The sequence below is a fragment of the Lycium barbarum genome, chromosome 8 (genome assembly GCF_019175385.1).
Source record: "Lycium barbarum isolate Lr01 chromosome 8, ASM1917538v2, whole genome shotgun sequence".
Lineage (NCBI taxonomy): Eukaryota > Viridiplantae > Streptophyta > Magnoliopsida > Solanales > Solanaceae > Lycium > Lycium barbarum.
Genome location: NC_083344.1, coordinates 25,052,734 through 25,124,822, shown reverse-complemented (window position 1 = coordinate 25,124,822; position 72,089 = coordinate 25,052,734). Strand labels below are relative to the sequence as shown.

At 39.1% G+C, this 72,089-nt stretch overlaps 2 protein-coding genes across 2 annotated transcripts in view; one reads left to right on the top strand and one right to left on the bottom strand.

Annotated features, from left to right (window-relative positions):
* LOC132606056 (chaperone protein ClpB4, mitochondrial-like) overlaps positions 1–10,291 on the top strand; it is a 20,934-nt gene extending 10,643 nt beyond the window's left edge. The window contains exons 5-10 of the mRNA XM_060319370.1: positions 4,617–4,671; positions 5,311–5,461; positions 6,018–6,326; positions 7,899–8,164; positions 8,256–9,185; positions 9,787–10,291. Of these exons, the coding sequence (XP_060175353.1) occupies positions 4,617–4,671; positions 5,311–5,461; positions 6,018–6,326; positions 7,899–8,164; positions 8,256–9,185; positions 9,787–10,098 (2,023 nt within the window). The 3' untranslated portion in view covers positions 10,099–10,291. The remainder of the gene's footprint in view (positions 1–4,616; positions 4,672–5,310; positions 5,462–6,017; positions 6,327–7,898; positions 8,165–8,255; positions 9,186–9,786) is intronic.
* Positions 10,292–21,927: 11,636 nt separating this feature from the next.
* Positions 21,928–42,058, bottom strand: LOC132607767 (uncharacterized). The gene is made up of 2 exons (XM_060321847.1): positions 41,648–42,058; positions 21,928–22,401 (listed from the first exon to the last, which is right to left on the bottom strand). The coding sequence occupies exons 1-2, from the start codon at positions 42,056–42,058 to the stop codon at positions 21,928–21,930; spliced, it is 885 nt and encodes a 294-aa protein (XP_060177830.1).
* Positions 42,059–72,089: the final 30,031 nt, after the last annotated feature.

Sequence of the window (72,089 nt, the reverse complement as noted above, 5' to 3'; positions counted from 1 at the left end):
CAGGATTCTAATCTCTCAAGAGTGGGATGACAGGTTCAGGAATATCAAGTAGTCTGTATTGCAGAGACTGGAGTCTGATCATTTCCCTATATCACTTCAATGTGGAATCTGGGAACATAACAAGTCATATTTTAAATTTGAAAATTGGTGGCTGAATACAGAAGGATTTGTGGAAAGAATCAGACATTGGTGGAAAGAATCAGACATTGGTGGAATTCTTTTATTTTCATAGGCAAACCCGATTATATTTTAGCTTGCAAAGTTAAAGCATTAAAAGTCAAGCTAAAAGATTGGAGTAAAACTTATCAAGGAAATCTGGGAATGCAAAAGGCTCAACTTTTGAGTCAATTGGCTACCTTTGATGCAATACAAGAGAATAGAATATTACCAGAAGAGGAATCAGTTTTGAAAGCTTCTCTTTTGATGGAATATGATGAACACATTAACAATGAGGAAATCTCATGGAGACAACGATCTAGGGCTTTATGGCTCAAAGAGGGGGATAAAAATACCAGTTTCTTCCACAAAGTGGCCAATGCACACAAGAGAAGTAACAATATTGACTAGCTTGTGATCCAAGATGAAGTTGTGGAAGATCCAGTAAGAATCAAGGGGGAAATTGTTGATTTCTACCGGAAACTGTACTCTGAAACTTATGAGTGGAGGCCATCATTGACTTTGAACAATTGTCCTGTCATCACTGAAGAGGAAAATGTTGTTTTACAAGGTGAATTTAGTGAACAAGAGGTGTTGTCATGTATAAAGATGTGTGCCATGGACAAAGCCCCTGGCCTAGATGGCTTCACAATGGGCTTTCTCATTAAATGTTGGGATGTTTTGAAGCATGATATCATGGAAACTTTCAAAAACTTTCACACTCATGGAGTTTTTGAGAAAAGCTATAATGCAACCTATATAAGCTTGATCCCAAAAAAGAATGGAGCTAAGGAGTTGAGAGACTTTAGACCCATTAGCCTTATAGGCAGTGTCTAAAAGTTGATCTCAAAGGTGTTAACAGAGAGGCTGAAAAGAGTAATAAGCAAGCTGGTGGATGTCCAACAGATGGCTTTTATTAAAGAGAGACAAATAATGGATGCTATTTTAATTGCTAATGAAGCTGTGGATTCGAGAATCAAACAAGGAAAGCCGGGAATTCTTTGCAAATTAGACATTGAAAAAGCATATGATCATGTCAATTGGGGTTTTCTATTGAAGATTCTGTCATGTATGGGCTTTGGAGAAAAATGGATAAGATTTTGCATCTCAACTGTCAAGTTTTCCATCCTAATCAATGGCTCACCTGAAGGTTTTTTCTCAAAGAGGATTGAGGCAGGGTGACCCTTTGTCTCCTTTCTTGTTCATTCTAGTCATGGAGGGCCTGAACAATATGATTAAGGTGGCAAGAAACAATGAATGGATCAGAGGTTTTGAGGTGGCCACAAATTCAAATTCAATTGCCAACATGGAAGTCACACATCTCCAATATGCAGATGATACCTTAATTTTCTGTGATGCTGATGAAGATCATCTGCGCTATTTGAAGGAGTTTATGGCTTACACATTAATTGGAGAAAGAGTCACATGTATCCAATCAATGTAGTGTCTAATATGGAGGAGTTGACTGGGATTTTAGGAGGAGAAGTTGGATCATTGCCGACCACTTATTTGGGAATGCCCTTAGGTGCTAAATCAAAATCTATGAGTATTTGGAATTCTGTGATTGAAAAGTGTAAAAAGAAGTTGACTAGATGGAAATCACAATATATTTCTCTGGGAGGCAGAGTCACTCTCATCAACTCCGTGTTGGATGCACTGCCAACTTACATGATGTCCTTATTTCCCATTCTAGTGGAGACCATCCAAAGGCTTGACAAGATTAGAAGGGATTTTATGTGGCAAGGTAATCAAGACAAAAAGGTATTCTATCTAGTCAAATGGTGTGATGTTATGTTGGGGAAGAAACAAAGTGGATTAGGCATCAGGAATCTCAAATTGCAGAGTAAAGCTCTTAAACTAAAGTGGTTGTGGAGGTATGCTCAAGATAATCAATCTTACTGGGGAAGCATCATCAAGACAAAGTATGGTGAAGAAAGCAACTGGATGACCAAAGAGGTGAACACTCCTTATGGAGTTAGTTTGTGGAGATCCATAAGAGTATTATGGCCTTTCCTGAGGAATCATGCAACAGTACAGGTAAACAATGGTGATAAAACATCATTTTGGGAGGATAAATGGTTGGGCAATAGAAGTTTAAAGGACCTCTTTCCTGACATTTATGGGCTAGTTGTACATCAACAAAAAACTGTAGTTGAAACATGGACTCCTCAAGGATGGAACACTCAGTTTAGGAGGAAATTTAATGACTGGGAAATTGATTCACTCACCGAATTCTTTAGAAAGCTGGAAGAATTCAAAGGTATTCATGATGGAGTAGATAAACTATGGTGGAAAGAAGACAGTAAAGGCATATTTAAAGTGAACTCAGCATACAAATTTTTGAACCAAGGTAATCAACAGGTGCAACAGTGGCCTTGGAAGCATATATGGAAAGTGAAAATACCATACAAAGTAGCTTGTTTCACTTGGTTGTTGGCAAGGGAAGCTGTTTTGACCCAAGAAAACCTTAAAAAGAGGAAGTTCTCTCTTTGTTCCAGATGCTATCTATGTGGAGAAGAGGCTGAAACAGTCAGCCATCTGTTTTTACAATGCAAGATAACAGATCAGCTTTGGAGGATTTTTGTTAACCTTAGGGGCTTGGCTTGGGTAATGCCTAACAAGATTACTCAAGTACTATATACCTGGGAGGAAGCAGGATTAGGAGCTGTAGACAAAGATAGATGGAGGGTTGTTCCAGCCTGTATATGGTGGACAATTTGGAAAGAGAGGAATTCAAGGTGTTTTGAGGACATCAGTAATGAAGCACTAAAGATCAAACTGAACTGCATTAGACTTTTTTGTTTTTGGTGTAAACAGATATATCCAGAAGATACCGAGTCCATTGTAGATATTCTAGGATCTTGTTAGAATGTTGGATCAGTTGTTTTCTTTTGCCTGATGTAAATATGGTTTTCAGCACAACCTATGTGCTGGTTTACTCTATACATACAACTGTTACCTTCTCAAAAAAAAAAAAAGTAAAGAGAAAACGGAACAGGGAATATCTTTAATTTTTTTTGTTTTTTTAAGTTTGACAACAGGCATAGCTTAATTGTTCAGAATCCATTGAATAATATACGAACATGGATGGCTATATCCCCAAACGGTGGGTTTGCACCTGTTGCTTAGCCTAGCGTCTATTTGTGTTAGGAGCAGTTGCTTGGCGTAGCTGTTTTCTTCAATTTATAATTTAGTTAGGTTCATAGGGGTATTTATGTAATTTAACTTTTAGGTTAGGGAGTTCATGCTTTTAATATAATATCGATAAGTGAACACTTTGGCTAACGGAGAGGTATATTGGATCACTTTGGCTAACGAAGGGCAAAGTTAGCCAATAAACTAAAGTAGAGGGGTATATTTGACCCTTTTCCCTTGTTGAAAATTAGTAATTGTAGAATGGTATGGAGCAATTATAATCTTTCTTGTTTACTATGGTTCCTTGTGTTTATTTAGTGAGTAGTTGTTGGGTAATGAAATGTAGTTATCACACTTCTTACTTAAGGGTCAGCCTATACGTTTCAGAATCTGGATAGTTGACAAGGTTTAGTGAATAGTTCTGATGGATGCGTTCGACATATTTTAAAAGTATATATTTTCAAAATAATGCTGTCATTAGTGAATCAATGAATTATATGTTAACTTCCCTATGATTTGAAACTACTTTGCTCGTAAGTCTGTAAAATTGAGTTGACTCGTAGAGCCATTTGGATGACCTCAAATTTCTGTTTAATAATCAATAGAATGCCAAACTTGTGGTAGCTTGTAGAGTCTCTATGTGGCTTGGTTTAACTTTTTACATAGGTCCAAGGTAATGTTAGCCTGTAACATTTGCTAGTACTTGGGAGTCCTATGCAATTGGTAGCATTGTTCACGTCATCTATTATTTACCTTTATTTAGGAATTGAAAGATTTGCTTAGTATGTTATTTCTATTGAGTTCTCGGTTATTTATCTACACAAATTTAATATTTTTTTATTTTTTGTGTTAAATTGTGCTTCAGATGAAAAAAGTGTGTGCTTTGCTTCTCATTTCGATGAAGCGAGCCCTCATCCCTTTTTTCGCTTCTCGCTTTCCAAAACACTGCCTAGGCAATAGTAACCTATAATTACTTTGATTCATTTTGTATTCTAACAATCATTAAAAGAAGTTGAAAAAAAAAAGGGAAGAGATGAAAGATGGTATCAACCAAATCTATATGACACTTTGAGCCTGTTTGGATGAGCTTAAAAAAAGCAACTTATAAGCTGAAAACAGCTTATAAGCTGCTTTAGATAAGCTAAGCCAAACGGGCCAAATTATTTTTTTTTAGCTTATTTTAAGCACAAAATGGCTTTAAGCTGGCCAGCCAAACACTCAAAAAAGCTGAAAACAGCTTATAAGTTGTTTTCAGCAACTTATAAGCCAATCCAAACGGGCTCTTTAACTCGAATGATTATGCTTTTTGCTCCTTATCCTTGCAGATTAGCTCAAAGGATAGTACGTGGAGATGTTCCTGAACCTTTGATGAATCGGAAGGTACATAACTTCTCTTCCTTGTTACTTAAATTTAATTGAATTTATTTTATTGTGAAAAGGATTAAACAAGAAGTTCTCTTTGAAGAGAGCATTTTGTGGTGCTATTTTGATTGTTTTCTTCTATTTGATTTTTTTGGGGGAAGGTGATAGTTGAAAATTTGCTGCTTTTCTATTGAGAAGTATAGGCCTTAACCTGTAGCTTCCTAGAAAAAGTCGTGTTTCTCTTGTTGCAGTGATTCATTTGTATGGCGAAAACTATCTAGGTTTTCTTTAGGTCTCCCGGTATTATTGGAACATAATTTTTGTTCAAGATATGAGTCTGCTCAACACAATTGATGCTGTTCTTACTCAAATGAACAGCATGGCAAAGTGACATTGTCATAGTAATTTGTGGGAGTAATTTCCAATGGAGTGTGATACTGAGAAACATTTATAATGCCTACACTCAAATTTAGACTAGATTTTGATCAACTAAGGTAGTGTGCTTTATAAGCTAGTCTCCCACCCCCTCACTCAGAGAAGGGTGAGGAGAAAAGGAAACAACCCACCTCATTCTCTAATTGTCTATTAGGATTCGCGATCGACTTTTTAAGTGCTAATACTGTACTTTGATTTGCTTTTCCTTTTCATTTTATTTAGTTGATCTCTCTCGATATGGGTGCCTTGCTTGCTGGTGCAAAGTACCGTGGAGATTTTGAGGAAAGGTTGAAAGCCGTTTTAAAGGAAGTCTCTGCATCCAATGGGCAGATTATATTGTTTATTGATGAGATACACACTGTAGTTGGTGCAGGTTTGGTATTTTATTTTTAAATTTCTATGTTAAAGAAACTTGCTGGCTCAAACTGCTTCTCTGCTTTCAAATCTCAAGGTTGACAACGAGTGGTGACTGTCTCTTTTTGTTGGATGATTTTTCTCCTTGCATATTTATTCTTCAACAATACAAAGTTTGTCGTTTAGGTCATGTGATGTCTCTGTGAAACACAATGTGTGGACTCAAGTGAGGTTAAAAGCACTATTGCTTTGCGATTGTGTTTTAGGTGATCCATTTTTAAATTGAGTTTGGACTGCGGTAATGCTTAGACCAAGTATACTTCTCTGTTAATTTGATCCTGGACCTTGGAAATGATTGAACTAGGTTTATTTCTCTTATTTCCACAAAGCTGATTAAAGATGATTGATGATGTTCTTTATGCATGCAACCAGGTAGAGGAGAAAGCATCTTTATACCCAAGATATAGCTTCTGTTTGTAGCTGGCTTATATTAGTACCTATGCGAGTGTTACTTGGTTAAATTATGATGATATGTTTTATTCTAAAAATTGTGTTTGTTTATGCTGTGTGTTTAGGAGCTACTAGCGGGGCCATGGATGCAGGGAATTTGTTGAAACCCATGCTTGGTCGAGGTGAACTTAGATGTATTGGAGCAACCACTTTGAATGAATATAGGAAGTACATTGAGAAGGACCCTGCTCTAGAACGTAGATTTCAACAAGTATATTGTGGCCAACCATCTGTGGAAGATGCAATTTCCATCCTTCGTGGATTACGTGAACGATATGAACTGCATCATGGTGTTAAAATATCAGACAGTGCTCTTGTGTCAGCTGCAGTTTTTGCAGATCGATATATCACTGAGCGATTTTTGCCTGACAAAGGTAGGCTAACTCATCCTTAGAACTGCAAATTGTCTGAAAATCTTCTGTTTGGTTCCTATTAAATCCTTGCGATAGTTTCTCACCTTGAGAGCAGTGATTAATCGCTGAGGTCCCGTATCCTCCAGTAAATTTTGTAAGCTTAGAAAATTTTCAGTGGAACTTCATTAGTTGGTGAGTCCTTTTTACATCAATTAATACCTCTGACAAGCGCTGCTTCCATGGAATCTTATTTCAGACCTTTGATCATATATGATAGGTTTAGTTGTAGAGTAGTTCATTTTGAAAGTTCATTTTGTTTTCAAAAACTTGATAAGGTTAATTAGTGAATCATGTTTGATCTTTTTTTAATGTGAAAAATCAAAAGATGTCATTATGGTGGGGATTAGTGTACTCCCACGAGTGGGGTCTTGGGAGGGTGGTGTGTATACAGCCTTACCCCTACCTTGGGAAGCTAGAGAGGCTGTTTCCGATAGATTTACTCCCTGTATTTATGTTTTTAATTATCTTTCTTTTCTTAGAACGTGTACACTTAACTATTTAAATGCCAATGGCTTTAGGGAATACTCAAGTTGTTTCACTAAACTCTTTCTTCCTATCTTATTTTCTTTCTCACATTTTTGTTGAAGTTTCTTTAGAGGAAGTGGTTAAAAAAAAAAAAAAAACTAATGAAGACCAAGTTCATACTTTAGTTACAGAGGCTTTGCATAGAATGGGGAAGAGACACATCTTTCAGTAACATTTACCTCATTTATAACATTAGGGATTTGGATTTTCATCAATTTATGAACTAAAACTACATTTACTTTCTGCAAAATCAAGATCCTTTAATTGCTCCTACTTTGCACAAATCAGAATTCTTATTCATGCCTTCCATCAGTTCTATATGCTCACATTTGGAAGGCTTTGACATATATGTTTCAGCTGCATATTTGATTTCATAACATCAAGAACTATTTTAACATTTCATTGTAATGTTCTGGGAAACTCCATCCATGTTTTTTTAATAACTGAGAAATCCCCTAGCATTACTGGTGTATGATTCGAAACTCGGTAGATAATGGGTACGCCCCTCTACACCTTGCATGTTTTTAAACAACTCTCCATGCTCATTTGCATCTCGGCTTCTATTATTTTTTGCGAATGAACAAAATGATGGCTACATGATCTTCTTTCTTTGACATGGAAGTAAACTTAAGGGCTGCTTATTTTCAAGTTAGATGGAAAGAACATCTGTAATAAGAATTGGCCTCGTATCTGACGTAGGAAAATGATGTGTTAGCATCTAATTTATAGATCAGCCTATGGAGAAGAATATCCTAGTTTCAAGAACAGGTTCCAGATGTTGAAATCTCGAATATTTCCGACCAATCACCTGATGAATTAGATAGAGTGGAAATCTTCAAATTAGTAGAGCTGCTATTGTTTTATGAATTAAGAAAGTTACAGGGCAGAAGCTGCTTATTTTTATGGCTCCTTTAAATGTCTTATTACATTGAGTGGATTGCTGGATCTTGTAATTTGATATGCTTTTGTTTAGCATTTCTCACTTTATATTTTATTCCTACTTTTCAGCAATTGACCTTGTGGATGAAGCTGCTGCAAAACTAAAGATGGAAATCACTTCAAAGCCAACTGAATTGGATGAGATAGATAGGGCTGTACTGAAGTTGGAAATGGAGAAACTGTCTCTGAAAAATGACACGGATAAAGCATCTAAAGAAAGACTGAGCAAGATAGAAAGTGATTTGGAATCCCTTAAGCAAAAGCAGAAAGAGTTAAATGAACAGTGGGAACACGAGAAAGCTTTGATGACACGCATACGTTCTATAAAGGAGGAGGTAAATTCTTGGTTTTAATGCTGAGATCAATTCAAAGTTGCAGTTTTTCTTGGTATTCTCATGATTACTGTTTAAGCTTTTGGTTGAGTAGATTGACAGGGTGAACTTAGAGATGGAAGCTGCTGAACGTGATTATGACTTGAATCGTGCTGCTGAACTCAAGTATGGGACCCTAATCTCCCTTCAACGCCAGCTACAAGAAGCAGAGAAAAACCTGGCTGACTACCGAAAGTCTGGGAGTTCATTGCTTCGTGAAGAAGTAACTGATCTAGATATTGCTGAAATTGTTAGCAAGTGGATTGGTATACCATTATCAAACCTTCAGCAGTCAGAGAGAGACAAGCTTGTCTTTTTAGAAAATGAACTTCACAAAAGAGTTATTGGTCAGGATATGGCAGTAAAATCTGTAGCTGATGCAATCAGGCGATCCAGGGCAGGCCTATCTGATCCAAATCGTCCTATAGCAAGCTTCATGTTTATGGGCCCCACTGGAGTTGGCAAAACTGAACTAGGAAAGGCTCTTGCTGCTTACCTTTTCAATACTGAAAACGCTCTGGTGCGTATTGACATGAGTGAATACATGGAAAAACATGCTGTTTCACGGTTGGTTGGTGCACCACCAGGTTATGTTGGATATGAAGAGGGTGGGCAACTTACTGAAGTGGTCCGTCGGAGGCCTTACTCAGTGATCCTCTTTGATGAAATTGAGAAAGCACATCATGATGTTTTTAACATTCTCTTACAATTGCTGGATGATGGAAGAATAACTGATTCACAAGGGAGGACTGTTAGTTTCACAAACACTGTTGTAATAATGACATCAAACATTGGGTCACATTACATTCTTGAGACTCTGCAGAACACTCAAGATAGCCAGGAGGCAGTTTATGATGTGATGAAAAGGCAGGTTATTGAATTGGCAAGACAGACTTTCCGGCCCGAGTTCATGAATCGGATTGATGAATACATTGTTTTCCAACCTCTGGACCTTAAGCAAGTCAGCAGAATTGTTGAGCTCCAGGTAATACAGATGTGTTGAATTCTGATCCTCCTGACTTCTTACATTTTTGTTCTACGTTGTTTTTTGTTTGCTGCAGTGTCATCTGCTTTCTGATTACTTTAATTTTAAGAACTTTATAAGCACTACATGCAGTTATCCGTGGTGCAGTATATCTGTTTATTTCAGTTGTTCAGTGAGAGCAAAAACGTTTTTTACTGCACATTATACTCAATATTACACGCAAGTACATCTCATTTGCTTGAGAACCGGATTGTCGCTGCGCATCCTATCTAGTGTCTGCTCTTGTAGTAGTTCTATAACAGAGTATGATTTAAAAGATAATTGTCTTATATGGTGTTTAAGCTTTGCTCAAAGACAAAACCTAATTTTGATCTCTCTTCTGTGTTTCTGGTTTTCTTTATTTGGGTAAACTATTTGTCTATTTCTATATTTCAACCTGCATCACTCCAGCAGCCATACTGTAACGTTGGTGAGGTTCACGGGAATGAAAGTTAATGAGGCTACCTGACAATATCATCGACTGAATATTTGTTGAATAAACTTATCTATTTGCATCATAATCTTCTTAGAACCTAACAAGAAGGTTGTTTTTCTGTTGCAGCTGAGAAGGGTGAAAGATAGACTCAAACAGAAGAAAATTAATCTTCATTATACACAGGAAGCTATCAGTCTGTTGGCGAATATGGGCTTCGACCCTAACTACGGAGCTCGGCCTGTTAAACGAGTGATTCAGCAGATGGTTGAGAATGAAGTAGCAATGGGAGTTTTAAGAGGAGATTTTACCGAGGAAGACATGATTATCGTTGATGCTGATGCTTCACCTCAGGCTAGGGACCTTCCTCCCCAGAAGAGACTGTTGATACGAAAAATTGAGAATGGTTCCAACATGGATGCAATGGTTGCCAACCATTGACATATCAAACCTATTAGGTGTACATATATGAAGTATATGCTTAGATATGGATCTAGTTTGTAAATTTAACATCAATAAATGAAATAGGGTCTTGTTGTCGCGTTTCTGTGCCAACTGAGGGAACTCTGATTCTGGACTTGCAAGGATTTTCAAGCGTTCTATGAAGTGTGGCCCTATCTTTATGTTCTGTTAATTGTTTGCTTGCATGAGTTGTTTTTCCTAATGGATGAGCAAAAAAGATTGCAATCCAAAAATTGAATGTATTGTTAGTTGATCTAATTCAGTAACAAAATGTTGTGCGACTCCAAAAAGACATAGCGTGGTTTTCCTTTTGCTCTTGCCAATCTAACTTTTGTAGTGCTGAAGGTAGAGAGTAACGGCCATCTTTCCACCTTATGAGTAGCAACAAGAACTTCAGACGGTTCCACTCTGACGACTTTATTAAAGCTACTTAGGGAGCCTTAACACAAGTGTACAACTTTTTGTCAAAATTGTACGTAGTCAGCTTGTCATGCTTCGAACTTGGATCTGGACGTAACACAACACCCGGTGTTTGATTACATGTGACCGAGCAAATCAACTGGTTGACTGAATTGACATGTGGTATCATAACATACTGAATGCAGAAAATAGAACTAACACATGCTGATCTACTAAAGTCTAACTGAATAACTAACTGAAAGTGCGGGATACTGAACAAAGTCTTAAAGATAAATACTATAGCCAACAAGGCTAACATAAAAGCCTGTGACTCTGTCTAGCTACTAATATAGTCTATGAAGCCTTTACTGAAGTACTAACTGATTGCAGGGACAAGGCGTATGACATACTTGACTGTATGATAATACTGAAAATGACTGTAAATAATGATAAGGCTCTAAAATAACTGGAGCTCACCAATCAGTTGATACTGGAGATACCTAGCGTGCAGATCCGTTATCCTGTAAATCATTACCTGCATCGTGAGATGCAGTCCCCGAGCAAAAGGGACGTCAGTACATTTGAATTGCACTGTTATGTAAAGCAACTGAAAGAAAGAACTGTAAGTGGGGTGCTCGGGAGAGGGCAACCCAATAAATAAACAGGTAATAAATGTTGAAACTGAATCTGAAATTGTAAACTGAAATGAACAAGAGAAGTGGAGTTATGAGTACTTCCTGTTCTGTATCTGAATCCCCTGTTTTCCTGTATTTATATGTGAGGCCTTGGCCCAATAATAAATGCTCAAAACCATGGCCTTGGCCAAGTAAGTGCGTCAGTCTATGGCTTTGGCCAAGTACATGTATACATGAGACGGTGTCCTTGGGCAAAAATACAAGAGTTGCCCTTGGCCAAAATACAAGGGTGGCCCTCGGGCAAAATGCAAGAGTTCAATATTCAACAATAATTATTAAAGAACTGAGACCCCTGGAATAATGAACATTACTAAGCTGAGACATGTATTCTAGGACTGATTATGAGACCTGAAGCCTTAACTGTTTCTAAGCATACTGACATGTATTCTAGGACTGATTATGATTATGAGAACTGAAGCCTTAACTGTTTCTAACCATACTGAGTTTCTAGATTGAGACTCGTGGGTATAAAACACGGGTCTATTTAGATTACGTTCTGAGTTCACAATATTCAGGATGATAATCATAAACAACTACGAAACTTATATTCTCAAAGGATAAAAGTTCAAGACTTTTCATGAACTAGCGCATAATCTCTATTTCTGATGCAACTCGTAATAATCATGAAGAACGAGACGTGGGGAAGGTCAATAACTTTCCCACACGTAGATAGTTAGCCTTACATACCTGTAAACACTCCAATCCAACGAACTAGTTTGCTTTTCTGACGAAGAACATCCAAAACCCTAGCTTGAATCACTTGAGAAGAATTACCTTGGAAATCTATGTTTTTGTTTAAGAATCATGTATTTAGTGCTAGGATTAATTAGGAATCGTAGAGATGTTCTTACCTTGATGTGGGGGGGGGGGGGGGGGGGGGGAGGGGGGGTTTGAGAGGAGAGAAAATCGTCCTTGAGAGGTTTTCTACGTAGTTGGAATGTCTGACAAATGAATTTTCGAGTTAAGTGTTGAATTTATAGGATGGAGCATTTTGGACCCCCTGGCTCGCTGAGCTTAGCCTATAGCATGACTATGTTGTGCTTTGAGCTCAGCTCAGCTAGCTCACCTGCCCAAAATGTACTTAGAAAACTTTCAGGAATTTTCTCCTTTTGGTCACTACACCCCGCTGAGCTTAGCCTATGGCATGACTATGTAGTGCTTTGAGTTGAGCTCAGCAAGCTCCTAGGTCCATTTCACACTTAAGTCAAAATTTCACGTTTTTCTACTTTGCCGACCACATTCAGTAAAATGGACATAACTTCTTGTACAAAGATCCCCTTGGGCTCCACAATATACTGTTGGAAAGGCATTTCAAAGGTCTACAACTTTCATAGTTTAAGTTTTCTCAAATTCTCAACGGATGTTTCAAATCAATATATAAGTAAGGGATAAACAGACATAACATTGATTATGGTGTTGTTGGTTTTGTTTTTGGCTTTAGCGTTTGGGTTTGGTCTAGGTTCAATGACTATCGCAGACAATATGTTGATATTATTGGCAATTGTCGTGAACCTCTGATGTTGTCGTATGTCAGTAATAAATCTCCACATTTCAATGACTTCAAGAAATTGCTTGTATCTGAAGAGTACATGAGAGGAACGGTAATGGTGTTTATTGCCCTTTACTTTTCGTGTCAACTTTTAATGTGGTTTTCTTTTCTGTTTTGATGTAATTATTATTTATTGTTGTATGGATTTTATTTCAATAGCGAGGTAAAGGGGTGGTTGATGAATCTCCGGACAATTCAAGTGGTGATGGAAGTGAATCTGAAGATGCCAATATTGCTGGCAAATCCACCGAAAGCTCTTCTCTAGAGCGTCGCATTCAGGTATTTCTCATGGGTCCTCTCTGTTTTTCCTCTAAAAGTTTTGTTCTATTTTTTTTTCTCTTGAGTTTAACACTTTGCTGTATTTGTTTATTTTCACAGTTCCTGGAAAATGTTTGTGATGTTAAATTGGATAGGATTTTGAATAATCAACAGAAGGAGAAGGCCCGGATGGATCAGCTGATTTCTGCTTTGCAAAAAGCAGGGTTAAATTTTGAATCCCAAACTGCTTCTGATGCTGAAAATGTTCGTCGACATGTTGATTCTCCTCGTCATGTTGAAAAAGGTAGGCGCAAGAGCACAAGATCTGTTCGTAAAAGTGCTGCTGCTAAAAGGAAAACTAAACAAGCCATGTCTCGTAAATATGTTGAGAAATCTTCCGTTGGGCAACGAAGAAGATCGATGCAGTCTCATGTTGGGGAAGATATTGCTGATATTGAACAGGCATTTTGGGATGCTGAAACTGTCACCGGAGACGAGGGGGGCAACGGTATTGATTTGTCTAATGTTGAGGCTGAAAGTAATCAAGAAATTCAGATGGAAGATGTGCAAGACGTTTCTAGTGAAAGAACCGTTGATGAGACAGAGTTGGGAGGTAAAATCCAGTTTTACAAGAGAAGAAAATTACGCAAAACATTACAAGATGCAAATGCTTCTCTAAATGTGGCATTTGAAGATGTTTTTGGAGAAGGCCAAGCAAATGTGACATGTCCCATGGAGACAGATGTTGAACAAGTTGAATCTCTAAATGCAACCGAAAATGTTGAGGCTGAATTGCCTTCGGTAAATTTACATTTATACTTTGTTGTTTTCTAAACCTAAGTTGTCTGGCACACTTTTCTGGTAGTTGACACTTTGTGTGCTCTTTTTGTTTTCCTTATGCAAATGATAGTTTTGCCCCTCCTGGCATAATCCCTTTTTTTATTGCAAACTCATGTTCTGCCTACTCCGGTGTCACGACCCAACCTAGGGCCATGACGAGTGACCGAGCTTATCCTGCCCGATAGCCCAACTTATGTTACCTGTTCTCAAATATGGCATGCAACAGGTTTTTTTTTTTTTTAACAAAGTCCGAAAGCTGTAAATAGAATACCGAAGTCGACCTGTAACTCAAACATCCCAAAGCGTACTTATATATATATATATACATACATATGACAAGGTAAGCCAACGAGGCTACCAACACCTTTGTACAATAAAACAATGGCCGACAAGGCCAAACAGTAACCCCGACACCCACGCTGTTCGCAGACTTCTAAAGAGTATGACCCACAATATATATACACAAAATTATACCAAAACAGGAACAGTCTCCGAAGCAAGTGGAGCTGTCTGACTCCCAGTTCTGACTCCTCCTAGGTGGCTGGATTGCCGAGCCGCGTCCCTGAACCTGCGGGCATGAAACGCAGCCCTCGAAGAAAGGGGGTCAGTACGGAATATGTAAAGCATTACTGAATCATAAACAAGAAGAAGCATAACAGTAAACAAGTTTAGAAGCAACCTGGGAGTAACCTGGAACGACATTTTAAATCGTGCCCTGTAGTGCCTTACACCGCCTCCAGCATACGCAATATAAATACGGCATACACAAATTCTAGAATACTCAATCTAAATTTAGTATCACAATAGTCCCTTCGGACGGCCGCTTCCGGCATAGTAATAATGATGGCCCCTTCGGGCATGCTGCTTCTGGCATAATAATAATAGTCCTGGCCCCTTCGGGCATGCCGCTTCCAGCATAATAATAATGATGGCCCCTTCGGGCATGCCGCTTGCGACATTAATAATACTAGCCCTGGCCCCTTCGGGCATGCCGCTTGCGACATTAACAATAATGATGGCCCCTTCGGACATGCCGGTTCCGACATAATACTACCCTGGCCCCTTCGGGCATGCCGGTCCCGACATAATAATAATGATGGCCCCTTCGGGCATGCCGGTCCCGACATAATAATAATGATGCCATGGAATGTAAACATGAGTCGTATATGGAATGAAATAGTACAACCTCACACCCCCTTCAGAGTGGTTTTGAAAATCTAAATAGTAAAATCTCGCACCCCCTTCAGAGTGGTTTTGAAAATTTAATTAGTAAATCTCACTTTGTGTTTCCTTTAGTATAAAACTAACTTTCTCGAAATCGTTAGTAAAATCATATGCATATAAATCAATTTTAAGACTCGATGGACAAGTATACTTACCGACACCTGAAGGCTCAGAAACAAGTTTCGGGTCAATCCGATTTAGTATAAGAAAGTTATGAGCGTTTGAAGTACAGAACCTTTTACGAACGTTTCAGAAGCCATTTTTGGAAAATCGAAGCAACAATCATGTTAGGAACGTCATTCATTATAGAAACCTCTACGAACATTTCCAAGACAATCCGAGACCATCTACAAAAGTTAGGGACGTTACTACTTACAGAACTTTTTTTTTTTTAAAAAAAAAAAAAAACAAGAACTCTTTATGCTTTGCTTGTTATTTAATCGTACAATAAGCTCGACTATACTAAGTATACTCATATCAAGAAGTGAATAAGAATCATTAACAAGCTCGGAATCAAGAATGGAGTTACCCCAAGATACGTATCATAACTTACTTAGCTCTAGGACATGCCAAAGGAAAGAAAGGTTAGGCTTTATATACCTTGTCTGCTTCCTAAGCTAGTTCGAACTTAAGTCTCGTCTTTCGTAAGATCTACAACAATGTCAAAAGATATCAAACATTAGCTATGGACACTTAAGAGTCCAATCCTAAACTAACACTTTGTTTACAGAAATTTTGGCAGCACCTCCCCTGTAAATACAACCAACCCCGAGACTCCAACTCGGCCAAATCATCAACAACAATACCAACAACCATATTTCCAATTTCAACAATTAATTCAAAACGCATTCCAACATCGGTAACCATTTCTACGCAATTCGACGGCATTTCACTTTTGTTCAAATTAACCACAACAACACAATCTAAAATCTTCCAACTTACCAAGAATAACAACAACACATTCCGTCCTTCCAAAATTCATACACTACACCAACAATTCACACACTAACAACATTATTTTCCATAAATACAAGAGACTATATTCAAATCACATTGGCTTCCAAAACAGCCCACAACAATTTCAACTTCAACTTGAATCATTAAACTCTCATTTTCACTATAGAATCCACAACAACAACAACCAAAGTACTAAATAAAAATTGATTCATCATTCCTACGCAACACAACACATACACGGCCACAACATATCTTCCATATTTCATGATTTTCATTCATTTCTACATACTACAACATACACAAAACATTCATAACATGAAAAGAGGATTAAACCTTACCTTTTTCCCTTAACTCCACAATTCGGCTAGGGTTGCAACTAGTAGAAACGAAGGGTTTATCGACTTCAACAACTACTCCACGTTAAAGAGGGCCTTCCAATTGGTGGGATTGCTAGAAGGAATTATTTTTTTGATCAAGATTTTTGGGCTTCAAATTTTCATCACCATGGCCGAATGGGTTATCCCTTTTTCTTCTCCAAGGTTCTTGAAATTTCTAAGGATAAAGATGAAAAATGTGTGGAATTAGTCATCTAATTTCACATATATTATTCATCCATGTGGGCCTTGGCCCATACCCAATATGGACGGCCACATGGCCCTTTTATTTCAAGACTACTATTTTTTTGTTTGTTTTGTAATTCATGAAAATTATTTTCCTAATTCCAAATTTGCCCTTAGCCTTCCTCCATATTTTCTATGAGCCATCTTGCGAATTTCCCTTTTTGCCCCTAGCCTTTCTTAATATTTCCACTTCCAAACTTTCATGAACAACTTGTGTGCTAAACAAGGTTAAAAATATAGCCTTGCCCTTAACTTCCCGCAATTATCTTGAATTATCCGAATACGCGAAATATGGGATATAACATCCGGCATACTACCTTTTTCACAAAGTCATATTTCTACCTACACTGGCATACTTTTAATTTTTGAAACTTAGCTCTTGCCCCTTCCAGCATACTTTCACATTTTATATGCAAACTCATGTTCTGCCTCCTCCGGCATACTCATCTCTTTTGGAAAGTTATTTTCTGCCCACTCCGGCATACTTTTACTTTTTGAAACTTAAATCTTGTCCCTTCCGGCATACTTTTCCCTTTTTCAAGCATAAGGTTTGCCCCTTTCGACATATTTTTCAAAACTTGTTCATAAATTTTCCTTTTTGTAAACCTAACTTCTGCTTGTTTCGACATAGTTTTCAATCTTTTACCACTTTCAGAATTTGTTAATTTTTTATTTTAATATTTTTTCTTCAATGATGGATGTTGTGTTTCTTAATTTGTTACTTTATGTAGGTTGTTGTGGAGGAACAATTTGCCGGTGAACAGTTTGGTGACGCTAATCGTGAGGAATCCAACGTATCTCCACCGAAAGGACATATGCCGGAAAATCTTGAGCAAATTCAAGATGACGCTGTGGTGGTTTCTGATAATCTCGAACGAGATTTATCTCCTGCCAGAGATGATAGGATAGAAGAGGGTGATACGTTGGTGTCGCCTCATCATGATGAATCCATTATATCTCAAGCTGAAGGAAATGCAACTGGAAATGTTGAGGCTGAATTGCCTTTGGTAAATTTAAATTTATACTTTGTTGTTTTTAACACTTTGTTTGCTCTTTTCTATTTTGCTTATGCAAATGATAGTTTTGCCCCTCCTGGCATAATCAACCCTTTTATTGCAAACTCATTTTCTGTCTACTCCGGCATACTACCTTTTTTCGCAAAGTTATATTTCTGCCTACACTGACATACTTTTAGTTTTTGAACTTAGCTCTTGCCCCTTCCGGCATACTTTCACATTTTATATGCAAACTCATGTTCTGCCTCCTCCGGCATACTCATCTCTTTTGGAAAGTTATTTTCTGCCCACTCCGGCATACTTTTACTTTTTGAAACTTAAATCTTGCCCCTTCCGTAATACTTTTCCCTTTTTCAAGAATAAGGTTTGCCCCTTCCGGCCTATTTTTCGAAACTTGTTCATAAATTTTCCTTTTTGTGAACCTAATTTCTGCTTGTTTCGACATAATTTTTAATCTTTTACCACTTTCCGAATTTGTTAATTTTTTATTTTAATATTTTTGCTTCGATGAGGGATGTTGTGTTTCTTAATTTGTTACTTTATGTAGGTTGTTGTGGAGGAACAATTTGCCGGTGAACAGTTTGGTGACGCTAATCGTGAAGAATCCAACGTATCTCCACCGAAAGGACATATGCCGGAAAATCTTGAGCATATAAGACGTGAAACACCTGAAGCTCAAGTTTCTAACGAGGGTGATGAATGCGCTGTTGTTCCTCATATTGGTGTTATGCCCGAGCCTATTAAAGCGGTTGAGCCATTGAGGAGCGAACCAGCCAATGCAGACCCGGTTCAAGTCAGTACTCCAAGGGAGTCTGCTGTTGTTGATGGAAAGGGTGAGAAATCTCAAGGAATGGAGGACAATTTTCGATATGTGTCCTTTGAAGATATTGTAAATGTCGCTTCTTCCACTGTCAAAGAGAGTACTGTTAGTCAAACCCCTCCTATTGCTGAAGAAGAACCTGTTGTTGAAGTGGCAGAAATGTTATCCTCCTTGAAGACAAGGCGCCAGAGGAAAAGGAAAGTAGTGGGTGATACCCCGGCACCTGGATGGATGCTATATTTTGGACGAAACGATCTTCCTTTTGGGTCATGGAAGGACGAAAGTGACTGGGATGAACAGTACAGAAGGATGTGCCCATTCCATTACTTCAAAAGCAAACTTGCCATGACCTTTTGGAAAATATTTATCAATCCTCGAAATCTTCCACCAAGTAGCTTTCGACCTACTGGGTAAGTTTTTAGTTATTGTGTGCTTTCTTGCATTTTTCTTCCTTATTTTGGGTTTATATTTTTTTCTTTTCAGTCTTTTAAGTACAATCTCTGTATTTTTGCCCCTCCTGGCATAATCTCCCATTTTATTCCAAACTCTTGTTCTGCCTACTCCGACATACTACCTTTTTTCGCAAAGTTATATTTCTGCCTAAATCGGTATACTTTTACTTTTTGAAACTTTGCTCTTGCTCCTTCCGACATACTTTCACATTTTATTGCAAACTCATGTTCTGCCTCCTCCGGCATACTCATCTCTTTTGGAAAGTTATTTTCTGCCCACTCCGGCATACTTTTACTTTTTGAAACCTAAATCTTGCCCCTTTCGGCATACTTTTCTCTTTTTCAAGCATAAGGTTTGCCTCTTCCGGCAAACCTTATTCATAAAATTTCCTTTATGTGAAACAAACTTCTGCTTGTATTTTTGTAATTTTTGTTCCCTTTTCTTTAATCAGGGCAGAAGACGAGGTAATGTATCCTGGAAAGTTGAACCAACTCAGTGAAGTTTATAAGTTGGGTGATGTTGAGCCAAAATATAGGATGTTTTTTTTGGAGCTGTACCATGATGTCTATGCGCTTAATGATGAGGTTCGTGATTGTGTTTTACTTTTTCTTTTCTTATTTTTCTATTAGTTATTGCTTCTTGCTTCTTTTTTTTTCTTTATTGCTAAATTGCTATTTTTTTCCTTAACACAACATATTGATGTGATGCTATATTATTTGAGGAAGAAAATGATGTATCATCCTCCAGCTGCCAATGCTGTTAAGTACACAACCGTAGATATGATGTTTGATCAGCTTGTGCAATTTGATATCAATAGATACTACGAAGACCCGGTTAATTACCACTGGTTTGCTGGCGGCAATGATGATGCATTTTTGCTGAGTAATATTGTGTATGGGCAAAGAGGAAAATGTGGTATATCATGGGAGAATGTCGACGGGGTATTAATTCCTATTCCCCCAGGATATGATGATCCTAAAGCAATTTCTCACTATGTACTTGCTGTTTTCACGATTGATGAGCATAAATTGGTAGTTTATAACTCACTCAATCCTAATGATGATCGTTTGGTTCGCATTGTCGAGGCCTACTGTGGTATGATCCCTAAGTTGTTGATGGTCAATGATTTTCAATTATTCAGGCCATTATACAATAACTTCAGTAATCTGACATATACCTGGGCTGCCTGTCCAAAGCAAGGATCGTACGTTTCATTCTTATTTTTTTTTAGCTTTTTCCATTGTTTTTTGTTGATTTTTATTTTTTTAATTGTTTTTGCTTTTCTGTTGTTCTAAAACATCTCTCTTTTATGACTTTCAAAGATTATAATTGTGGTCGTTTTTTGATCAAGTTTGCTGATATGCTGATTAGTGGTGAAAATCTTGCTGTGGATGGTTCTGGTTTGATGGACTACATGAAAGAGTGGTCAATCAATTTGGTTTGTCATGGGAAAGATAAGCTGAAAAAGAGTTATGACACGCCACCAGATACAGCTTGAAGTGATTATCATGAGCATAACGATATGGAGTGTGAGTATGAGATGAGAAAGAGAGCAAGATCTGTGAAGAAAGCAAAAACATAGTTTGTTTTAGTTGAGCTAGATCTGTGAAGAAAAGAAAAAAATAATTTGTTTTAGTTATTTTTGCACTATGTAATTTTTTTTCGTGCGTCCTTGTGTTTTTTGTAAATGTTATAAGATTGTATAGTTTGTTTGTGTTATAAATTTCAACTTTAAGCCCCTTTGTAATTTGATGGTGTTCATTTTTAATCTCAACTTCTCTGTTCATAAAAGCTGTTATTTTGTTGAAAATCCAAGTTATGCCCTTTCCATCACAACTTCATGGTTGTTATGTAATAGAATTTTGCCGGGGTCGGCATAGTTTCTCATTATGTAAATAGAAGTTCTGCCCATTCCGGCATAATTTAAGTTCAGAAAACATGCCAAAACCAGCAACAAAGACAAACCTTTTGAAGTTATTGACCAGCCAAAATGCATTTATTGGGGATTATTTGTGACGGAAAGCTGTTATTTTGTTGAAAACAAAAGTTATGCCCTTTGCATCACAACTTTATGGTGGTTATGTAATAGGAGTTTGCCGGGGTCGGCATAGTTTGTCATTTTATGAACAGAAGTTCCACCCTTTCCGGCAGAAATTAAGTTCAGAGAATTTGCCACAACCAGCAACAAAGACAAAACCTTTTAACTTTTTTCACTAGTCGGAACACATTTTGTTGGGATTAGTTGAGACCCCATAATTGTTATTTTAGTATGAATGAATTTTTATTTTTAGTCTATGTTGTTGTTGTTGTTTTTTTTTTCCAATCCAAAATTTGTATGAATGAAATTTTAGTATTAATGAATGAAATATTTTACTTAGTGTTAATTGTATTGTGCTGAATGTTTTATCCAATTTTCCAGCATTTTAAAATATTGTATAAATAACAAAACACATAAGTATGCCCCTAACGACATACTTATTTATTTTGTAAGCGGAAGACCTGCCGATTCCGGCATAAATGTAAAACTTGAAAACATCAGACAGAAACAATATTGTTATGTCCCAAGGCATACATCTATTAAACTTACCAGGATGTAGTCTTTGAGATACCAATTTTGTCTTCCCGGCAAAAACTGTTATACCTGCCACAGGAGGCATAAATTATAAAACTGGATAATTAAAGTTGATGATTTTTTTTTCTTTTTCCTCAATGTTTTATGGTAGATAATTGTAGATTTCATGTAGGGACATTTATCTGTTGCTATTATATAGTCTTTTATTATCAGCAACAAGAAGATAGCAACTTAATAAAAGAAAATAATAAAGAAAGAATGGACAGAAGAATAAATGTGTGATAAGATGCTTGAAGTCTCAGTCTTAGTAATACCAAAATTTTGCCATTTCTTTCAGGCAGAGTGTGCATTATGCGTCAAGAATCATAAGATAAATTCATATAAACCATGCATAAGAGTGTGATGTTAGGATGACAATTTCCTCTTCCTGTATCTTCTTGAATATGGATTGAGAGCTGGACTGTGGTTACAGGTTTCCCTCTGGTGTTCAAAGAACTTGCATCTACCGCATCTGTATGTGTACTTTGTCGATTCTCTTCTTGGGTGATATCTTTTTGTTTGTTTTCTTCCAGGTCTTATTTTAACATCAGGCGGCGTTATTTTAATATCCATAATGTTTTGTGGAATAATCCATGAGTCATGATTTTCAACTGATAGTATTTGACCTTTGTATGTCTCTTGGTAGGCTTGTTTCTTGAACCAGTCCGCACAGTATGTAGATTTTGGCAAACTTCTTTTGTCTATAACTGCCATGACATGTGTGCACGGTAACTCGTCAGTTTGGAACTCCAAGCACTCACAAGTCATATTCTTCAGGTCTACATTGTATTGATATCCTTCATCTTTCACAACAAATTTGACGGGAGTTATGTTTTCTACCTGTGGAAATTGACAATATAAATGAGTGATATTTTTTGTGGAAATTTTCAGATTATATGAGAGTTATGCCCTTTCCGGCATACTTCCTGTACAGTGAAAATAAGAGTCTGCCCCTTCCGGCAGAACTAAGTATAAAATAGGGTCATAGTTATTCCTTTGTCTAGCATAACTTTTGTGTTTGGTTAATTTTAAACTATACATTGCTCATAAAACTAAGATTGAACTGTGTGTTGGTAAAATCTACTTACTTTCATTGGGAGCATAAAAAAAGTGTCATAGTTATGCCCTTACCGGAATAATTCCATGCTAGTTAAAATAAGAGTCTGCCCCTTCCGGCAGAACGAAGTATAAAAATAGGGTCATATGTTACACCTTGGAAAATCCCTTGTATATGTATAGTGAATAGGCTAACAAAGGACATAGCGTATGCGATGTTTTGGCGAGTAAGAAATAGTATTTGATGATCCTCGACGGGATTCCAAAGGCATGTAATGCAAGGAAAGAAAGTTGCCAAGGAAAGTGAACCATATGTGGTGTATCGGATAAGTATTTCCAGCAACGAGCCTATTATGGCACAATGATGTCTTGGAGACAAGTAATAACATCCCTTAGATTGGTATTGAGATGTTAAACAAGTGCCAAGAAGGTTCCATAAGGATCGGAGATCAAACGAGACAACGAGAACGAAAACAGAACCACTGGGCATTATACGGCCCAACCTACGGACCGTATAAATTGTACCAGCCATATGTTGGACCGTATAATTGGCCAAGGAGGCCACCAGCTACTGGACCAAATATACGGCCATACATACGGTCGGTATAAATAGTACGGACCGTATGTTGGTCCGTATAATGATGGTCGGCCAGATTTTTAATTTAAGTATAAGGGGCCTCTTTCATTTCATTTCCATTCTACTTTCACTCTACACTTCAAGAAACATCTAGAACCATCTCTACTCTTTAACTACAAGATAAATCAAAGGGAAACCAAGATCAACAATACATAATCTATGAATCAAAGTGTATGAAACCCAAGTAAAGTTCATCTTCCTCAAAGAAAACCAAAAGAGAGGAGATAGGGTTTTGGTGCTAGAGGAGAAACTCCACTCAAGACTTGTTCAACCATCATCTAAGGTAAGTTTCATGACTAAACCATGTTGTTTAAGGTATTGAAAGGTTAAGATACTTGAATAGTAGCAAGGCATAGGAAATGGGCCATTAATGAGTGAATAGTGCCATGTTTGGATGGTAGTTGGATTGAATCATAAATGTTAGTGTGTTATGATTGTGGACACGTCATAAATGACATGTAGACCATGAAATACGTATTAGATACGATAAAACGCGATAGGAAGCTAAAACCATGAATGTGGAGAAATGAAGAGAAATGGTGGATTATGGTCATTGTATATGAATGATGATTGTTGGTTGCTATATTGTGATTGTTGTTTTGAGTGTCAGGAGTTGATATGGAATATGGGAAAAGTAGTATAAACAAAGGAAGTGCTGTCCAATTTTCCCTAGCTTTAGAAAGCCCGTTCTTATATTGTGTAGCTAATGACAATATAAATTCTCTTGAAGGTAGAACGCGTGCATTAAAGGAGAACACGCAAGTGATCGCTTAGTTAAACGTCAAAGGTATGTAAGCTTTATCCCTTCCTTAAAAGGCATGAATCCTTCAAGATTTCCATGATCCTCCTATATGATGCAACTTATGAGTCCTTAATACACCCAATTACATACGAGTATGACAATGATGATAATAAGGTAAAGAATAGAGATTCGATAGTTCATGATATGATGATTCCATAACATTGATGATGATATTATTTCTCACACTCACCTTATGCATTATTCCCTCAAGGTGACGCAAAGTACTCGTAAATGTTCGTAATATAATCGGGGATTCACGACCTTACGTCACCCCGACATAGTGTGGTTGCCCTTAAAGCTTAACGTATGCTCTTAATGCTAATACATGATATGTCTCTAAGATGATTAACAATGTTAGTTTGTAATACCATGATGACATGTATAAGATGCCAAGAAATGATAAGATGATGCTATGTTATGATATGTGTAATAGTGACGTGTTATGATTGATTTTGTGATGATGAGATTCCACCGTGCCTAGATGGCCGGGCATGTCACCGCTAAGGCGGGCTGCATATGGTTCCACAGTGCCTAGATGGCCGGGCATGTCACCGCTAAGGCGGGCTGCGATGTTTACACCGATCCTAGAGGGTCGGGCATGATCACCACTAGTGGGTGGCATATGATGGTTACCTGGACGCGGGATAACAATGAGATATGTTAGGTGATAGGATGAGACATGTGATGACTACGTACCATGATTATGTAAAATGTGATATATTTACGAAATGTAATTGCTTGTGACACTCGTGCAAGTTATATCCTTCTCTCATGGCTCACGATCCTCTTATTATATTTATTTCATTCTTGCCTTGCATACTCAGTACAATGTTCGTACTGACGTCCGTTTTCTTTGGACGCTGTGTTCATGCCCACATGTAGACAGGGAGGAGAGCTTGAGCTAGAGTCATAGGAGCTGTTAGCCGATTGAAAGCACTCATTTGTTCCGGAGGTGCTTGATTATCCTTTTGTGTATATTTGTATATGTTGGGCTCGACGGGGTCCTTTCCAGTCTATGCGTTTTGTACTTCCTTAGAGGCTCGTAGATACTCAATGTGGGTTATGTGGTCGGATGAAGTCATTATGGTATGTTTGCATATATTATTTTGATAGCCCAAAGGGCTTATGTATATGAAACTATTTATGTTTACAAATATAACATGACTTTCCTACAATGTGAGTATAAAATTGATAAAAGAAGTAGCTAATGAGCATGATGAGTAGTAGGACAAAATTGGTATCAGAGCAGTTCAGTCCTAGGAAGTGTTTACGAGCTGTGTCTAGTAGAGTCTTGTTTATGGTGTGTTGAGCGCCACATCAATAAACAAGAGGATATAGGGCATTTAGGAAAAGTGACCATCTTTCTTTTCATGAGATCGTGCGATAGAGTCGTGTATTAGATTTTACCCTCCCTAATAGTGTGTTATGATTTCAGAATGCCGCCAAAGGGAAAGGCTATAGCCGCCAGAAGGGCAATACTATGGCAAAGAGGCGGGTAGAAAGGGAGCCCCCGATGAATGTAGAAGAAGGCGAATCGCATAATGAGGCCTTGTCTAACACTTCAGCTACCCCGCCTAATGTGGAAGAGCAAGGAGGATCCCCAACTCTAATTCCTCCACCGGTTGCTTCGGGTCAACAAATGACCGAGGCCATCCAGTTATTGACATAATTGGTTGCCGCTCAGGCACAACGACAAAATGTGGGTTCAAGCGATCGGGCAGCAAGTACCAAGGCCCGTGATTTTATGAGTCTAAATCCTTCGTAATTCTTCGGGTCAAAGCCGGATGAAGACCCGCAAAGTTTCATAGATGAGATGTTGAGGACGTTGAAGATTGTCCATGCCTCCGAAACCGAATCCGTGGAGTTGGCATCTTATAGACTCTGGGATGTGGCAGTTTTATGGTAGAACAACTGGGTATTATCAAGAGGAGAGAATGCGCCTCCTCCGGTTTGGCAAGAATTCGTGAATGCATTTATTCATCACTATTTGCCACTCGAGGTCCGCCGAGCTAGAGCGGATAGATTTTTACATCTGAGGCAAGGAAATATGAGTGCCCGGGAGTATAGCATGCAATTTAATTCTTTGGCGAGATATGCCCCGACTATGGTGGCCGACATGGGAGATCGTGTACACCGATTTGTGAGTGGTTTGGGGCCACATTTGTTTAAGGACTGCTTGACGGCCTCTTTGCAAGAAGGGATGGATATTTCTCGAATACAAGCCCATGACCAGAACATAGAGGGACGACAACAACCACAAAGGGGTGATCGTGACAGTGATAGAAGACAAAGCAAAAGGGCTAGATCTATGGGCACAGGCAGTGATTATAGAGGGGGACCAAGGCAGACCTATTCCCGACATTCGGGCCAATCAGCGACTAGCGCACCTCCCAGATTTCCAGATAGAAGATTTGACCGCTCCTTTCGCTCGGGACAAGGTTAGAGTTCGAGGGCTTCAGGTTCCCAGTTTGAGGGTGATTATAGTCAGTGGAGACCCCTAGTTCCACGATGTAGTCGGTGCCGCAAATTGCACTCAGGGCCATGTCGCCAGGACACTGATGCCTGTTATGTCTGTGGGCAGACTGGGCATATGATGCAAGATTGTCTCTCCCGGTATGGTAGAGGTGGGGTTCAGCCCACAGGCTCAGCAGCTGGTTCTTCATCAGTACGCCCGACAGCACAGACTCCCCAGATTACAGCAGGTCGAGGCAGAGGTAGAGGGGCTGCATCTACTTCAGGTGCCACTCAGCCCCGTGTTTATGCTTTAGCGGGACGACAGGATCTCGAGTCTTCTCCGAATGTGGTTACAGGTATATTGTCTATATTCTCCCGTGATGTGTATGCATTGATAGATCCGGGTTCTACATTCTCTTATATTACTCCATATGTTGCTGGTTGTATTGGGGTGAGACCTGAGCCAATCAAACCTTTTGAGGTGTCTACTCCGGTTGGTGATCCCGTGATAGCAAAGCAAGTGTACAAAAATTGTGTAGTTGTGATATGCGATCACCAGACCACGGCGGATTTGATTAAGTTTAAAATGTTAGATTTTGATGTAATTATGGGCATGGATTAGTTGGCCTCGTGCTATGCTAATGTTGATTGCCGATTGAAAGTAGTTCGATTTCAATTTCCGGGAGAGCCCGTGCTTGAATGGAAGGGTAATGCAGCATCACCAAAAGGTAGGTTTATTTCCTATCTTAAGGCAAGAAAGATGATAGCCAAGAGCTATATTTATCACTTAGTTCTGGTCCATGACACCGAGGCAAAGTCACCAACCTTCGGATCCGTTCCGGCAGTGAATGAATTCCCAGATGTATTTCCTGATGAGCTCCCAGGACTTCCTCCATAAAGAGAGATTTACTTTGCTATTGATGTGTTGCCGGACACCAAGCCTATTTCTATTCCTCCTTATCGAATGGCTCCGACAGAGTTGAAAGAGTTAAAGGCACAGTTGAAAGATTTGCTTGAAAAGAGGTTTATTAGACCCAGTTCATCACCGTGGGGAGCACCGGTCTTGTTCGTGAGGAAGAAAGACGGTTCTCTACGAATGTGTATCGGTTAAAGACAATTGAACAAAGTGACGATAAAGAACAAATATCCTCTTCCAAGGATTGATGACTTATTCGGTCAATTGCAAGGTGCCAAGTGGTTTTCAAAAATAGACTTGAGGTCGGGTTATCATCAAGTAAGAGTTAGAGAAGAAGATATTCCCAAAACAGCTTTCAGAACGAGATATGGTCATTATGAATTTAGAGTGATGTCATTTGGGTTGACTAATGCTCCGACCGTGTTTATGAATTTGATGAACAATGTATTCAGGCCTCTTTTGGATCTATTTGTGGTAGTATTCATTGATGATATTCTGATATATTCTCGCACGGAATCCGAACATGCAGATCATTTGCGAATTGTTCTTGGCATTCTTCGAGCCCGAGAGTTGTATGCAAAAATTTCCAAGTGCGAGTTTTGGTTAAATTCTGTGACATTTCTGGGCCATGTTATTTCAAATGTTGGCATCCGAGTCGACACTCAGAAAATCGAAGCTGTGAAGATTTGGCCAAGGCCTACGACGCCTACAGAAGTTCATAGTTTTCTGGGTTTGGCAGGTTATTATAGAAGGTTCGTAGAGGGCTTCTCATCTATTTCAGCCCCGTTGATGAAGCTAACCTCGAAGTCAGCCAAATTTCAATGGAATGATGCTTGTGAGTGTAGTTTCCAAGAGTTGAAAGGCAGATTGACCTTAGCTTCGGTCCTAACACTTCCAGAAGGGTCGGATGGCTACGCGGTATATTGTGATGCTTCGGGTGTCGGATTAGGATGCGTATTGATGCAACATGGAAAAGTTATTGCATATGCTTCGAGACAATTACGGAAACATGAAATAAATTATCCAACTTATGACCTCGAATTGGTTGCGGTTATTCATGCCTTAAAAATATGGAGGCATTAGTTGTATGGTGTGCATGTTGATATCTATACAGATCACAAAAGTATTCAATATATTTTCAAGCAAAAGGAGTTGAACCTGCGGCAGAGGCGGTGGTTAGAATTGTTGAAAGATTATGATGTGAACATTTTATACCACCCGGGAAAAGCGAATGTAGTAGCCGATGCGCTTAGCCGCCGATCGATGGGCAGTTTATGTGATCTCCCTCCGGAAAAGAAAGAGATGGTTCATGAGCTCCGCCAACTAGCTAGTCTTGGGGTACGTGTAATAGATTCGGGTAATGTGGGGATTAGTATCAATGACCCCACAACTTCATCCTTGGACATAGAAGTGAAGGAGCGACAATATGAAGACTCCCAATTGTGCCATTACAGAGACCTATCTCATGAAAAGGAGAAGTCTCCATTTGAAGTTTCTATTGATGGAATTCTTAGGTACCGAGGCAGGCTATGTGTGCCGAATGTGGCAGAATTGCGCCGACAAATTCTAGAGGAAGCATATTATTCTCGGTATTCCATTCATCCAGGTGCGACCAAAATGTATCATGATCTCAAGTTAATATATTGGTGGGATGGCATGAAGAGAGACATAGCAGAATTTGTAGCACAGTGTCCAAGTTGCCAACAAGTAAAAGCCGAACATCAGAAGCCAGGAGGCTTATTGCAAGCAATAGAAATCCCTACTTGGAAATGGGAAGTGATCAACATGGATTTCATCGTGGGGTTACCTCGTTCGCGAGGAAAGTATGACTCTATATGGGTGATCGTGGACAGATTGACAAAAGCAGCTTATTTTCTTCTGGTTAGAACTACCGACTCAGCAGAAGAGTATGCGAGGTTATATCTCAAGGAAATTGTGCGACTCCATGGTATACCATTATCTATTATTACAGATAGAGGAGCACAGTTTACAGCCAAGTTTTGGAAGTCCTTTCAAGAAGGTCTAGGCACTCAGGTGAAGCTTAGCACGACATTTCATCCACAGACTGACGGACAAGCCGAGCGTACTCTTCAGACCTTGGAAGATATGCTACGAGCATGTGTGCTAGATTTCGGTGGTAGTTGGGATGATCATTTACCGCTAATCGAATTTGCATAAAATAATAGTTACCATTCCAGCATTCAAATGGCTCCTTATGAAGCTTTATATGGAAGGAGGTGTAGATCCCTAATCGGATGGTTTGAAACAGGAGAAGCAAAATTAATAGGCCCCAAATTGGTTCAATAGGCAGTAGAAAAAGTCAAGGTGATCCGAGATCGATTGCTGACAGCCCAAAGTAGCCAAAAGTCTTATGCAAACAACCGCCGACGAGACTTGGAATTCCAGGTTGATGATTGGGTATTTTTGAAAGTATCGCCAATAAAAGGGGTGATGAGATTTGGCAAAAGAGGGAAGCTAAGTCCTAGATACATTGGACCCTATAGAATTATCCGCAAGGTGAGTCGTGTAGCCTATGAATTGTACCTACCCTCGGAGCTTGAATCAGTCCATCCAGTTTTCCATGTTTCGATACTCCGCAAGTGTGTTGGAGATCCCACAAATATTATCCCGATAGATGATGTGCAAGTGACAGAAAGGCTAACCTATGAAGAGGTGCCTATTGCTATTGTAGACAGGCAAGTACGAAGACTTCGAAATAAAGAGGTAGCTTCAGTCAAAGTCTTATGGAGAAACAATAATCGGGAAGAGATGACTTTGGAGGCAGAAGAGAAGATGAAGTCTGAGTACCAGCACTTATTTCAACCCCCAAAGGAGATCCAAGATGAAACGACAACAATGTAAGGTATGTATGCTTTATTCTTGTGCTTTTGGTCGTGTGTTGTTATATCCTGTACTTTCGCGCGTTCGGAAAAATTTGAAATGACTTTGATTTGTAAGGAATAAGGTCATATGTTGATTGGAATTCACATATGTGTGTGTTGATCAAGAAAAGTATTGGTGTGGAAATACGGAGGAAGGCCAAGGGCAAAAATTGGAATTTTGGAAATTAGTTTCGGGAATTACAAAATACGGACTACATCAATTGGGCTAAAAAAAAAAAAAGGAAAAGAGGCCCAAATGGCATGGGGTGGCCGGCCATATGCTTGGCCCAAGCCCCAAATATTAAGTCATGTGTTCAAATTAATAAAAAGGGGCCAATTATTCATTAAAATCCCCTAGAACTTTCAAGAGATAATGAGAGAAGTAAAGAAACAAAGAAGAAGAGAAACAAAGGGGAGCATTTCGGCCAACCCATGGGAATTTGACCATGAGAAATCTTGTTCTAAAAATCATTTTCTTGTGGTATTCCTACTAATTCAAGGGTCCTCTACAACATGGTACAATTATTTCGGAAGATAAGTCGTTCGTTTCATCAATTTAACACTTGAGCCAAGTGAAGAAGTTTGGAGAAAAATGTAAGAATCCATCCCTTTTTATTATGTTATGGAGCTTTGTTCATGTTGTGGAATGTAGGAATGAGTAGAAACTATGAAAATATGAAAGTTTGTATGGTATTTATATATATGCTTGTGTGGCCGTGTGGGTGCCTTGATGTATAGCCAACATGAATTGAATTTTATGTTGTAGTCTAGTTGTGGTTATGATAGAAATTATATTGGAAATGAAAGTTGAATGAATTCGACGGAAATTGGAAATATGGAATGTAGCCGTGTGGTGTTGTGTTGATGGTGGAGGATAAATTAAATTTCCTTAGTATGATGATTGTGTTGTTGTGAAGTGAATGGAAGAAAAATGGTTCTTGTTGTTATGGAAAGTTTGTTGTTAAGTTGTTGTAGGAAATATGCAACTTTATTGTAGTTTATGTATATATGGAAATGAAAGTGGTAAGGTGCAAATCATGATATTCATTAATGAAATTGGAAGGTAAGAATGCATTATGAACGATTATGTTGAAGATTGGAAATTTTAGATGAATTATGGTTTTGGTGAAAAGTTTGTATATCGTGTATACCTTGTGAATATATTATAGAAAGGATATGAAATGCTTCCTATTTGCGTTGTAATGATCATGACTAATGATGAATATGAAAATATTAAGATTGGTTTGGAAGTGTAAGGTCGGAATGAAAGATATTGTGTTATGTCGGAAAGATGGCTAGTTATGCCATATTGTGTATTTTGTAGTACTTGTTGTTGTTGTTGGATTGTTGGGTTGCTGTTGTTGATATATTAAGCCGAGCTAAGTCTCGGGGATGTTATATGTATAGGGGAAATGCTGCCGAAATTTCGATAGGCAAGTATGTGCTTAAGTTGGATTCTTAAGGCTTGAATTTGACAATTGGTAAAAGTGACCATTTGCAGATCTTGGACGAATCGGGAATCGAATTCGAGCGAGCGGAAGGCGCAACCAAGGTATGTAAAGCTGTCCCTTTCCTTCTTATGGCATGTCCTAGGATTACTAGGCTTGAATTTGAGCCTCGGGGATTATTCTGTTCGTAGAAAATCGAGTTTGATTTTGGGCACTATTCATTCAGTAAGATTGAATCACTTTTCTTATAATTTGTCCTTAAAGTAAACTTTGAGTATGTAACTCTCCTAAACGGAGTCGGTATGCTACAAATGATTATGGACAACCTCATAAGGTCTATTATCGGTAATTTATGTACGTCGCCCTGAGTGGGTCCGAGGTGGGCCCATAAGGCCCGATACTTTCTGTATAACTTTAATTACCTTGTTTCTGTCCGATCTTCTCAGACAACATCTGGACTAATATTTTGTCCATTATATGACAGGCGCTATGCCTATTTTTATAAATCTGACCAAATGCTTTTGACATCTGAAAATCTGATTCTGGTAATAATCTGTCGTGCCATCCCAAGCGACATATATGCGTATGTTATGAATATTTGTCCGAATATTTTGATTCGACCTGCCATTTGGCCTACTTCAGTTCCATTGAGTCTGTATGATGATCTGTGTGTATGTGTTTTCTCATTAATCTGTTCGTGGACGCCTCAATGCTTCCTTCACTGCGCCCGGGCCAGGTTCTGTTATCGTGCACATTCCACTGCATTGTTCACCGCGTCCCTCGGTGTGCGGGCCGGGATCTGTTTACATCTGTATGTGATATTATGATGTGTGTATGGGGATGGCGGCCAGGATGGCATATGATCTGATCTGTCTGTCCACCGCGTCCCGTACTAAGAGGGCCGGGTTCTGTTACCGCGTCCCTCATGAGAGGGCCGGGATCTGTATGTATGTATGTATATGCTATCTGCATCTGTATAAGCATATGACTCTGTATGACTCTGCATGCATGATTCTGTCCGGTACATTTCTGTCCGTCCGTCCGGATTATGATTCTGTCCGTCCGTCTGGATTATGATTCTGTCCGTCCGTCTGGATTGTGATTCTGTCCGTCACACTTCGGTCTGTCCGATTGAGTTACGATTCTGTCTGTTACGCTTCTGGTAATCTGACCCGGACCATGATTCAGTCTGCTACACTTCTGTACCTCTGGCTCTGATTATGATTATGATAGTCACGTTCTGTGCCCCTGATCCGTACGATGATTCTGCCAGCTCAACTCTGTATTTCTTTTTCGGGTTCTGGTTCGATTCTGTCCGCTATATTTCTGTACTTCTGGTTCGGATTATGATTATATTTGTTATATTTTCGCTTTACATACTCGGTACATTTTCCGTACTGACCCCCTGTTCTTCGGGGGCTGCGTTTCATGCCGCGCAGGTACTCCCAGATGAGCTGAAGTTATTACAGAAGATGATCCAGCAGAGTTGGCAAGCTCCATTTGCTCCTGGAGTGCTGCCGAGTCAGAGTTTGTATGTTACGGTTCTGGATTTATGTTAGAGACTTTGCAGACAGTGTCGTGGGTTGTGGTTGTCAGTCTGTAAGCGGCTCCATCAGCCGATATGTCGGTCTGTGCTATGCATCGCATTCTGCATGATTACGGATCTGTTCAGCTTGAAAGAATATTTCTGAAAAAAAAAATTATTATGTATTTTACCCTATTTGACTTGAAAGGTTTGATGCGATTTCATGTGCAGTAGGAGTCTGAGGGTTCGCTCGGCCCTAAGTAAGGGTCGGGTGCCCATCACACCCTAGTGAGGATGGGGTGTGACAGAGTGGTATCAGAGCAGGTCTGTCCTAGGGGTTGACTGCAAAGTCGTGTCCGGTAGAGTCTTGTGTATGGGTGTGTAGCGCGCCACACTTATAGACAGGAGGCTACGGGCATTTAGGGATTGTTGACCTTCTTTCTGTCTCAGATCGTGCGATAGAGCCAAGTTATAAGGAACGCAATTCCATCTGTAAGCCTCGCCTGCGACGGTAAGAGGCAAATAACGATATGGAAAAGCCAGAAGGGCAAGTTTGGAAATATTCGTTCTGTTACCTGAAACCGAAAGTTCTGGGCGGCGAGGATGTGACATATAGCCGTATGCTCTGTAAGGTACTGTTGGTAATTGCTGCGTACGGATTTTGAATGATGAGAATTTGTAAAGGTGGTACGGAAGACCGAAAAGGACAAAACGGTAATTGTAAAAGGAAGGACGTGTTACGGAAAGTGTTTCGGAATCTGTAAGACCTCGACTAGCCCGAAATCATGTAATAAGGGCCATATGAGAAAGCGAATGCGATTATACCGGCTTTAAGACACCAAATTCCACCACAGTTTCGGGGTTAAGCGTGCTCAGGCGGGAGCAATTTCAGGATGGGTGATCCCCCTGGGAAGTATGTCAGAATTTTATATATTCCGATATAAGATACGAATGGAAAGCTAAAATGTCCTGAGTGGAATTAGAATATACGAGATGGTTGGAGACCATAAAAGGGCCACACAACACGCAATCAGTTAGATTAGAGAAGAAACAGAAAGAACGCTACAACTTTGGAATTAGAATAGGCTTGAACGATGTTTGGAGGTAATGTGTGGCCTAGCTGAAAATAATTATGTATGCACATATGAATGTGTATGATGCCTTATCTGTGATTTTACTAATGAATACGTGTGTCCCCGCGACCGGTGCTAGAATGCGAAAGGCACCAATCGAATAAGGGTGCCGGACTCCAAGTGACAATAGCAAGGGTAAATGGTGCGAATGTTATGAGGTAGGCTGCTGTTATTTTCTCTATTTGTTAAGACTGGAAGGTTCCAGTACAATGATATTTGGAAAGGAAAGAGAGTAAGTAAAGGAAAAGCAAAAGGGTCAGACATTGGAAGGAAGCGAAAGGTAGGAAACATGACCGAGCAGAACCTTCAGAAAAGGAACGACGGGTAAAGCACAGAACTATTTGGACAAACTGTAAGTATGGACACGTGAAGAAGGAAAAAAAAATGTGGTTATATGAAAGAGGGAAAAGTGTGTGAGGTTTGAAAATTGACTTAAGCAAGCGAGACCAAAGGAATCGTGACCACGACAAGAAATATGAAGTGAGAAATGGAATGGAAGGGCTCTGTGACAATGATGGGAGAATTAAAATCCCGAAAGGTATATAAGGAAATAGATGGCGTGGTTAAGAAGAATCACGAGTAAGTGAGTCAAATAAGTGAAAAGGCTAATAGTGGGTGAAAAGGTGTAGGAATATTGATAAGAACGGTGAGGGTAGACAAAACCTATGGTGGGAAGTTTAGGTATGTTATGCGTAGAGTTCGGAAGTAAGACGAGAAATGAAATATAATCGAAAACGAGGATACTCGAAGATTGTGACATATAAAGGACCCCTTAACATGTCGGCACACTAAAAGGATAATGGAGAGAATGATAAGGACTAAAAGGATATTTCGGACGATGACGACTATTGTATCTATGTTTGGTTTGAAATTTCTTGAAAGAAAGAAGGAACACAGCATCTGTGAAAGAGCGAAAAGGATTCATCGGTTACTATAATATAGTTCATGGCCCAATGACTGTGTGAGATATGAGAAAATACGCTATGAAAGTATATGAATCAGTGAAATGAATAATTACTCAATCATATTTGTAAAGAACCCACATTGGAGAGTCAACAAAGGTTAACTATAGAGAGAAACCACCCCGAAGTGGCACGAGACCCCCCTAAGGTCAGTTGAACATTCGAGGACGAATGTTCTAAAGGGGGGGAGGATGTTATATCCCGTACTTTCGCGCGTTCGGGAAAATTTGAAATGACTTTGATTTGTAAGGAATAAGGTCATATGTTGATTGGAATTCACATATGTGTGTGTTGATCATGAAAAGTATTGGTGTGGAAATACGGAGGAAGGCCAAGGGCAAAAATTGGAATTTTGGAAATTAGTTTCGGGAATTACAAAATACGGACTACATCAATTGGGCTAAGAAAAAATAGGAAAAGAGGCCCAAATGGCATGGGGTGGCCGGCCATATGCTTGGCCCAAGCCCCAAATATTAAGTCATGTGTTCAAATTAATAAAAAGGGGCCAATTATTCATTAAAATCCCCTAGAACTTTCAAGAGATAATGAGAGAAGTAAAGAAACAAAGAAGAAGAGAAACAAAGGGGAGCATTTCGGCTAACCCATGGGAATTTGACCATGAGAAATCTTGTTCTAAAAATCATTTTCTTGTGGTATTCCTACTAATTCAAGGGTCCTCTACAACATGGTATAATTATTTCGGAAGATAAGTCGTTCGTTTCATCAATTTAACACTTGAGCCAAGTGAAGAAGTTTGGAGAAAAAGGTAAGAATCCATCCCTTTTTATTATGTTATGGAGCTTTGTTCATGTTGTGGAATGTAGGAATGAGTAGAAACTATGAAAATATGGAAGTTTGTATGGTATTTATATATATGCTTGTGTGGCCGTGTGGGTGCCTTGATGTATAGCCAACATGAATTGAATTTTATGTTGTAGTCTAGTTGTGGTTATGATAGAAATTATATTGGAAATGAAAGTTGAATGAATTCGACGGAAATTGGAAATATGGAATGTAGTCGTGTGGTGTTGTGTTGATGGTGGAGGATAAATTAAATTTCCTTAGTATGATGATTGTGTTGTTGTGAAGTGAATGGAAGAAAAATGGTTCTTGTTGTTATGGAAAGTTTGTTGTTAAGTTGTTGTAGGAAATATGCAACTTTATTGTAGTTTATGTATATATGGAAATGAAAGTGGTAAGGTGCAAATCATGATATTCATTAATGAAATTGGAAGGTAAGAATGCATTATGAACGATTATGTTGAAGATTGGAAATTTTAGATGAATTATGGTTTTGGTGAAAAGTTTGTATGTCGTGTATACCTTGTGAATATATTATAGAAAGGATATGAAATGCTTCCTATTTGCGTTGTAATGATCATGACTAATGATGAATATGAAAATATTAAGATTGGTTTGGAAGTGTAAGGTCGGAATGAAAGATATTGTGTTATGTCGGAAAGATGGCTAGTTATGCCATATTGTGTATTTTGTAGTACTTGTTGTTGTTGTTGGATTGTTGGGTTGCTGTTGTTGATATATTAAGCCGAGCTAAGTCTCGGGGATGTTATATGTATAGGGGAAATGCTGCCGAAATTTCGATAGGCAAGTATGTGCTTAAGTTGGATTCTTAAGGCTTGAATTTGACAATTGGTAAAAGTGACCATTTGCAGATCTTGGACGAATCGGGAATCGAATTCGAGCGAGCGGAAGGCGCAACCAAGGTATGTAAAACTTTCCTTTTCCTTCTTATGGCATGTCCTAGGAGTACTAGGCTTGAATTTGAGCCTCGGGGATTATTCTGTTCGTAGAAAATCGAGTTTGATTTTGGGCACTATTCATTCAGTAAGATTGAATCACTTTTCTTATAATTTGTCCTTAAAGTAAACTTTGAGTATGTAACTCTCCTAAACGGAGTCGGTATGCTACAAATGATTATGGACAACCTCATAAGGTCTATTATCGGTAATTTATGTACGCCGCCCTGAGTGGGTCCGAGGTGGGCCCACAAGGCCCGATACTTTCTGTATAACTTTAATTACCTTGTTTCTGTCCGATCTTCTCAGACAACATCTGGACTAATATTTTGTCCATTATATGACAGGCGCTATGCCTATTTTTATAAATCTGACCAAATGCTTTTGACATCTGGAAATCTGATTCTGGTAATAATCTGTCGTGCCATCCCAAGCGACATATATGCGTATGTTATGAATATTTGTCCGAATATTTTGATTCGACCTGCCATTTGGCCTACTTCAGTTCCATTGAGTCTGTATGATGATCTGTGTGTATGTGGTTTCTCATTAATCTGTTCGTGGACGCCTCAATGCTTCCTTCACTGCGCCCGGGCCAGGTTCTGTTATCGTGCACATTCCACTGCATTGTTCACCGCGTCCCTCGGTGTGCGGGCCGGGATCTGTTTACATCTGTATGTGATATTATGATGTGTGTATGGGGATGGCGGCCAGGATGGCATATGATCTGATCTGTCTGTCCACCGCGTCCCGTACTAAGAGGGCCGGGATCTGTATGTATGTATGTATATGCTATCTGCATCTGTATAAGCATATGACTCTGTATGACTCTGCATGCATGATTCTGTCCGATATATTTCTGTCCGTCCGTCCGGATTATGATTCTGTTCGTCCGTCTGGATTATGATTCTGTCCGTCCGTCTGGATTGTGATTCTGTCCGTCACACTTCGGTCTGTCCGATTGAGTTACGATTCTGTCTGTTACGCTTCTGGTAATCTGACCCGGACCATGATTCAGTCTGCTACACTTCTGTACCTCTGGCTCTGATTATGATTATGACAGTCACGTTCTGTGCCCCTGATCCGTACGATGATTCTGCCAGCTCAACTCTGTATTTTTGTTTCGGGTTCTGGTTCGATTCTGTCCGCTATATTTCTGTACTTCTGGTTCGGATTATGATTATATTTGTTATATTTTCGCTTTACATACTCGGTACATTTTCCGTACTGACCCCCTGTTCTTCGGGGGCTGCGTTTCATGCCGCGCAGGTACTCCCAGATGAGCTGAAGTTATTACAGAAGATGATCCAGCGGAGTTGGCAAGCTCCATTTGCTCCTGGAGTGCTGCCGAGTCAGAGTTTGTATGTTACGGTTCTGGATTTATGTTAGAGACTTTGCAGACAGTGTCGTGGGTTGTGGTTGTCAGTCTGTAAGCGGCTCCATCAGCCGATATGTCGGTCTGTGCTATGCATCGCATTCTGCATGATTACGGATTTGTTCAGCTTGAAAGAATATTTCTGAAAAAAAAATTGTTATGTATTTTACCCTATTTGACTTGAAAGGTTTGATGCGATTTCATGTGCAGTAGGAGTCTGAGGGTTCGCTCGGCCCTAAGTAAGGGTCGGGTGCCCATCACACCCTAGTGAGGACGGGGTGTGACATGTGTGGCCATAGATATGTTGATATTGTGATGTAGCCCTGTGAGACGATGATATTATGGGTTGTGTGACAGGTTGGTAATGCCAAATTACAGGGGAAACTCTGGCAAAATTTCCGTAGAATCCCAAGTGTTTAACATTCGAGGACGAATGTTCCAAAAGGGGGGAAGAATGTTACACCTTGAAAAATCCCTTGTATATCTATAGTTAATAGGATAACAAAGGACATAGCGTATGCGATGTTTTGGCGAGTAAGAAATAGTATTTGATGATCCTCGACGAGATTCCAAAGGCATGTAATGCAAGGAAAGAAAGTTGCCAAGGAAAGTGAACCATATGTGGTGTATCGGATAAGAATTTCGAGCAACGAGCCTATGACGGAACAATGATGTCTTGGAGACAAGTAATAAAATCCCTTAGATTGGTATTGAGATGTTAAACAAGTGCCAAGAAGGTTCCATAAGGATCGGAGATCAAACGAGACAACGAGAACGAAAACAGAACCACTGGGCATTATATGGCCCAACCTACGGACCGTATAAATTGTACCAGCCGTATGTTGGACCGTATAATTGGCCAAGGAGGCCACCGGCTACTGGACCAAATATACGGCCATACATACGGTCGGTATAAATAGTACGGACTGTATGTTGGTCCGTATAATGATGGTCGGCCAGATTTTTAATTTAAGTATAAGGGGCCTCTTTCATTTCATTTCCATTCTACTTTCACTCTACACTTCAAGAAACATCTAGAACCATCTCTACTCTTTAACTACAAGAGAAATCAAAGGGAAACCAAGATCAACAATACATAATCTATGAATCAAAGTGTATGAAACCCAAGTAAAGTTCATCTTCCTCAAAGAAAACCAAAAAAGAGGAGATAGGGTTTTGGTGCTAGAGGAGAAACTCCACTCAAGACTTGTTCAACCATCATCTAAGGTAAGTTTCATGACTAAACCATGTTGTTTAAGGTATTGAAAGGTTAAGATACTTGAATAGTAGCAAGGCATAGGAAATGGGCCATTAATGAGTGAATAGTGCCATGTTTGGATGGTAGTTGGATTGAATCATAAATGTTAGTGTGTTATGATTGTGGACACGTCATAAATGACATGTAGACCATGAAATACGTATTAGATACGAGAAAACGCGATAGGAAGCTAAAACCATGAATGTGGAGAAATGAAGAGAAATGGTGGATTATGGTCATTGTATATGAATGATGATTGTTGGTTGCTATATTGTGATTGTTGTTTTGAGTGTCGGGAGTTGATATGGAATATGGGAAAAGTAGTATAAACAAAGGAAGTGCTGTCCAATTTTCCCTAGCTTTAGAAAGCCCGTTCTTATATTGTGTAGCTAATGACGATATAAATTCTCTTGAAGGTAGAACGCGTGCATTAAAGGAGAACGCGTGATCGCTTAGTTAAACGTCAAAGGTATGTAAGGTTTATCCCTTCCTTCAAAGGCATGAATCCTTCAAGATTTCCATGATCCTCCTATATGATGTAACTTATGAGTCCTTAATACACCCAATTACATACGAGTATGACAATGATGATAATAAGGTAAAGAATAAAGATTCGATAGTTCATGATATGATGATTCCATAACATTGATGATGATATTATTTCTCACACTCACCTTATGCATTATTCCCTTCAAGGTGAGGCAAAGTACTCGTAAATGTTCGTAATATAATCGGGGATTCACGACCTTACGTCACCCCGACATAGTGTGGTTGCCCTTAAAGCTTAACGTATGCTCTTAATGCTAATACATGATATGTCTCTAAGATGATTAACAATGTTAGTTTGTAATACCATGATGACATGTATAAGATGCCAAGAAATGATAAGATGATGCTATGTTATGATATGTGTAATAGTGACGTGTTATGATTGATTTTGTGATGATGAGATTCCACCGTGCCTAGATGACCGGGCATGTCACCTCTAAGGCAGGCTGCATATGGTTCCACAGTGCCTAGATGGCCGGGCATGTCACCGCTAAGGCGGGCTGCGATGTTTACACCGAGCCTAGAGGGCCGGGCATGATCACCACTAGTGGGCGTCTTATGATGGTTACCCGGACGCGGGATAACGCTGAGATATGTTAGGTGATGGGATGAGACATGTGATGACTTACGTACCATGATTATGTAAAATGTGATATATGTACGAAATGTAATTACTTGTGACACTCTTGCAGGTTATATCTTTCTCTCATGGCTCACGATCCTCTTATTATATTTATTTCAATCTTGCCTTGCATACTCAGTACAATGTTTGTACTAACGTACATTTTCTTTGGACGCTGTGTTCATGCCCACAGGTAGACAGGGAGGAGAGCTTGAGCTAGAGTCGTAGGAGCTTTTAGCCGATTGAAAGCACTCCTTTGTTCCGGAGGTGCTTGATTATCATTTTGTGTATATTTGTATATGTTGGGCTCGACGGGGTCCTATCCCGTCTATGCGTTTTGTACTTCCTTAGAGGATCGTAGATACTCAATGTGGGTTATGTGGTCGGATGAAGTCATTATGGTATATTTGCATATATTATTTTGATAGCCCAAAGGGCTTATGTATATGAAACTATTTATGTTTACAAATAAAACATGACTTTCCTACAATGTGAGTATAAAATCGATAAAATAAGTAGCTAATGAGCATGATGAGTAGTAGGACGAGCGATGCTCGGTGGTTAGCCCCGGGTACCCGTCGCGGCCCCTAGCTGGGTCGTGACATCATAGTTCTTCCTTTATCCAGCATAACTTTTGTGTTTGGTTAAAATTAAACTATGCATTGCTCACCAAACTAATATTGAAGTGTGTGTTGGTAAAATGTACTTACTTTCATTGTGAAGCCTCTACTTATCTTTTCAAGAAGAATCTTTTTAGCCCAACATGTCAGGTCATGGGACGGTCCTGTTGCGTCCAATTTTCTCTGGTAAAACCAATTTTGCAGCTTGTTCTGGATGTAATCAATACATGCCATTATTGGCAACTCCCTTGCTTTCCTCAATACAAAATTCATTGTCTCGACATTGTTTGTTGTGAGTATGTTGTAACGCCTGTTGGTGTGGAATGAACGTGCGCATCTTTCCGGTGGTTCTTCTTTTATGTATTCTGCAGCTTTTGGATCGAGTTGTTGTATCTGTGACATATAGGTACGAAACTCTGCCTGTTTGTAGGTAGTTGCTGCATTGTAGAACAGTGATAGGATCGCTTTGGATGGAAAATATTTCTGCAAGTTCTTCTCCATGTGGTAGATTCATATTCCATGTTGGGTATCTGGATACAGTTCTTTGATTGCAGTTGCAATTGATGATTGGCGATCGGAAAGAATTGATAGGTCTTTGCGCGTGCCAAACACCTTTTTCACGTGTCTGAAGAACCACCTGTAGGATTCATTATTCTCAGAGTCTGCAATACTAAATGTGAGAGGAAATATGCTGTTGTTTCCATCTTTTGCTACTGCTATCATGAGCACACCGCAGTATTTTGATTTCAAGAAGGTTGCATCCACCATCATTACTGGTCTGCAGTGTTTCCAACCCTCAATTGATGCTCCATAGGCGAAAAAAGCATACTTAAACTTATTGTCAGCGGTCCATTTGATGTTAACAACTGTTCCAGGATTTCTTAATTTCATCATGTGAAGATATTACGGTAGAAGTGTGTAGTTATTTTCTGGGCTTCCTCTTATGACATTATAAGCGTGTTGGAGGGAACGCCATGCTTTGTGGTAACCAATGTGCAAGCCATATCTGCTTCTCATTTCTTCAATGACAAATTTGGGTGTTATCTCTTGTAGTGTATGGCGTACTAGGTCTGTAATATATTATGCTATGACTTTTGAAGTTGCATTCCTCATGTTAGAGGTGATGAAATTTATTGAACAACTATGTCTCTTTTCTAAGTTAACTACTTTGAAAAGTTCTGATCCTCTGAACCTTGAACTGTGGAAATGCCAAATGCAGGTTGGGTCAATACATCTGATGTAATACCGTTGCGTGCATGACGTTTCTACCTTGTACTGTTGATGACGAGTAATTGCAATGTTATTCATGCACTTTTTCACGGTATCTTTGTCTTTGAATAAAATGCCAACTTCTATTTGATCAATCGATGCACTAGGTGTCAAAATTTGTGTATCATTTTGTATCCTCTTCCTCTTTAGTGTCTTTGTTTTGTTGCATGGCTGTGTTTGTATCTCTTCAACTGTCATTCTCGGAGTAAGTGATACAACATTCATTGAAGTTGGATGCTGAGAAAGGTCATTGTTTACAACTTGCTCAATGTTTGGCGGTTGCCATTGTAGCTGCTGATGTGTCTGGTTAGGAGTTACTATCTCGCTCTGCTCATGTGGAATCCCAAGGTTATGTCCAATAGGGCTGTGTTGTTCGTCATCCAATTCAACTTCAGACATGTCTTCTTCGTAAGCAATGCAGAGTTGTCTGTCAATTTCCTCTATGGTTTGTCCTTCTGTCATTAGGATAGATTCATTATGATGTTCTTGTAGTGGGTTGTTCTCCGCATCAGCTGAATTGAACTCTAATATGAAACGGGAATTTCTGAAGTTGTCATTGTTTTTGAGCAGGTACAAGCAAGTGTGAAGATCAATGTCGTTTGTTACATGCATCCCTTTGGATGTTTTCTCACTGGTGTCAAACCATATGTTGGCCTCTTTTTGCTGAGTATCTTGTGTATGCCCCGCAAATATCTGTTGAATGAATTGTTGAAAATTTACACCATCATTGACAAGTATTAGCTTGGTTTCATGATTAACATAATTGTAGGTGGCGTCCCATTTGCCGTTGAAGGCTACGTAGATGCATCTTGGTGTCATTTTTTTGTTAAACTTCCTGCATAAAGAGAGATTCACTTGAGAAAAAACTAAAATGAAATGTATTTAAGTTGTTAGTTTTGAAAATTTAAGTTCTGCCCTTCCCAGCAGGGTTTGTATGTAAAGTCATGAAGTATGCCTGAAACGGCATACTCTACCATTTTGTAAATAGAAGTTCTGCCGCTACCAGCATTCTTAAAAAACGGAGTAACTGTTTCTGCAACAGTTATTCCAATGAAATTGCAATAGTTATTTTCATGAAACTGAAAAACCTCCTCTGTCTTTATCCCATTTAAATCAAATCCATGCAACAGTTATTCCAATTTAAAATGGACTAATTTATACTTCTATATAAACCAACACAACTTTTGAAAGAAGGAAAAAAAACACTTTACTTCTGAAAACCAGATATAATCACATACAAAATGAACCAAAATCAACATATTGTACATGTTAATGGTGGCCACGGGCAAGCACATGAACATGCCCATCTTCATAACCAAATCCATCCTAATATTGCAAATTTGCAAATTACTCATGAAATTGCTGATATCAAAAGAGACATAGATTTTCTGAGGGCTCTTTATGGTGCTCTAAGTAGAGAAAATGATGATCTGAGAAGAGAATTATGATTTGTAAGGCAGAGGTTATTCCAGCATAATAGTCAAGTTGACGATGGGGCAATTTGGAATGGGTACACATGAAATTAGAACTGATGATGGTAGTTTGGTACTTATGAAGTTAGGATTTTATGTTTTGTGGACACACACACACACACACACACACACACACACACACATATATATATATATATATATATATATATATATATATATTTAAATGTATGTTAATGAAGTGTAAGTTTCTTTAGGTTTGTAGAATTTTACTTTAATGGCTTCTAAACAGAAGTATTGCCTTCTACGGCATACTTGTTCAGAAGTTTGTTTAGAACTTTACCTGTAACGGCATACTCTACTACTTTGTAAATTGTACTTTTGCCTCCTCCGGCATAAGTACTTTTTGTTTTGCTTAACTTAATGCAGTAACTGTTTTGGTTAAAAAAAAATGAAAACCTTCTCTACCTTCATCTAATTTAAATCAAATGCCTGCAACAGTTATTCCAATTAGAGGATTGACGCAACTGGACTAATTTATACTTCTATATAAACCAGAACTTTTGCCTTCTCCGGCATACTTGTTATGAAATTGGTTCAGAACATTGCCGGTAATGGCATACTATACTCCTTTGTAAATTGAACTTTTGCCTCCTCCGGCTTAAGCACTTTTTGTTTTGCTGATGATAATGCAGTAACTGTTTTTGGTTTAAAAAAAATAAAAAAAAATGAAAACATCCTCTACCTTCATCCAATTTAAATCAAATTCCTGCAATAGTTATTCCAATTAGAGGATTGACGCAACTGGACTAATTTATACTTCTATATAAACCAGAACTTTTGCCTTCTCCGGCATACTTGTTATGAAATTGGTTCAGAACATTGCCGGTAATGGCATACTATACTCTTTTGTAAATTGAACTTTTGCCTCCTCCGGCTTAAGCATTTTTTGTTTTGCTGATGATAATGCAGTAACTGTTTTTGGTTATAAAAAATAAAAAAAATGAAAACATCCTCTACCTTCATCCAATTTATATCAGATGCCTGCAACAGTTATTCCAATTAGAGGATTGACGCAACTGGACTAATTTATACTTCTATATAAACCAGAACTTTTGCCTTCTCCGGCATACTTGTTATGAAATTGGTTCAGAACATTGCCGGTAACGGCATACTCTACTCTTTTGTAAATTGAACTTTTTCCTCCTCCGGCATACTTGTTCTAAATTTGTACACAGTTTGCCTTAATTCATGTTTAAATCGATAAGCATTGCCTGATTTAAATTGAATTTACTATAATTACAATTTCAACTAAATAAGCATTGTATACTAATTTAATTAAGGTATAAAGTAATTAAAATCAGAACAAATCATTAAATCCAATCAATTCTATTTTTTTGATTAATTTTATCATGCGCAATGTTCAATCTGAGCTGTATGTCATCTGTTTCTTAATAATCAGGTCGTAGAAGATGATATTTTTCAAATATTAACAATCTAAACTCAATAAAATCGTTAAATTGAGTTGAATTAAGATTTATACCTTTTACTGATGTTGTAGCAGCAAAATCAATTGAGAAATCTGGCTTGAAACAACGATTTGAACAATGTGAAAAATTGGGAACGAAGTTGGACTGGGTTAACGATATGAAAGAAGGGAAGGATTTGAGAATAACAATATTTGTGTTTTATATGTAACGGTTAGGGGTAGTAATGTCTTTTTACTATGTTGCTTTTGCTCGGAAGGGCAATAATGAAAGACCACCATTTTGAGGGGCAAAATCTAAAGACCAGCCCAAAAGAGGGGCATTCGTGCCAATTGCCCTCTATATTTTTCACTTATCTCTAATTTTTCAACCAGTATATGTCCTCCATCTGTTATTTACTCATCCCTCCATTCTTTCATTTTCCCTTCTTGGTTGGCTCAAGTCACAGAGTCCAAGGTTAGGAAAATAATTGTGCCAATACGAACATCGTTAAAGTCAGTAACTTTGAATGTTTGATGACTTTAAACTCCAATCACACTGATCATCCATATATACAAGATAATACCTATAATATACGGAATATAATTTATTATACAACTTATAATAAAGTTATACTACATATATAATATGATTATATAACATATAATCAATTTATGAAAGGTATAGATAATTTATTCTAAAGGGTGCAATACAATTATACCAATAATATCTACGTATACAACTTATTGTACTTCATATAACAAAATTATATAAGTAATATACATAATATAATTAGTTTATGAAATAAAAAATATTCCACTTTCAGACTGCGAAGGAAATATAAAATGGAAAATATTGTGACAAAGCAGTTACAGGGATATAGAATCCCCAGGAAATAATAGGTAGATAAAGTCCTAGGATTATTATTGCCACTTCAGCCTTCACGTGTAGTGGGTTTCCTATATAGGAAATTGCGTTACGATAGAACTCTTAATTAAACTGCTATGAAATGTTCATTGCATTTACATGTTACTAGTATGTAAATATTTTGATATTTTTGTCTACTTATGTTCTTTTCCCAACTTTTTATGAATTAGATTACCTTTTAATTAAATTCTATCCATTTTAAATTAGTAGCCATTTTAGCTCTAAAAAAGTATCCCAAACTAACTATAACTTTAAGAAGATTAAGTTTACAATTATGTTTAACTATACCTTACAATTTTTTTTTAATATTGCTCAATTATTAAAAAGCATCTAATAAATAGGGTAACTTAATCAATAATGCCTTGTATTTATTATTTTTCTTAATGAGCATGAAAAAACTAAAACAATAAGTAAAATGGGATGAAAGGAGTATTTTCTTAAGGAGCATGAAAAAAACAAACATGACAAGTAAAATGGACCGAAGTGAGAACTTTAATGATGTAATTCAATTAGTATTTATTAGTATCCTTATAAGATCATTATTAGGTTAATTTGTGTAAAGACGCTAAACTAAGGTTATGAATATTGTAGTATAAACTTGAAGTCGTTGAAAGTTTAACTGTATTAGATGATTCTATAAGAGTTTTGCAAGACTCCACAGGAAATTATGAGTGAAATTAAACTTAATAAATATTGAATTAAATCTATTTCTATCTATAACTAAGATATTACATGCTCACAAATTCATTAAAATGTCACTCTTTCTTGATGTATGATCTTCGTCGAGTAATATATTAAATCACTTGTGTTCTTTTGAGATTTTCTCATTCTCCAGCCAAATTTTCTTTCCAATAAATAATATTTTAATTAAATTTATCCAGTTATGTGATTCAGAACTTTAATATTATGTAGACTTATCAACTAGACATGTTTAACGTGTCATTAGATTATATTAGTTATACTTCTTTAATAAAAATTACTACTTTTATATTTTGACTAAGCCCGGGCCTCATCAAACTAGTTTTAGTTCTAGAAGGGGATTTTAATAGTGTAATCTTATTAAAAGCGATTATCATGTCATTACCAACACTTAATTCCTCTTTACTAAAAGCTTATCTGTATCGAATATCTGTATCAAATTAATAAATATATAACATGTGTTTTGCACATACACTTCTATCATTTAACCATGATTAATTAATAAATTCATATCCTCAATTAAGCACTTAATCAATGATAAATTGAATTGATTTGGTGTAAACACTTGGTGGAATAAGTATTTACCATTCTGCTTCCTCAATTGACTTTCTTGTCTTGGTTTCACTTAATTGACTATTTAAACCTTTTTTTATTTTTTCTATGTATTTTTGAAAGATTAAGTATTCTCAAGATTAAAAATGATATCTTTGAAAGTAATCCTTGAAGTGTATTTCCACTTCTTTTTATTTTCCGTAAAGTCCTTATAGACTTCCCAATTCTATAATTTGCCATTTTTTTCGATTGACTTCATGCTTGTCCAGTTCTTTACTCTCTGCAACTTTTCTCAGTTCATGTAATTTAAAATTTATTGTAAATTTTGTGGATAAACACGTAACACGTGTCAACATATTCAAACTCCAATTGAGTTCAATGCCTACCAAAAAGTGGATTATTCTCAAATCTCAAGAACTTAGTAGAAAGTTTTGTTGGTTCTTCAACCAACTATCTTGAAAAGATACTCATTTATTAATGTCATAACCCAAAAAGAGGGTCGAGCGGGCACCTACACATTCCCCCTTGGTGGGCGAACCCTTCCCTTACCCAACATACAATCTATCAATGCGGAAGAACAATGGAATTAATAATAAATATCAATATCAATTAAAAGAGAATAAATGCGGATTACATCTTCTACCCAAGGCATTTGTTCTAAGTCAGTACAAGAGCTACTAATAAGCACATAGGTCTGAATATGTAATAAGAACTGAACTATCTGAATGTTGCCATACAAGGCTCATAACATCAAAAGGAATACTGTCTGGAAGTAGATGACAAGTCTATGAAGAATGGAAACTTGGGATGAATATCTAGCAATAGCTCACCTAAGTCTCCAGTAACACCGTCTCGGGAAACACTCTCGAGGATGTAACGACCAAACAGGTCGTTATTGACTTTTGATGCTTTTAACCCTTTTTTGAGATTTTTTAGCTCACATTTGACCGAGGGGACCATTGACACGCTTCCTGAGGTCTTTGGATATGATTTGGGCGATTTTGTAGGAAATCTGGGCTTAAAGCGAAAAAGAGTTGATTCAAAGTTGACTTTTGGGTAAACGAACCTTTTTTGGGAATCCGTCGATTCCGAGAGGTATGGATGGTCATTTAGAACTTTCCGGTATGTTTGGTTCGATTCCCAATACACTCGAGTGCGTTTTGGGACTTGGGTTGGAAGGTTGATATTAAGTCGTTGGGGGTTGAATCGGTCAACGAGACCTCCGTTGGAAATTTTGGGTGTGCGAGTGCGTTTGTAGAGTGTTTTTATGTATATCCGCATATCTGGTTTGCGAGCAGATAGCGTGATGTCGGACTGCGATCGCGATGAGGGCACTGTAGCTCTGAGTTAGAAAAACCCCTAGGACCCGAGAGTTGCTTCCATCTACCAATTTCAGTGTTATTGAGCTTGTTTGGGAGGAGACTCTAAGAGGTTTTGATCATCAAAGTTTGAGGGTAAGTTAGCTAATCTTAATTTCTTTCATTTACCTTTTCTAAGTAAGAATTCATGGTAGAAAATCCATAGAACTTGGAAGAGTAAGAGAGGGTTTTTGGGTTTCTTTCTTGAATAAGTTGTTAATTATAAAACCTTGATTTGTTGGTGGATTAGGCTTGCTTAAGTATGGAATTTATGATTAGAACTATTATTTCATGATTCCTTCCTAATTAGTGGCTAATTTATGGAATTGGGAGTTAGGGTTCATACCCAAATTTGGGTATTTTTCCTAGAATCTGGATTTTGAGTAATTCAAGAGTTCTTCTAGCTTATAATTGATGGGAATTAATCTCCTAGAGCATTAATTTCATGTTGAGACTTGTAGATCCCTAATTTCCTCTTTCTCGTTCATAAACCCCATTCCATGGGTTGAGATTTGGGCCTTGAATAGGAGTAAGGTTTGAATAATGATTCTTCTTGATTCTAATTTCCTAATCTAGTTATGACTAGACTTTCATTATCATGAGGCACAAAGGAAGAGCAAGACTAAGGTTTGACTGTTGGAGATTTGCTGTTCGGCTTTCTAGTAGGTTACAGTTTACCTTATGTTGAGACTTCGATTAGCGAAGCCTATGTTTAGATGATATTGTCGGAGAATGCATTTAAATCTTCAGGTATGAAGTTGGGTTGGATATTGTCTAAGGTTGGGCCTTGTTGTATGATTTGGGGGCTAGCAACCTCGTTGTGTTGTTGACTTATCTTGATCTATTTACTTGTTGGCTCGTTGCCGTTTTGAGACATTGGGTATTTGTGACTAGCGATACATCATGACTATGATATTGCGGTACTTTACTTGATTGATATTGAGATTACAATTGTGATTCCATTGTGGCTTATTGTGTAGCCTTATTATTGATATCACTGTGTGCCCTGTGTGGTACTGTTTGGGGTTGAATTGGTTGTTTGATATTATATTGCATTGTGTTCATACTCATTTCCACGATACATTGATATTGCATGATTATAGTACTGATGATGATAAGTGAGAGAGTGTAGCCTCCGAGGTCTTTGCCGGAGAGCGTAAAAGAGAGATGAGAGTCCGTGATCCGAGGTCAATTTTTGAAGCGGAATGAGTGTACGTTGCCCAAGGTCACTTGCCGGGAATGAATGAGTTCTCGATACCCAAGGTCTCTTGCTGGAATCGAGAGAGTGCTCGTGATCCGAGGTCATTTTTTGGAGCGAGTGGTACATGGACTTCGCAAGTCCCCATTGGGTTATGTTGCCGAGATGTGATGTTTCATTATTGGAGTATATGTATACGGTGAATATGCATTGCGTACATCCTACATATATTATTGCATTGCGTTGTGCCTTTTGGTTTCCTGTGATATGTTGTGATACGATTGTGATATACTAGTTCAGAATGATTATAATGAGACTTGGCACAGTTGGACTTAGATGATATAACATAGGTGATGACTTGTTGTGATACGATTGTGATATACTAGTTCAGAATGATTATAATGAGACTTGGCACAGTTGGACTTAGATGATATAACATAGGTGATGACTTGTTGTGATATGATTGTGCTGTACTGGTTCAGATTGATTATACTAAAACTTGACACAGTTGGACTTAGAATCTATAACATAGGTGATGACTTGTTGTGATATGATTGTGATGTACTGGTTCCGATTGATTATACTGAGACTTGGCACAGTTGAGTTTAGATGCTATAGCATCGGTGATGACTTGTACCGGGATATGGATTCGTGTTGACTTGTACTTTGTTGGTTTACGTGTTTATCTTGCCTTGTTGTCTTTATATACGTTAGCTAGTCTTAGACGGCCTATGATACATACAGTACTTGTTGTTTGTACTGACCTGCACTTGCTGAATTCTTTTATGAATGCAGAGTATCAGGTGGGATCTACGTTTACTCCTCGTGGCTGGTATTCAAGGATTGCTGATTCGAGTCTCTATAGGGTGAGCATGAGGACGTTCACTGCCCGAAGACTCTTCCTATTATTATGTCTTGCTTTTCCATTCTGAGACATGATATGAGACTTTCTATGCATTATCATTCATACTTGTAGTATTTAGTTAGATTCTCTTGTATGACCAGACAAGATACTGGGTTGGATTTCATTTACTTCCGCACTTATTTATATTATATTGTGAGACTTACGTTATTTTACTTTCTTTCGCTATTTTCTATTATTTGTGAATGTTGAGTTAAGGGTTCACCTATCGAGGTGGGAAAGGCAGGTGCCCGCATGACTTAGTGAAATTGGGTCTTGACAAGTTGGTATCAGAGCCCTAGGTTATCTGGTCTATAATATAAGAGTGTGTCTAGTAGAGTCTCGTGGATCAGTACGATGAGCTCCGTACTTATCCGCGCGAGGATATAGGGGATTTAGGAAACATCACATTATAGGGGATTTAAGAAACTTCACAATCTTTCATTCTCTCGTGCGACTTCATTCAAATTGGTATCTAGTCGATTCCAGTTGGTATCTGGACTTTTCTTATCTTAATCACCCACGGAGGGTGGAAACTCATCCTTAAATTATTATGCGAGCGGTTTTGTTATGACATGGCTTGGTATGGTAAAAGACGTGTCGTCCTGATTCGGATACATGATCAAGTTCAGTCTCTAGGTATGGCCTAAGGATTCTATTGTGTGGAGTCGCAATTAGACTCGTTTATTATGGCAGTTCGTAAGAAATGGGAAAGATAGGTCAGTGGGTTACATAGTCTCCATGTTCTAGTGTTGGGTTGCTCGATGATGTGATCGGTTTGGGAAGAACTTTAGCTTCGTCAAGGCTTTATGATGGTGTGCGTGACACTGATGTACCCATGGCGGGTCGACACTTCAGCAACGGTAGAGTATTAGACGTTAGTATGTGAGAACAAGTGTAAGTTCGGTAATGACTATCGAATTTGGGCAAACGTATTGTGATCACGTGTAATAAAGAAAAGAAGTTGACAATAAGGACATGAAGGAAGACTTTTGTGGAAGGCATGTAGCGGAGTGAGACTTCATAGAATATCTTAGACATGAGTACTTTTCGTGAGATTGGGAAGGGAAAAATTGGTATTTGGCATGGTTGTTAGGGTAAGGTTGCGACTGGTGCTAAGGTTCAATCCTATTATAGGCTCATTGGTGTTAAAGGACTACTCTGCTATGAATAGAATGTTATAGGCACATCGATTGATTGGTAAAGTTGACAGAGTTGTAGGCTTCTGAGGAGCTAGTAATCGACTGATAGAAATGACTTCAATTATGGGCGTATGTGATGAGTTAATGACTTAGGGAGTTACTAGTTGTTACACATAGATTTGAGAAGAAGTATTGATAATGTTTGTGGTTTGTTCGGCTTAGAGGGATGATTAGTTTAGAGGATCGAGTGGATTTGAGTTGGTAGTGATAAAAGTGATTTAAAATGAAATACGGGAACTGAAGGATTACAATGAGGCATCTTGCTATCAATTTCAGGGGATTAAGGTTCGTAAGACTTGAGGTGAGGTAATATGGGTACTTGAGTCATGTTTGGATTGCAGGGGTGTTATATCATGACGTACAGTAAAGGAGGGTGACCGATGAGGTTGATTTGTGTCTTCGAGGTTAAGGGCAGAAAGGAAATCGTTAAAGCAAGAGTTAGTGATGTGAGAGCTTAGTTGTGATTGTACAGTGTAGAATGGGCTTGAGGGTTTATGGATGAGTTGGTATGTTCGGTTACCCTATATTCATTGTGTAAAATTGACTAGATCCCGCTACTAGTGGTGTTATTACTCGGCTTATGTGGTTGAATAGGAAGGGATTGTCGTGCGAGTGGTTAGAGGTGTTCAGATTTGATAAATGAGGTAAGAGGATATTCTTCGAGGACTAACAACGTTAAGGATTTTGAGTTAGGGGTTAGTAAACAAGGATGCTTGATATGGTAGATCAACGATGGGTTAATTGAGGTAAGTGTCACGACCCAAACCGATGGGCCATGACCAGTGCCCGAGTTGGACACTCGTATACGAACCTGTTAGATATAATCAGACTCACACTAAGGACAATGTGGAAATCTGTATAAGCATGCTGTAGACTCATAATGCCATATATCAGAATGAACCTGTCTCCTGAGGAGTCACAGTTCACCAAACATAACAAAATACGCAAGCCGACAAGGCTGCCACTATACACGGGAATATCCAAAACGAACTATATCTGTATAGCTGACCAAACCATATACTCAACCCACACATGTCTACAGACCTCTAAGAGTATAACAAAGCCTATGTCAAAGGATCTGTACGAAAATGACTCAAGCTCCGGAACAATAGAGCTCTCCAAGCAGCTGAGCAGAAGTCCTAGACCGGACTATCACCAAACTGAGTGTCTGTACCTGCGGGCATGAAACGCAGCCCCCGAAGAAAGGGGGTTAGTACATGACTGAGTAAAAGATGACAAGAGCCAAGTATGATAATCAAGGATACCAATGCATCTGTACCTTATGGGATGAGTCATGCATATATATAATATACCGTACCCGACCCATCATGGGACTCGGTGAATGAAGTCATATACATATATACCGTACCCGGCCCTCTAGTGAGGTACTCAGTGAAACAATCATATATATATATATATATACCGTACCCGGCCCTCTAGTGAGGGACTCGGTGAAATGATCATATATATATCGTACGCGGCCCTCTAATGAGGGACTCGGTGAACAATGCAATGAAACTATGCACGATTACGTACCCGGCCTGGGATTCGGTGAATGATACATTAACAATATGCACGAATAGAATATTAGGAGCAATCATGTACAAATTGAATCATCATTTGAGACTCGATAGAATAATTAGAATAAGCCAACACTTGAGAATCAAAGAGAACTGTCATGTCAAGCACTACGGAGAACTAGAGTTCATCGGAGTCATGTATGTTCGTCGTTCGCTCATTTTATGTAATTCATGCAAACAGAAAGAAGGGATAGCCTTACATACACCCTGGAGCCTTTAGAGGTAGAGTCATCATCAATGGATAAAATTGAGATAATCTAGAAGTAGCTCTACATTTTCATATTCGCTTTGAAATCATAAACTTGAGTTCTTAAAACACAAAATCATCATTATCGTTGTCACCATCATAAAATCATTCTTATGCTCAACACCATGAGAAGCTTTTAAGAACCATGGACTTTTAGCTTTTGAAAACAAGAAGGTTACGGAAACATTTATGAAATCATACCATAGGAATCATGCCTTTGAAAGAAAGGTACGAGCCTTAACATACCTGTTCAGCCACCAACTACCTATGATTATCCGTACGAGCCCGAAAGTCTACATATAAGACCATTCATACTATGATTAGGCCCATTGTTATATACTTGTTATATCCCGTGTTTTCACATACTTGGAAAATTTGAAATAATTTTGGTTTGCAAGAAATAAGGTCATATGTTGATTTGAATTTACATATGTGTGTTCTTCATGAAAAATATTGGTGTGGAAATACGGAATGAGGCCAAGGGCAAAACTGGAATTTTGGAAATTAGTTTCGGGAATTACAAAATAAGAATTTTGACCAATTGGGCTCAAAAATAAAATGAAAAATTAAGGCCCAATGCTTAAGGGGTGGCCGGCCAACGCTAGGCCCAACCCATGATTTAATTAATTTCCATGTGCCTAATTAATTATAAATGGTCATTATCTATTAGAAACTTCAAGAAACAAAGGAAGAAGAGAAAGAAGAAAAACAAGAGCAACAACATAAGGGCCATTCGGCCTTGCCATAGAAAAATCACCCCCAAATATCTTGTCTCAAAAATTATTTTCTTGTTGAATTCCTACTAATTCAAGGTCCCTCTACAACTTGGCGTAGTTGTTTTGGAAGATTGAGCATTAATTTCCTCAATCTCACACTTTGGACAAGTGAAGAAGATATAAGAAAAAGGTAAGAATTAATCCCTTGTTATTATGTTATGATGGTTTGTTTGTGTTGTAGCATGTAGAAATGAGTAGAAAATATGGAAATATGGAAGTTTGCAAAGTGGGTAAACATATGTAGGTGTAGCCGTGTATGTACATTGTTGTATGTATAATAGGAGTTGAATTTTATGTTGTGTTCTAGTTGTGGTTATAGTGGAATTCACATTGCAAATGAAAGTTGAATGAATTTAGTTGAGGTTAGTAATGTGGTGTTTGGCCGTGTGATATGGAGTTGGTGGAATGGAAATGAATTAAGTTTGTTTAGTGTGTTAGTTGTGTTGTTGTGATCCTTGCAATGTAAATGAAGGTAAAATGATGTAAGTTTGCATTGAAATGGAATATAGAAGCTTATGTCGTTTTCGTATGATTTTATGACATTATGGAAATTAAGTTGTTAAGGTGCAAACTATGATGATCGTTGATGAACTTAGAAGATGGAAACATGTTAGGAATAAGTATGTTAATGATTTGAAGATTTGGATGAATTATGGCTTTGGTGGAAAGTTTGTATATTTTGTATATCTTGGGTATATATTATAGAAATGATATGAAATGCTTCCGAATGGCATTGTAATGATTTTGATTAGTAATGAATGTGAATATGATGGTGTTGATTTGAAAATTTGGAGTCGGAATGGAAGCTATTGCATTATGTTAAGAAGAAGACTAGTTGTGTAGTATATTGTGCTTTGTTGTGATTGTTGATGTTGTTGTTGATTGTTTTGGCCGAGTTGTATTCTCGGGGACGCTATATGTATAGGGGAGATGCTGCCCAAATTTTTGTAGAAAAGTGTTAATTTAAGATTAAGGTCCTAAAGTCTTATGGCTAACATTTGGTAAATGTGACCATTTGTAGATTTTGAACGAAACGGGAATTGAAATTGGAAAGGCGTAAAGAGCATATAAGGTATGTAAAGCTATCCCGATTCTTCGTTTGGCATGTCCTAGGTGTACTAGGATCGGATTTGAGCCTCGGAAAATATTCTGTCCATCGAGATCCGCGTTTGAAAATTGTCATTTTTTTCATTCAATGGAATTGAACCCTTTAGGTATGCTTTGTTGAAAGATTCAGGTAAACTTTCACAAATTGTTTCGAAAGTTATGAAATGTCCCTAGGACCTCTATAGGCAACCCTATAAGTTTAAAATACGTAATTTGAGCCCACCGCTTCGTTTGTCCCGAGGTGGGCCCACTATTTCCGATTTTACCCTTTTGTGTTTATGACTTGTCTTCGAGCGGCTTTAAAGGAAACGTTTTAACTACTCCTCTATCTATTATTTAAAAATTGTTTTAAATATTCCGTTAAGTCTTATAAATTGTTTGGATCTTGGAAACGATCTTAGTACATGTACATGGGTTGTGGAGTATGCTGTGCCATCTACACTATTTTGATATGATATGATCTGATATGGCCATCGGATATGATATGCTATGTTATGGGGTTATCCCCTATTCTGATCCTTATGTGTTGTGGCACCAGCGTCGGGGGGTGACCACGTTCTGTCTACCGAGTCCCTTGGCGGGGGCCGGATATGATATGGCATATGTTTCTGTACACACTTCTTATGTTTTGGAAATATGCATTTGATATTCTGGATTTTGCATTCTTTTTCTGTTCGTTCTGTTTCCGGTTATGACTTTATCTCTGTACTTCCGGCTTTACATATTCAGTACATATTCCGTACTGACCCCCTTTCTTCGGGGGCTGCGTTTTCATGCCGCGCAGGTATTGACGACAGGTTTGCTGATCTGCCCGCTTAGGACCTTATTCTGCTATTTTGGAGCGCTCTTTTATCCAGAGCCTATATTTTGGTACAGTCTTCTGCTAGTGTACATATGTATATCATTCAGGGGTACGATGGGGCCTGTCCCGTCTTATGATTCTGTTTTGCTCTGTAGAGGTCTGTAGACATGCATGTGGGTTCTGTATATGTTTCTGGGATTTTTATGATCTGTGATGGCCTTATCGGCTTCCACGTGCTATATCTGTGCATATGCGATATCTAGTAACGCCAAATTGACTCTTATATTGATATATTCTGCTAATATGCTAGTTTGGGGTTATTGGGTACGTATGGGTGTCCAGCACGGACACTAGTCACGGCCTACGGGGTTGGGTCGTGACAAAAGTGGTATCAGAGCGGTCCGTCCTCGGAGTGTCTACAGACCGTGTCTAGTAGAGTCTTGTTTATCGGTGTGTTGTGCACCACACCTATCAACAGGAGGCTACAGGGCATTTAGGATGTTACCCTTCTTTCTTGTCTTAGATCGTGCGATAGAGCTGTGTTATCAGGATGATTCCTCCCTAACGAATTGTTACATTTGCAGTCATGCCTCCGAAAAAGGCGACAACGGCCCAAAAGGCCAAGTCAGTGGCAGCGGGGGAGACTAGCCAGGCCCAGAGGACTACCAGGGCCCGTGCATATATTATTCATGAGATTTTGCCCCAGGCAGAGGGCTCCTCGACACCGCCACACCCAGAGGAGATTGCAGCAGCTGCGGATCGGGGGACGACTTCACTGCCAGCTTCCGAGGTTCCAGCACCTGAGCCTCCACCTCCACAGCCAGGAGCTGAGGATCGGGCTATGAGAGATGCGGTCCAGTTGTTGACCAGACTAGTAGCAGGGCAGGTTCAGGGGCACAGATTGGGAGGTGATCGTGCAGACAGGCGTGACAGTTCGAGAGCTCGTGAGTTCCTGACCTGTAATCCACCAGAGTTCTTCGAGACAAAGCCCGAGGAGGATCCAGAGGAGTTTATCAGAAAGATGCGGCACACATTACACTTGATTAAGGCTTCTGCGACCGAGTCAGTTGAGTTGGCTTCGTACCGGTTGTATGATGTAGCAGCTAATTGGTACGAGTTGTGGGAGTTATCCAGAGGTGACGGTGCTGCCCCAGCGGTTTGGGATGAGTTTGCTGAGGCCTTTCTTGGCCATTTTCTGCCTCCGGAGTTACGGCGGGCCAGGGCTGACAGGTTTTTATTGCTGAGACAGAGAGGCCGCAGTGTCCGAGAGTACAGTTTGGAGTTTGACTCATTGGCCCGATATGCACCTGCGGTGGTAGCTACTATGGCTGACAGGATGCACCGGTACATTATGGGGCTGGACGATTATTTGATCGACAGTTGTTTGGTGTTGGCTGCTCAGCCCGGTATGGATATTGCCCGTATACAGGCACATGCCCAGGGCATGGAGGACTGGCACAGGGGACATCAGCCCGACCGGAGTCAGGATCGGAGACGGCCCAAGAGGGCCAGATCAGCTGGGTATTCTGGGGAATTTCGGAGCAGGCAGCCTCAGCAGCAGCAGCAGCAGACTAGCAGACAGCCTTCCCAGCCGGCACAGAGTACACCTCCACAGTTTACAGGCTGGAGATTTGATAGCCCAGGGTATTCAGGAGCAGGCCAGAGCTCCAGGGCTTCAGGTTCGCGGGCAGACAGGGGTTCCGGCCAGAAGAGGCCACCCAGGCCTCAGTGTTCTTATTGTGGTTAATACCATCCCGGAGAGTGTTACCGGGCCACTGGTGCTTGTTTTTCTTGTGGCCGCCAGGGCCATTCTGTGAGAGATTGCCCGTATAAGAGTAATTTGGGTGGTGCAGCGCAGCCTACCGGATCAGCCGCTGGGTCATCATCTTATTCGGTGGCCATGCACCCTATGAGGCCGAGTACATCAGCACCAGCAGGTCGCGGCAGAGGTCGTGGTGGAGTTCCCAGTACTAGCGGTCCTTCGAACCGCATTTATGCTTTGGCCAGCCGCCAGGATCAGGAGGCTTCGCCAAATGTGGTTACAGGTACATTATTGGTCTTCTCTCGATCTGTGTATGCATTGATTGATCCAGGTTCTACATTGTCATATATTTCACCTCTCGTCGCGAGTAAAATTGGTATAATGCCTGAACCTATAGAGCCATTTGAAGTAGCCACACCGATTGGGGACTTTATTATAGCGAGACAGGTATATAAAGTCTGTTCTGTAATTATATTTGGCCGAGATACTAAGGCAGATCTAGTGGAGTTAGATATGATTGAATTCGATGTTATTATGGGTATGGACTGGCTAGCTTCCTGTTATGCTAATGTTGACTGCCAGAAAAAGGTGGTTCGTTTCCAGTTTCCAGGGGAGCCGGTTATAGAGTGGGCAGGTAATACAGCAACGCCAAAAGGTAAGTTTATTTCATACCTTAAGGCGAGGAAAATGATCAGAAAAGGGTATATCTATCATCTGGTTCGTGTACAAGACTTGAAAGCAGAAGCACCGACTCTTCAGTCAGTTCCGGTGGTTAATGAATTTCCAGATGTATTCCCGGATGAGCTTCCAGGTCTTCCTCCGGAGCGGGAGATAGATTTTACTATTGATTTGCTGCCAGGTACTCAGCCTATATCTATTCCCCCGTACAGAATGGCACCTGCAGAATTAAAGGAATTGAAAGAACAACTGAAAGATCTTTTAGAAAAAGGCTTTATCAGACCCAACACTTCGCCTTGGGGAGCTCCGGTATTATTTGTACGGAAGAAAGACGGGTCGTTGCGTATGTGTATTGATTATCGGTAGCTAAATAAGGTAACCATCAAGAATAAATACCCCCTCCCCAGAATTGATGATTTGTTTGATCAGTTGCAGGGCGTTAAGTATTTTTCGAAGATAGATCTGCGGTCAGGCTATCACCAGGTACGGGTACGTGAGGCCAACATTCCTAAGATAGTATTCCGGACTTGATACGGGCATTATGAATTCAGAGTGATGTCTTTTGGACTGACTAATGCTCCAGCGGTATTCATGGATCTGATGAACCGGGTATTCAGGCCATTCTTGGATATGTTCGTGATTGTGTTTATTGACGATATTCTGGTTTATTCTCGGTCAGAGGAGCAACACGCAGATCATCTGAGGGCGGTACTTGGGGTGCTTCGACATCAGAAATTATATGCAAAATTCTCTAAATGTGAATTCTGGCTGGCTTCAGTGGCATTCTTGGGACATATTATTTCAGCTGATGGTGTTCGGGTGGATACACAGAAGATTGAAGCCGTAAAGAATTGGCCTAGACCCACGACGCCCACGGAAGTACGTAGTTTTCTGGGATTAGCAAGCTATTACAGAAGATTTGTGGAAACGTTTGCTTCGATTTCAGCTCCTTTGACAAGGCTAACTCAGAAGGGAGCCAAGTTCCAGTGGACTGATGCTTGTGAACGAAGCTTCCAATTGCTGAAAGCGAAATTGACCACAGCTCCAGTTCTGACTCTTCCAGAGGGACCAGACGGGTATGTTATTTATTGTGATGCTTCTGGTGTGGGGTTAGGCTGTGTATTGATGCAGCACGGCAGAGTTATAGCCTACGCTTCCCGGCAGCTCAAAAAGCATGAAAAGAATTATCCTACCCACGATCTGGAGCTTGCAGCGGTAATCCATGCTCTGAAGATATGGAGACACTATTTATATGGCGTTCATGTTGATATCTATACAGATCATAAGAGTCTCCAGTATATTTTTAAGTAGAAAAAGCTTAATTTGCGGCGGTGGCTGGAGCTACTGAAAGATTATGATGTGGATATTCTGTATCATCCGGGCAAAGCTAATGTTGTTGCGGATGCACTCAGCCGCAAGTCTATGGGCAGCCTGGCAGATCTACAGCCAGACAGGAAAGAGATAGTACGTGATATTCATCAATTGGCTAATCTTGGGGTTCGTCTGGCCGATTCTGGAGGTACGCAGATTTCTGTCTGAGGGGTTTCTGAGTCATCTATTAAGGAAGATATTAAGCAGCACCAATATGAAGATCCTGTTTTAGCTCGTTACAGAGACACAGCTCATCAGAAGGAGAAGACTCCGTTCGAGTTTACACCGGACGGAACATTACTGTACAGAGGCAGGTTGTGTGTACCTGATATTGCAGGGCTACGGCAGCAGGTTATGAGCGAGGCACACTATGCTCGCTATTCTGTTCATCCTGGGTCTACGAAGATGTACCATGATCTCAGATGCCTATACTGGTGGGATGGCATGAAACGGGATATTGCAGAATTCGTCGCCCAGTGCCCAAACTGTCAGCAGGTAAAAATTGAACATCAGAAGCCGGGTGGACTGTTGCAAGAAATGGAAATTCCGACATGGAAGTGGGAGATAATTAATATGGACATCATTACAGGTTTGCCTTGCACTCCACGGAAGTACGACTCCATCTGGTTTATCGTTGATAGGCTGACAAAATCAGCCCATTTTCTCCCCGTCAGAACTACTTATTCCGCCGAGGATTATGCCAGGCTTTATATTAAAGAAATAGTGAAGCTTCATGGAGTTCCTATATCTATTATCACTGACAGAGGTGCCCAGTTTACGACAAACTTCTGGAGATCCTTTCAGGAAGGATTAGGGACTCAGGTGACCCTGAGCACGGCTTTCCATCCTCAGAGCGACGGGCAGGCCGAGCGCACTATACAGATGCTTGAAGATATGTTGCGGGCCTGTGTTATTGATTTCAGAGGTAGCTGGGATGATCATCTGCCGTTGATAGAGTTTGCTTATAATAACAGCTACTATTCCAGCATCCAGATGGCTCCGTACGAGGATTTGTATGGCAGGAAATGCAGGTCACCGATCGGCTGGTTTGATATTGGTGAGACAGAATTAATTGGCCCAGATATGATCCAGCAGGCGGTGGATAAGGTGAAACTTATCCGAGAGCGACTATTGGTAGCCCAGAGTCGACAGAAGTCATACGCTGATAAACGGCGTCGACCTTTGGAATTCTAGGTTGGTGATTGGGTATTTCTGAAGGTATCGCCTATGAAAGGCGTAATGCGATTCGACAGAAAGGGTAAGCTCAGTCCGCGTTACATTGGGACTTATCAGATTATTCGGAAAATTGGGAGTGTTGCCTATGAACTAGACCTGCCATCTGATTTGGAAGCGGTACATCCGGTATTTCATGTATCCATGCTCCGTAAATGTGTCGGTGATCCCTCCAGAATATTCCCAGCAGATGATATTCAGGTAACGGAGAAACTATCATACGAAGAGCAGCCTGTAGCCATTCTGGATCGCCAGGTAAGGAGATTACAGAATAAAGATATAGCTTCCGTTAAGGTGCTGTGGCGGAACAATAACAGGGAGGAGATGACCTGGGAAGCTGAAGAGGAAATGAAGAAGAAATATCCTCATTTGTTCCCTATGCCCACAGGTAATCTAAAATCCTTGCTTAGTTATATTCAATAATGAATGTGTATCAATTGTGCTGATCATAAAAAGAAAAACTCCCCCGAAGTACTTACAGATCCTATAAGACTAATTTAACATTCGAGGACGAATGATCTAAAGGGGGGGGGGGGGGGGAGGATGTTATATCCCGTGTTTTCACACACTTGGAAAATTTGAAATAATTTTGGTTTGCAAGAAATAAGGTCATATGTTGATTTGAATTTATATATGTGTGTTCTTCATGAAAAATATTGGTGTGGAAATACGGAATGAGGCCAAGGGCAAAACTGGAATTTTGGAAATTAGTTTCGGGAATTACAAAATAAGAATTTTGACCAATTGGGCTAAAAAATAAAATGAAAAATTAAGGTCCAATTCTTAAGGGGTGGCCGGCCAACACTAGGCCCAACCCATGGTTTAATGAATTTCCATGTGCCTAATTAATTATAAATGGTCATTATCTATTAGAAACTTCAAGAAACAAAGGAAGAAGAGAAAGAAGAAAAACAAGAGCAACAACATAAGGGCCGTTCGACCTTGCCATAGAAAAATCACCCCCAAATATCTTGTCTCAAAAATTATTTTCTTGTTGAATTCCTACTAATTCAAGGTCCCTCTACAACTTGGCGTAGTTGTTTTGGAAGATTGAGCATTAATTTCCTCAATCTCACACTTTGGACAAGTGAAGAAGATATAAGAAAAAGGTAAGAATTAATCCCTTGTTATTATGTTATGATGGTTTGTTTGTGTTGTAGCATGTAGAAATGAGTAGAAAATATGGAAATATGGAAGTTTGCAAAGTGGGTAAACATATGTAGGTGTAGCCGTGTATGTACATTGTTGTATGTATAATAGGAGTTGAATTTTATGTTGTGTTCTAGTTGTGGTTATAGTGGAATTCACATTGGAAATGAAAGTTGAATGAATTTAGTTGAGGTTAGTAATGTGGTGTTTGGCCGTGTGATATGGAGTTGGTGGAATGGAAATGAATTAAGTTTGTTTAGTGTGTTAGTTGTGTTGTTGTGATCCTTGCAATGTAAATGAAGGTAAAATGATGTAAGTTTGCATTGAAATGGAATATAGAAGCTTATGTCGTTTTCGTATGATTTTATGACATTATGGAAATTAAGTTGTTAAGGTGCAAACTATGATGATCGTTGATGAACTTAGAAGATGGAAACATGTTAGGAATAAGTATGTTAATGATTTGAAGATTTGGATGAATTATGGCTTTGGTGGAAAGTTTGTATATTTTGTATATCTTGGGTATATATTATAGAAATGATATGAAATGCTTCCGAATGGCATTGTAATGATTTTGATTAGTAATGAATGTGAATATGATGGTGTTGATTTGAAAATTTGGAGTCGGAATGGAAGCTATTGCATTATGTTAAGAAGAAGACTAGTTGTGTAGTATATTGTGCTTTGTTGTGATTGTTGATGTTGTTGTTGGTTGTTGTTGATTGTTTTGGCCGAGTTGTATTCTCGGGGACGCTATATGTATAGGGGAGATGCTGCCCAAATTTTTGTAGAAAAGTGTTAATTTAAGATTAAGGTCCTAAAGTCTTATGGCTAACATTTGATAAATGTGACCATTTGTAGATTTTGAACGAAACGGGAATTGAAATTGGAAAGGCGTAAAGAGCATATAAGGTATGTAAAGCTATCCCGATTCTTCTTTTGGCATGTCCTAGGTGTACTAGGATCGGATTTGAGCCTCGGAAAATATTCTGTCCATCGAGATCCGCGTTTGAAAATTGTCATTTTTTTCATTCAATGGAATTGAACCCTTTAGGTATGCTTTGTTGAATGATTTAGGTAAACTTTCACAAATTGTTTAGAAAGTTATGAACTGTCCCTAGGACCTCTATAGGCGACCCCATAAGTTTAAAATACGTAATTTGAGCCCACCGCTTCGTTTGTCCCGAGGTGGGCCCACTATTTCCGATTTTACCCTTTTGTGTTTATGACTTGTCTTCGAGCGGCTTTAAAGGAAATGTTTTAACTACTCCTCTATCTATTATTTAAAAATTGTTTTAAATATTCCGTTAAGTCTTATAAATTGTTTGGATCTTGGAAACGATCTCAGAAAGATTATGCCTCCGTAAACCATTATGACATCCGAAATTCACTTACTATGATTCCGTCCGATTTCATTGCTTTGATTTGTCATTCGATATGCCTCATTGAGTCTCTGGAAATATATATGGTATCTTATTGCATTTAGTTTCTCACTACTCCATTCGTGGATGCCTCAATGTTTCCCACACTGAGCCCGGGCCAGGATATGTTCTCAAGCGACTTCCATTGCATTGTTCGCCGTACCTCGATATGAGGGGGCAGGTATACATGTACATGGGTTGTGGAGTATGTTGTGCCATGTACACTATTTTGATATGATATGATCTGATATGACCATCGGATATGATATGCTATGTTATGGGGTTATCCCCTATTCTGATCCTTATGTGTTGTGGCACCAGCGTCGAGGGGTGACCACGTTCTGTCTACCGAGTCCCTTGGCGGGGGCCGGATATGATATGGCATATGTTTCTGTACACACTTCTTATGTTTTGGAAATATGCATTTGATATTCTGGATTTTGCATTCTTTTTCTGTTCGTTCTGTTTCCGGTTATGACTTTATCTCTGTACTTCCGGCTTTACATATTCAGTACATATTCCGTACTGACCCCCTTTCTTCGGGGGCTGCGTTTTCATGCCGCGCAGGTACTGACGACAGGTTTGCTGATCCGCCCCCTAAGGACCTTATTCTGCTATTTTGGAGTGCTCTTTTATCCAGAGCCTATATTTTGGTACAGTCTTCTGCTATTGTACATATGTATATCATTCAGGGGTACGACGGGGCCCTGTGCCGTCTTATGATTCGGTTTTGCTCTGTAGAGGTCTGTAGACATGCATGTGGGTTCTGTATATGTTTCTGGGATTGTTATGATCTGTGATGGCCTTATCGGCTTCCACGTGCTATATTTGTGCATATGCGATATCTAGTAACGCCAAATTGACTCTTATATTGATATATTCTGCTAATATGCTAGTTTGGGGTTATTGGGTACGTATGGGTGTCCGGCACGGACACTAGTCACGGCCTACGGGGTTGGGTCGTGACAATACTTATCCTAAGCCTTCAAATAAATCTTCCTAAAAATCTGCTAAAATTTCGGCAGCATCTTTTCTGTTTATATGCCTAGCCCAGAATCCCAACTTAGCAACCACCACCACCAACAACAATACCAACATTAACCATAATATTTTCAATACCAAAATACTTCATAAACATCCCATATGGTGTTTGTCCATATTTCCACCATAGAATTATTTTATAACTATTTAACAGCTCCATCTCCGTAAATAAACCAAAATTAACGTTAATAACAAGAGACTCATACCTTTCTCTCGATAATATCGCTATATCTTCACTTCTCCACCTTGATCTTAAGCCAAAACGTGCCGTTATACGATTTTGCAATCACAACTATACGTTGTCTGGACTGGAATTCAGAAATTATACTTGATCCGGGCTAAAATTTGATGTTTGGAGGTTGGGAGAACTCTCCAGAGTTTTTGGGAACATTTAGGGGTGTTTGGTCTGAAAATAAGGGGATAAGCCCCCTTATATATCATTTTAGATTCTGCCTTCACCGACTCAAAAAGTGTTCAGCGCGATCGCGCTGCTTCCTGGCGCGTTCGCGCTGGCTTATCCCACTGCATGTGCGTTTGTTCAGTAAAAGGGCCATAACATTTGCTCCCGATATCGTGTGAGGGCCCACGACTTACGGTTGGAAATATAATTCAATTATCTACAACTTGCATTTTTGGTTCGACTCCAAATTCCAAACTTGTCATGGCATTTTGGCCTCTCCAAGTCAGATCATCCGAAAACGTAACCTTAAATCATCCTTTTGGAGGGCTTATGCCCACATTTGGCTTAAGAGTCCTTCTTAAGACTTGCTCAAATCCCCATGTACTATTCTTATAAGTTTTCATATGTCCTTTATAAAACCCCGATATGTGAGCCCCACCTTAGCTTACGGTTACGAGGGATTTTCATCAAGTAACGTATGAACTAATTTACACCATACGGTCTCCAAATGTCATATATATATATATATATATATATATATATATATATATATATATATATTCTGATGCTCAGATCATATAATCTTCATCCATAGCCCGGGCCTGAAATTTGCTCAGCGCGTTCGCGCTGAGTTGGCCCTTGGCCTCCTGCGCGTTCGCACCACTCCCTGGCGCGTTCGCGCAGGCTATTTTCCTAGCCTGCCATCCCAACTTGTAACATCTATAATTTTCTACTCCGATGTCCTATCGATGAGCAGTTTGTTGCATTGAAAACTAGACTCGACGAATTTCATTTTAGGCTTTTGCTTCACATCAAAGCACTTCATATGCTAAGAGATATTCGTCCCTCAAGTTGGTCCAAAAGTTGCACACAAAACATTACCCATCCTTTCTCCAAAGTCGTACTACTCCATTTCTTTCACTCAATTCCTTATAGAACCTTCCGGTATGCCTTATATACATTCTTCACTCGTTAAATATACTTAATAATGCTTGCTCCTTATATTCCGAAGTGGTTTTACTTAACCATAACTCAACGTACTTATGTTTTAAATTGATAAGTGCTTCTTCGAAGGTACGGGGTGTAACATCTTTCCCCCCTTAAAAACATTCGTCCTCGAATGTTGTACCGTGCCGATCCTTAATATATTTATTGAAAATTGTTCGATTACCATCTCTATTATTCCTTGTAGCCGGATTATATATTGCGATAAACCAATAATCATAGTTCGAACTGGTCTGTAGCTCACAGTATCTTCGAGTTCTTGTCAAAACTCTCCCTTTAATTCCTTTGCCTCAAATCTTGCAATATAACTTATAATTATGAAGTTAGGGCAATTCTGACTTTACCATAGTTTTTTTCCAACATCGGTATGGTATAATTACCCTTGACTTCCTTATTCCAGTGATCACTGAGTTAGCTGTCATTCCTTGTTGGCTTTCCGGTATTCATTCCCATCTGCGGGGCATAACCTTACATTGGTGGTTCATATAATTCAATAATACATACCCTTATGCTCAGTATAGTTAGTGACCCGCGATATACTTTCTAATTTCTGGTGATGCTGCTACCTTTCCTTCTACACGCACATCGTTCTTCCTCTTTTTAGAGATCGCCACATCGCTTATCGTTTCTATCCTTTTGTTAAGATTCTCATATTTCTCTTTTAATATCAAGTTTCTTCCGTTGTTATCCAAAGTGTCCTTTGTACTCATCATCCATTTCGTCATTGTCTTTGTGGTTAGCTTGCAGAGCTTTCTTACTCCCTTTATTACTCTTTAGAATAAGTTGTTGCCTACTTAGATGCAACACAAATTTACCTGGTCTAGAAATATCATATCTCACGCCCGCATGAAGTATTCTCTTGATCCATTTTAATTTCTTTTCATACCTGCTTGTGTGTTGCTTATCTTTAATTCATTTCTGCTCCCTCTTAATACATCCTTGATATGCCATTACGTCCTGAATCTTGGCCTCTTTAAGCTAGCATCTTTCTTTCTTTGGAATTTTAACAGTGCTATACCTAATTTCAAAATTAGATCTGCTCTGCCCCCCTTTTTAAGGGTGTTCTTGCACACTAATAACTACCGAGTACCGGTAGTCATTGGCCAACCCTAACAATCTTCCAATTCGTTTGGTCTCTCCTAATACCGGAATTCTCTCATCGTATAGCTTGACCTATTTTTTTTCTTTCTTTCTGCTGGTCGAGGGTTTTGCATCTAGACGAAGCGCTTATGCATTACAGATCCATTCTCGCTGCCTTCTTTAAGGCCTTTCTACTTCCACCCTTTTATGACAGAACATTTCCCGAATAAACGGGTTAATGGGAACATTGGAATCCATCAAAACATTTTACGGAATGTTTGGTCACAGTTTGTTCTTTTTTTTATCCCTCGTTTTCCTCCACAACCATTATCACTGAAATTCTTTTTTTTTACTCTGGGTTTCTGGTTTCACTTTATGTCTACAATAGATCATTGAGAGTTAATATGCTACACTCTTCCACTTCCATTATCAATCTTTTTATTCACTTAGCTCACTCATCCGAAATCTTCCTTGACTACTTATTTGTGTCCCACCTATACGTTGTAGTTCTTCTAGTGTTCTGCCACCTCTTTTTCGTATCGTAACATCCCTGCATTATACTCTCTTCTTTCGACCCCGAAGTCCATGAAATATTCCTTTAAACGCGCAAATCCGTTCTATTCTTAAACCATCTTTTAGGAAGGCTCTTTCGTGTCCGAGGCAACTGTGTCGATATGACTACACATTTATCGCTTTATATACCTCTCAAGAGCTGGAAATCTCTTAGCATCATTGCAAGGCCTGATCATTGTTTCTCTTACTTTCCATCCCTATTGGTGATTACTATCCTTTAGTCCCACTTATCGAAGTCTGTTCTCTGACCCCACACATTCCTCTTTTGTTTCCATACTACCACACTTTATCCCTTTGGCATGCCTACCTTTGAACCTCATTCAAATAGTCCCTTGCCTTGCCCATCGTCCCTCTTGGAAACTTCACTCTCCCTCGTTCCTTACACTTAAGACATTCTAACCCTTTTACTTTTTATATACTTACTTTCTTCCTTTCCCTGGCGTTATGGCATTAGAACTTTCCAATTCTAACCTATAGTGAAAATAACATCAACTTATCTTGTGGCATTTGTTACTTGGACTTAATACCCTGTTCGATTAATGCCTTTAGTATATAGCAGCGTCGGTTGCTGGGACACAAATACCAATTTGGCGCGGTCACATATGGGATATCGTACTCATACATATATGTGGTTACTAACCCCTCACTTACAAAGTATCTCCAAATACTATTCGAACTCATCCTAATTCTAGAGCTGTGATGCACCTTCTTTCTTGCCGCCGATCTAGCTCGCCTTGTCCTTCGCAACCTCTTAAGGTTTCCAACCACTGCGCATACTCTAATTTCCCTTAGGCTACTCTAGCTTCTCATCTGTCCCTTATCTCTGAATTTGTAAGACTTTTAGTACACTTCCCAGGGGGGTCACCCATCTTAGTATTACTCTCACCCCAGCACGCTTAACCTTGAAGTGCTAATGGGATCCGGTGCGTTAGTGCTGGTATGATCGCATCCACCCTACTGCGTGACCCTTATCACATAACCTAGAATAAGCTGAAACTCTAACAGATTCCGATAAATTCTCTTAATGCATCTCCCTCCAGATTAAAAGGATTTCTTACTCTTCCGACGAAGCAAATGCTATTTTAGCCTTTGGAACTCTCGATGACAAGCCATCAATCAACATATACAACTGCTTTCCATTCCTAAATGTTAAGATTCCTTGTAGCGGTAAAACTTTTTAGCCGCAGTTATCTATAAGTACTTTAGTTATCGGTCCCTTCAAAACATCCATTTGTCAACTATCAATGGTACCCTGCAATAGTTGTACGCACATAAGAAGTTCTAATAAAAGACTCATATACCTGTAGCCGGCCTGTCCACCTCTCGGTTTGGAGGGCTGTAGAGTGAAATATCATCCTCACAGTGCTTGCATCATTCTGCTAGCCATCTCCTCATGGCGATTGTTTGTATAGTTCTATGTCATATACTCTCGCAATTGATATAATTAGCGACTTGAAATTTTACAAGGGTTCATTGTCACAAGCTCGTTTCGACCAGCGCAATATCCTTGAATCCTTTTCTTGCGATCTTATCTCCGTCTACTTTCATGTCTTCTCCTTGCATTTCCTTAGCTCGTCTTGCTTCATAACTCCCTATTACTTTTTGATTGCCCTATTATCGGGTGTCATAATTCCTCCAATACCTTAGTCAGTCCTTGTGCTGGTACTCAAGCTTACTTGTTTCCCCCATTAAAGGTTTTACCTTATAGTGTTGTATTTCATTGCCATTCTCGATCGAAATTTATGGGGATACTCGATGTAGTGATGTGCCTAACTATCTGTCCAGCCAGAATAATACATTTGATTACTATAACTGATGCCCGATGTCCACTTGTAGCATCGTCTTTATTTTATCATCCCATATCACTATGTCCTATACTTTCGCTTTAATCAATCTGTAGCAATCACATATGTATAATCTTTGTTTTCTCTTAAATCCTTGGTCCTAGCCCTTAAATTTTAGGAAAATTTTGACAGAGTTTCCTCTATACTTCTTACTACCCAAATCGTGCACGTAGCCCAGAAAATACATGCAATGCCTCACAGGGCCAAATATATACATGTGTGACACACCTTAGCCTCGCAGGGCTCTCAATATCGAACAGAAATGCAAAGATAACGAAACTTACCTCATGCGTCACCTCAGAATATACTTGAACTTTTATCAATCGTCCTTGTATGTTTCCTTGGTCACTTTCTCTTCCATTCATAGGCTATACAATTCAATAATTCTTGCAACATTCTTACCATATATGACTTATAATTCTTTTTACCATTACTTGCCTCTGTACTGATTCCTTCCACTTCTGTCGTCTCTGTAGTCCCCATATCACCATCCTCTTCCTTTGTCAACACCATTCTTCCACTAAAATTAAGGGTTAGTACAAGGAATTTCATTTCCTATGACTGGGCTCTCATCGCACGATCTAAGATAGAAAGAAAGATAACATCCTAAATGTCCTATTGCTTCCTGTTTATAGATGTGGTGCACAACACACCGATAAACAAGACTCTACTACACACGGTCTGTAGACACTCCGAGGATGAACTGCTCTGATACCACTTTTGTCACGACCCAAACCGATGGGCCATGACCAGTGCCCGAATTGGACATGTTATATCCCGCATTTTGTACATTCGGATATTTCAAGAAAATCGCGATAAGTTAAGGGCAAGGCTATACTTTCGATTTTGTTTAACACACAAGTTACTTAGGAATATTATTGGTATGGAATATTAAGGGCAAATTTGGAATTAGGAAATTAATTCTTCATGAACCACAAAAAAAAAAAACAAGTGGCCGTGTGGGCTCCCACCAATGCCTTGGCCAATTGCTTCAAGCCATGAGGTGGGGCATGTGTTCACTTTGTATGGGCCATGTAATTATATATATATAGATAGGTGATGACCAAGCAAGGCTCATTATTCATCTTTTCCAACTCTAGAAACTTGAAGAAACTTGGAGAAAAAAAAAAGGGGGAACCATTTGGCCAAGACTAGCTGAAATTGGTCCGATGAAAAAATTGATCAAAAAAATATTTTCTTCTAGTAATTCAACCAATTGGAAGGTCCTTACTAACGTGGAGTAGTTGTTGGAGCAATCAAACCATTCATTTGTGCAAATTACAACTCTAGCCAAGTAAGAAGATAAATGGAAAAAGGTAAGGTTTAACCTTCTCTTTCGTGTGTCATGGATGATTTGTGCATGTTGTAGTGTGTAGAGATGGATGAAATTCATGAAACTATGTGTGTTGAGTTGTAGCCGTGTAGGTGTTTGTGTTGTGTGGAAGGGATGAATTAATTTTA

Excerpts from the sequence above, each read along its gene's own strand:
- LOC132607767 (XM_060321847.1), bottom strand. The coding sequence starts at position 42,058 with ATGGAGAAGAACTTGCAGAAATATTTTCCATCCAAAGCGATCCTATCA. Across the intron at positions 22,402-41,647 it reads GTAGAGGCTTCACAATGAAA|GTAGAAAACATAACTCCCGT; the intron begins GTAAGTACATTT and ends CAATTTCCACAG.